Source organism: Tasmannia lanceolata, unplaced genomic scaffold (assembly GCF_043159265.1).
Source record: "Tasmannia lanceolata isolate RefF3 unplaced genomic scaffold, GAP_Taslan_0.1 ptg000018l, whole genome shotgun sequence".
Classification (NCBI taxonomy): Eukaryota; Viridiplantae; Streptophyta; class Magnoliopsida; order Canellales; family Winteraceae; genus Tasmannia; species Tasmannia lanceolata.
Genome location: NW_027518695.1, coordinates 51,427,559 through 51,499,647, shown reverse-complemented (window position 1 = coordinate 51,499,647; position 72,089 = coordinate 51,427,559). Strand labels below are relative to the sequence as shown.

At 38.0% G+C, this 72,089-nt stretch overlaps 1 protein-coding gene, 1 long non-coding RNA gene and 1 pseudogene across 3 annotated transcripts; 2 read left to right on the top strand and 1 right to left on the bottom strand.

Annotated features, from left to right (window-relative positions):
* The first annotated feature begins 16,298 nt into the window (after positions 1-16,298).
* LOC143850416 (putative disease resistance protein RGA3) lies at positions 16,299-30,043 on the top strand. Its single transcript, XM_077359671.1, has 6 exons — positions 16,299-16,751; positions 17,471-17,568; positions 21,025-21,088; positions 24,995-25,114; positions 26,616-29,895; positions 30,012-30,043. The coding sequence occupies exons 1-6, from the start codon at positions 16,299-16,301 to the stop codon at positions 30,041-30,043; spliced, it is 4,047 nt and encodes a 1,348-aa protein (XP_077215786.1).
* A 46-nt stretch (positions 30,044-30,089) lies between these two features.
* On the top strand, positions 30,090-48,090 carry LOC143851707 (uncharacterized). 2 transcript variants are annotated; one of them, XR_013236465.1, is made up of 7 exons: positions 30,090-30,445; positions 32,716-32,765; positions 41,628-41,745; positions 46,625-47,184; positions 47,272-47,423; positions 47,548-47,949; positions 48,049-48,090. It is a non-coding gene; the product is annotated as an uncharacterized LOC143851707 (long non-coding RNA). The 2 variants fall into 2 exon arrangements; XR_013236464.1 differs by having other exon boundaries at positions 46,625-47,423.
* A 17,620-nt stretch (positions 48,091-65,710) lies between these two features.
* LOC143850415 (putative mannitol dehydrogenase) overlaps positions 65,711-72,089 on the bottom strand; it is a 10,608-nt pseudogene continuing 4,229 nt past the window's right edge.

Here is a 72,089-nt window from a genome sequence, read left to right as displayed (position 1 = left end):
GAAATATCTCTCTGTTTCTACTCTCTTCTCATAGCTTCTAAACTCTTTTTTAGTCCATGCGGTGATGGCATGTGCCAAAGAACCCTTTTAAGTGGAATTTTACCCTAAATTTCTCCACTTCCAAATGAAAAAATGGTCACAATCTGCCTATTGCTCCAGACTTTCACTACTCCAGAGCAAGGATCCCAAAAAATGATCTCTTTCTATTCTATCCAACACCAGCAGGCCTGCAAAAAAAGAGCAGCCAATCAGACATTCCATGACTTACAAATGAAAGCTTAAAATTCTCAGATTAAGTTTGAATACATAGTGCAGTTTTATATGGGCTTGGAATAAAAATGTGTAACAAACTAGGATCAAATTGATCTAAATACTTGAATAATCAGGATTCCCTATCCATCCTAGGCAACCATATAGTGATTGTATGTATCCAACTCCTCCATTAACAGGCTGATAATTAATAAGGTGATAAATTAATAATGTGAAAAGAAACAAGAAATATGCTAGTACATCTGTACATGGGTTGATCAACTAATGGGATAAAGGCACTCTGGTACGTTACAAATTCCCAATCATTATGAACCATGCAAGTAAGAAAATGTTGGATAAAAAGAAATGATTAAGAGGAAACTCCACATACCTATTCAAGATCACATCTCCTAACCCTATTGAAGAGCACATCTCCCAAACTCCCCCCTTAAAAATCTTTCGCAAAGTTCAAGCCTAAATTTGGGAATGTCTGCTGGGCTCAATGGAGATCTACTGCAGAAATGCTCAATACCCATTATGACAAATGCGCCGCAATCAAAGCTGTCAAATAAAATGCAGTGATTCGAATGACTTGACACTATTAATGAACTAACATATAAAACTAGTTTCAAACATCATAGGTTGTACCGACCAATTGTTCTGTTATGGTTAGTCATCCATCTGTTCATATGGGTAATCATCAATGTTCGCACCCCGTCCTTTGAAATACTCTTTGATGCATGTTACCTGGCAATTAAAAATGGGGCTATCCAAAGTCATTGAAGTTGATGATTCTAATGTCGTTGAAGTTGATAATCTACTTACAGTGGGTGATGCCCTTTCCTTGAACTCGTCTTCCTTGGATGAGTTGCATTCTATGAATGATTTTTTCACCATGTCCACCGCTAGGAGAACCCAATGGAAGTCTTGACATAATGGGAGTAAGAGCATATGAATCTCCTCCAACGGGGTATCGTCAAGAATAGACCGCAATTTGTCTAGGGCAATACCATGCTTCTCCTACTTCCTTTTCTCATCCATCCCCTCACGACTAGAAGTAAGAGTTCCCTGTATAAGAAAAAAGAAATAAATTGGCATTTAGAAGCAGTAGTCGATGAATTAGTTGTAAAGTTAGATGTATAATCACAAAAAATCATCTTACATTTATCGAGGATAGAACAAATATAGTCCGTCAAGTAGAATCTGCCGCCCTATCCTTGTTGGAGGAGCGTAGGTAATTCCCAAATAAGTCGAGCACCTTTACATATTAAACTGAAAGTTAGTAGCCTTAATGTTTGAAACTGAATATACACAGAAAAAGACAACACTTACAGCGCAACTTAGGACTCTTCTCAGATTCCAAAGGTGTTCAAGGTCCTCACCAACTATCACTACACCGTCAACATTCATGAGGATACGACTGCAAAATTATAGCAGGGTTAGAACTTAGAAGATGCATATCTAACTTCCATACTTACATAACTTTAGATATCTACTCGCCTTTGTTTCTGTTTTTTCAGCCTTCGGATCAATTCTTTCCTCCTCTCAAGTCCACCCTCCTCTGCCTCCTCCTCCTCTATAATAACATCTTTTCTCTTCTTCTTGTACACCTTTGCCTTTCCCTTCTTTGGGCATACTAGTGTTGCATAAGGGCTTCTCTTGGCATAGCTTCCTTTCCTATCCCTAGCCCCAGTTTTCACCCCTCTTTCTATACTCCCTATTTTTCCCGATGCCTCGTGCTTTCTCTTTTTTGGGTTAGGGCTGCTGTCGGAAATGGAAAAAATCAGTGGCGGTTCACTTACCCCAACATCTTCCTGTCCACTCTGAATTTCTTCCACAACATTCATTATATCCTGACCCAGTATGTCTATGACTTCCACCTCCCCCTTCTCTTTCTCATCCTCTATCCCCCTCCCCATTCCAAATAAACTTCCCATTCCATCCTCCCCCATTCTTCCTTTTTGCTCCTCATCTCTTCTATCTTCCCCCTTTGCCCTCACTCCCTCCAACTCAGTCCCCATTCTATAATCACTCTCCTCCCCCATTCTTCCTTTCTCCTCCACACCTCCTCTATCTTCTCCCTCCAACTCACTCCCCACTCTATACTCAGCCTCCTCATCCATTCTTTCTTCCCCCCTTCCCTAAATCCCTCCAACTCCCTCATTGATGTAGGGTCATCCCCTTCTTCCATTTCTATTCCCTCTTCCCCATTCCCTTTTCTCCTCTCATCCTTCTATTTTTTTAACACAGAACACTCTTATTTTAACTTCCGCCTCTCATCTTCTATCCCCTCCTTAGCTTTCCTTAACTTCTCCTTCTCCTCTTCAATCCATAGCTTTTCTCTGCGGATACCCTCCCATGCTGCATTTATTTTCTCCCATTCTCTGACTATCCTTCCTTCTTCACCACCATCACCATCTACACTGTCCCTTTCTACAAATGCATGAGAGGTGGACAGTGGGGTGTTTGTAGGTGTCTGGCACAAAGTCTGGAGCCCCAAAATGGCTCTTGTCTCCTCCTCTTCCTGATATAAGATAAAGGAAAACATAATGAGTTTGGTTATATCAGGAATTCTAATTAAATAATATAGACGTGCCCTATTATAATACCTGTTCGTCTACTCGACTTCCTCCCCTACCGGCGTCAATGTCACCACCACCTGATGATTTGAGAAGTTAGGGAACTCACGAGATATTGCAGATATGATAGGGTATGCAGTTTTATGTCTACCTCAGAATCCTCTATCTTTCTGTCCTCAATCAGCTTATACTTCTTCGACTCCTTTGCTGTCCAGTCCCACTTGAGCAAACGTGCACGGGCATCTGGTCTAGTAGGAGTCCATAATTTGATATGCTCATATAACCAAACCTGCATGGAAGAGGCATACTTTGTTATTAGTTTGTTAAGAATAAGATAACAATACCAAATTATTGAACCACCTTAGCCCATCATACTTGCAATACCATCGCACAACCGCCGAGGTATTTCCCACCATCTTTGCTCCATCTATTCAAATATTCTACAAGCCATTCGTATTGCCAGTATTTCCAAATTGTCGACAAACGGCCAAAATAGTTTGTCGACCCGATGGGCAGCCTGGGTGAATAGGACGGTGCCAAATAGGTGCAGAAGAATATACTTGATAGTCTTCTTTATGGTTGGTTCGCCCTCATCCGTAACTAAACCACTAATCTTCTCCTTAAGAACAAGTGCGATCACATAGGCTTTATCAAATGGCCATCCGGCCACTTTGAGGGGATGCTTTTTCTTGTCCATATCTCCCACCACCTTCATTTTCTCTCCTGTGAGAGGGAGTCCTATCGTTAAAGCAACATCACTGGGAGAAAAAGGAACTCGTACTCTCCCTAGTCTGAAAGATCTAGTGACGGGATCCCACTTCCCTTGTAGTGCTCTAATGAGAGGCTTGTGCATCACAATCTCCTTTAGGTATGTGCGGATCAAATTATTAAATGGAGTCTTCTTTAGACCTTCATAATGCAATTCCCGCAATACCAAATTACCCATAGCCTTGGTAAAGCACGATGGCGAACATTGTGCAGGGACGTAGGGAGCCTGCAAAACAAATTACTTAATCAAACTATAAAAGTAGAAAATAAACTTACCATATTTGAAAGGACATATACACTCACATGTTGCTTCCTGCTTGCTTTCTCTTTCCCCTTCTCCTTCTTTCCCTTCTTTAAACCAACTGTCGACTTCCATAAAACCTTTTGTGTCATTTTTCCCTTCGCCTTCTTTAAAGACTTTGCCATGTTAGCAATCACTTGTAGTCCTAATTTAAGTGCCTTCTCTCTGTTAACAAAATCATTTCGTTAATTATGATGATATGACATTGAAAAAAGGATTGAAGGCAATTCAAACTGTATGATTCAAGCCATTGAAAAAAATGTGCTATCCTTTCATATATATGAAGCATTCTAAAATATCTCACTGTTAAGTGATAAAATAATGATGAAATGTCATTTTTAAAACATGATAAGTTGAAGTCTCCACCATAAACAACAAAAAAACAGAGTATGACACCAAATCCAACAGCCATGTCTACCAATTATTAGGCCACAAGACCTTCATGACCCTTATACAAGTTACAAAATGCCAGAAAGTCACTTGAACCTCCATGAAGATCTCAAGGACAGTAAGAAGTTGTAAGAGTTAGAAACAGAATCCAGACATTAGCCTAAAACCCTAAAGAGAAAGAAGGATAAAGAGAGAATGGACAGGAATAGAAACTAAGTTCTAATTATGAAAGTATCCAGAGCCTCAACCAAAATATTCAATCCTATCTCTATGCTATCCAAATGCACAACATGAAGATTTGAAAAATGATCATGTATGGTTTTCTCTTAGTGACATTTGGGACTTAGAAAAATTAGGCTTACTAAAGTTTTACCATGGGTTTGGTATCCGAAGGAACAAAGAATCTGGATCAATAATTCGAAGGAACAAGGAATCAAAATCAATAACTATCAATTCTTACCTTTTTTAATGAAAGAACTAAAGAAATATTAAACCTGCTAGTGATATGAATAAGAATCACTTCGTCCAGCTGATGAATATGAAACATTACACACATGCCAATTTGCCTTTTGTCACTCAAATACTCATACCTTGTTCACACACTTATGCTAAGAGCTGCATTCTCAAAATCATCTCAAAATAAAGAACATGTGACTTGCATAAGATGGAAAAATTATTTGATTCACATATCTTTTACATAGTAGACGTATAGCATTCAGGAAGAGCAGAATGTATACAAAGGAGGAATTATGAACCCATAAATGATGTAGAATCTGACAATCAAAATGTTCCCTCAAAATGAGGGCATCTGTTCAAATGAATAAGAATGCATTAATTTGACCCAACCATTCAGAAACAATGAAGCATTTATCTCTACTTACGTATAGAAAATCAGTTAGGTTAGCTCCAAGATCAATCTATGCAATTCTCAGAATTTACCTATACCAACATCATTGCTAATTGAGTACTAACACAAATTACCCTATTTTGATAAACTAGTTCTCTCAAAGATGAATTGAGTAAATGACATCTCAAATATCCTTATCAGAATATGCCCACCAAATTTAAAGGAAATCGATCAAAGCTTTAATCTATAGAGCATAATTCTGTTCCAACATGAATATTATTTGTAACATGAGAATCAATCAAAGCTTATTAAAGCTTATCAAAGCTTTGCAACATGAATATTATTCGCAACATGTTTGTACTCCTTTGAATCCCTTTGATTACTACAAATAAGATGAATTCTCTCAACAACAGTGATCTACACCTTTGAAAATTCAGCCCAGAAATCATAGATTACTACAAGTCCCACAAAAGAACTAAAAGAAAATATACTAGGCAAAAGTGTAAGCTATGCTCATGCAATGGAGAAAAGAGTAATAAAATGAAGGCATCTAACAAGGAAATTGAGAAAGACAGAAGAGATTACCTAGTCGAGATGGTTGCGAACTTCCTTAGCTGAAATTCCGAGGTGAAGACAGATATATGAAGCGAGAATAGGATTCAGATCTTGAAGGTGAGTATTACAATTTGCATCGGGATGGTTTGTGATGACAAGGCCAGCAAAATGATTAAGTTCTCCTCTTCTCTTCTTCTTCATCAACTAATTATCAAAACCCTAATTAAAATAGCATTTGCAGACCCTATTTTCACATCAGCGACATCCCTTTGTAAACCCCAAATAAATCCAATTCAAAGGATGTAGATCAATTGGAGAAAAAAAAATCGGAAAACGGCGAGGTTGCCCGGATTTGATGAATATCTATTACATCTGGGAACAAGGAGGGTGAAAATAGTGGTGATGGGTTTTCAGATTTTGTTGCTCTAAAGATCTTACAGTATAAACCTGTAAAAGGGGTTTTTTTTCATAGAGACTTTCCTACAAAAATATTACCAACAAAAATCCCAGCAAAGGAGAGGAGTGAAACCCATACCAGTTTCTTCGTAGACGATGGGAGGGAAAAATGCCCTGATTTCTCGTGATGGAGGCGAGGAAGACGACCTCCCTCTCTCTTCTCGCTGTAAACGGTGAAAAATGGCTCTAATTTTTTAATTTTGAAGAAAAGAGCCTGAGGGGTATTTCTGTCAAAAACTGTGTCAGGAAAAGCAAAATGGCCCCCTTTTACAAGTTTCAAATTCGGTGGTACCGTCTCACTATTTCAGATATATTTTGGGACCGTTTCACCAAATTTCCCTATAGAGAATGATAAAAAAATTTAATCATTTTCCTTCTGGACAACCCCCTCTTGGTTACTTCACCGCACTTTTAATCAAGAGCATATATGGTTCAATGAGTGGATAATGCACTCCCCTTTTATAATTTATTACAAACTCAGTTTGTCTTATTATGCTTTTTTTATCGGATTTCTTTGAAATTTTGCAGGGACCTTCTCGGGATTCTAAATACCTCTTGGGCAATTTTGAGATTCTAATTCATTTATTTTAGGATTTTATTCGAATTCAATGATGGTTTAGGGTCCTGTCAAAATGAGATGTCTACAATATTGTATAGAGCATGTTGCAAATACATAGACATTACATGATTCATTGACAATTAGAAATTCTATTATTGATTATATTGAGATTCCATTGAATGTAATGCAATGTGAAATATTGTCAATGATTTGATTATTGGTCACCTTAGCTGGGACCTATAGTAAGGTGTCATCTAATTATTGGTCACCTGGGCTGGATCCTCCAGTAAAGTGTCATCTGATTATTTGTTGCCTTGGATGGGTCATCCAGTAAGGTGTCATCTGATTATTGATCGCTTTGGCGGGGTCTTCCAGTAAGGTGTCATCAGATTATTGGTCATCATGGCTAGGTCTCTAGTAAGGTGTCCTCTAATTATTAGTCGCCTTGGCTGGGTCCTCCAATAAGTTGTCATCTGATTAATTAGTCACCTTGGTTGGGTGCTCCAGTAAGGTATCATCAGATTATTGGTCCCCTTGGTTGGGTCCTCCAGTAAGGTGTCATCTGATTGTCTCCGTCATGAAGGCATTGGGGATCGTGGCTTGCGCAAGTCCTCTGTTACTGCCTTTGGACCCATCCGGATGTGGTTATTTGTATAAGTTATTGGCTAAATCTTGAAGATTTGTTCTGTATTTGTTTGCCCTTGAAGGAATTGCACCTGTTGTTTATTGTTATTATTTTGATCAATTCTACTGAGACTTTCTTAGTCGTGCACCTATGTGCCATATAGAACATAAAATGTTTAGAAGTGATATGCATCATAAATTGCTAAACATTGTTATTCTGATATCGGTACAATTGAGTGTTAACATGTTTTGAGTTCCTTCGCATCATGAGTAGGGCATTTATGTACTCATAGGGCATAACTTAGTTACTTGCTGAGTCGTTTTGCTCATTTCAGTTATTCAATTGTTTTTATAGAGGTTGAGACTCCAAGAAGGGAAAGGGAGCAGTGAGGATCTTGGAATGGCTTGGTAGGAGAGCTGTTTTGCTATACCTCTGTTAACAGTTAATATGCGTATAATGTAAAGGGATTTGCTAGCGTCCATCGCAGAAGGCATTTCATGGAGCATCTGTTGCATGAGAGAGTAGCGACCTCAGATGAATTAAATGAATAAGACAAAATCTGAGCCTATGTGGCTGCTCCGTCATGCAACAAACGTTCTACGAAATGCCTTCTGCGATGGACGCTAGCAAATCCCTAATGTAAATATGTAATCAAAGTTTTGATTTCGACGAAAGACAAAATGCCTTTTGCGATGGACACTAACAAATCCTTTTTTGGATGTATGTAACTACTGAATAGATGAATGGAAGTGATCTTTGATCGTATGTTCATTGGAATTCGTGAAAGAAAAATAAAAAAGATATAGTACTCTGTACCAATCCATGGAAAGACTTTTGTGTGGCACCACACCACGGGATTTTCGGATCCTGAGGCGTGTGTCGTTAAACAAAATCTCCCAAGGACAGTGCTTGCACATTAATTTTTCCTTCAAAAGGCCATATGGAAGGCATGAAACCCTACCCTTAGTCCCCTAGATCCATTGGGAAGGATCAGAGGTTCAGGTTAGCAGGAGAAAAGGAAGCCAAAGGAGGGAAAGAAAAGGCTACTCTCTCTAATCCTAATATTGCGTTATATCTCAAGATGTTGGGGGGGGGGGGAACTTAACATTGATTTTCCCTTAATGGGTCCGCAGGAGCAATGGAGCTCTGACCTCAACCTCCATGATCTATGAAAAGAGATCGGAGGGTTGAGGGGACAAGGAAACAAAAGAAAGGGGAGGTGATAAGTTAAATTACCCTACTTCTATTTAGTAATGGGGGAGGCCATGGGACGTGGAGTATATGGAGCGCCAAGCTCCATGGCTTCCCTCCCTAAGCTAATTTCCAACAAAAGAAATGAATAAAGAACAACAAAGGAAAGGAAAAAGGGAGAGATTCCCTGAGGGATTGATGAATCCCTAACACTCCAAAACGGTTGATGTCACCGCTCCAACTCCTGAAGGAACTCTTCTAGCAAACTCACCGGAACTTCGACAGAGGAGAGTGTGCTCTCCTCTGGAAATTATTTGGCGGAGTTCCGGCTTCCTCCCGCGGCCTCCGAAGATCCAAAGACACTAAGGGAAAGAGTTCCCCCTAGCCAAAAACACTTGGGAGCCCAAGATTCTTCTCCTCTAATGAATAGTCCACATGTCCTTTTATAGGCACAAAAAACAAGGTATATTGAATTGGTTTTCAACATGGGACTAAAATTCAATGTTCTTACTATCCCAACAAAGCTTACAATCGCAAGGCATACTCAGGTTCAGAAAACTTGAAAATACTCTGGGTATTTGCTGGTTCCAGGGCTCGTCGTTTTGGGGTCTTAGATTGGCAAGGTCAGGGTTGTATTGGCAATCTGGTTTTGATAAATTTGAGCTGAATTTGGTGTACTTTTAGGTCATAAGGTTTTGGAATATTTTTGTTTTCCATGCCGATAAAGGACAAAGTAGTCAAGTCATTCAGAGAGATGAAGCCTTTTGGATTCATCATTGGAGTCATCTTCGCGGCAACCTATCGTTAGTCCGTTCTTGGAAAAATGGGGTGTCTACTTGAGGATGTAGGTGGGATCTCTTTTTTGAAATTGAATTCAAAATTGAGCCTTTTTCCCTCTTTTATTGTTCATGATTTTCCAGCTTTACGCTTCCTTCCATTGAGAACTTTCTCATTGGGCCAGTGCGTCTGAGCAACTCTCTTGTAGTCTGTTTTCATTGATTTCTCCAATGGTGTAAGACAACTGGTGTCAGCCTGATTTCCTTTTTAGTGTCTATTCTTTTTGTTCCATGATTCATCTTTTTGATAATTCCTTTTGCGGGCCTGGCATGGATTTTCTATTTTTGAGGGGGGAGAAGCCAAAGTGAGGTGTTTAGGGATAATCTCCCCTATTGTTGGGAGTGTGGGCGGGTTTTTCATTTGTTGTAGGCTGTTAAGGGCTTCTGTAATCTGTTTTTTCTTCTTCTTCCCATTTGAGACGTTTGTCCCTCTTATTTCTGTGTTTCTCCTTTTCTCTTCAACCTCCCTTTGCGTTGCTATTCCTTGATCTTATTTGCCCAGTTAATGATCAAGAAGACTTCGTTTAACTTGATTTGGGTTGGATGGTTTCTCAGTGTCGATTAGGCAAGTCTCCCCCGACTTTAATCCTGGCGAAGCAGTTCAAAGCAGGTGGTCTCCATCGTCGTCTCCAGTTCAGAGCTCCCGAATTCCCTACTAAACAAAGTCGCAGGTTTGGAATGTGGTTTCAATTTTTTCTCAAGATAAATCCTTAGAGAAGAAGGGGATTCGTTCTTCTTAGTGACTTATGCTGGAAACCCTAATCAAACTAGAGCTTTCGACATGCACATGCTCTTCAAAGTACATTTTTGAATGCTCTTCACCATGAATTTTTTTACCACGGGGTATTAGTTTATTCAATAGGATTTGATTAGGGAATTAGTTAACTTTACCAAGTTGACCCCCAAATCTCACAGTTTCGACCTTAAATCTCACCAACTTTTCACATTCAACCCCAACTTTCTCTTCTTTTTCTTTGTTTTTTCTCATTTTATCCGGCGTAGATTCTTCTGTTTTATTTCCTCCTTTTCTTATTTTACGGCGACTTCAATTTTTCCCAGCGCCGATTCGTCCTCTCTTCTTCTTTTTCCTCTTCCAAGCTTCATCGGTAGTCACAGTAACAGCGGAGATCGAAAAATCGAAAATAAAAATAAAAAAGGACAAAACAGTTTTGAAGGGTATTTTCATCTTTTTCCCGTACAATTGGAGATAAAACTAGGTGTGCAACTTGGGTCGGGCTCAACCCGAACCCGACGGTTTCAACCCGATTTTGGCTCGGGTTGGGTTGGTATTTTTTTGGGTTGGGTTGGATTTTTCCAACCCGATTTAATTTTGGGTTGGGTTTGGGTTGAGGCCTCGGCAACCCGACCTCCGTCCTCTAATTTTATCGTGATTTTCTTAGGATTATAGTTTTTTACTTGTATTTTTCTATTTGGCCCTAGATGAACCAGAAACCAACCCCACCCGATTTGGAGGCGGGTTGGGTTACGGTTGACCATTCTCAACCTGAGGCTCTGGTTGGGTCTGGTTAGGGTTGAGGGAATGCCATCTCGGGTTGGATTAGGGTTGGCCTCAACTCGACCCAACCCGACCCGAGTCGCACCCCTAGATAAAACTCCCTGCGAGTGGGTCATTTTCCCAAAAAACAGCAAGGAAAACAAATCCAAGCACTTTTTAAAGCAATGGAAGGGCGTTTTCCTCATCAAGTACAAAGTTAGTGGCAATTTCTTCAACGAATGGTAAATTCGCACCCATTCTAGGATAATTCGCACTCAGTTTAACTTGATTTGACGTCAAAAAACGTTAAAAGTCTGCCACAATTCAGGTTATACGAGGGTGCAAATTATCCAACAGCTGGTGCGAATTTTTCATCTCCCTTTCTTCAAAAAAGCTTTTACTAATGCGTCTCCAACTCACTCTCCTTATATCGATCGACGTTCTCTCTTTTCACCCATCGTCTCCTTCGTCGTCTTGTCGCTCAAGCGTTGTCTAAGCTCAACAAAAAAATATAAAACAAAACAAAAAAAGCAAAGCACCGCAAATTCTCAGATCTCGTTTCAGAACCCGAGAAATTCCCGAAATATTGTGGTTCTTCTATCTAATCAAGGTATAACTCCTTTAATTCCGTTATTTTGATCCTCAATTCTTCCCACGAACAGTTATTAGGTCACGAACAAATTTGACTATAATTACCATTAATGTTACGCTTTCTCTCGATTACTCCATACTTTTCTCGATTTTTTTTTCTTTTGCCCTTTTTGTTTTCTGTCTTTTTTGAATTCATCTATCGATCGGCTTTTGACTTTACGTGTTTGATTGTTTTCCTTGGAGCTCTTTTCTGCTATGTGTATTTAGGGTTATGTTTTTTTGATTCGTTGAGTTGTGTTATTATGAATGTTGAATGATTGAGATGGATGGTTTTTTCAATTAATTGTAGTTGTTTTTGTTAGTTCTGGAATTAATTTTAATTAGTTATTAGTTATCCAGAACCATTTTTATATATATGCATTTTTAAGAGGAAATTTAGATAAACCCTGATTATATTTGAAAAACTTAAGGACCAAGAATTCTTGATGTGTCCTAAATCTCGAGGAAAGCATGAACATTGTTAAGGGTGTTGCCGACCTTCTTCGAAGGACATCTGGTGGCCAAACAGGAGAAGGTTCTTCATGGCCACAAGCTGGGAGATTCTTTGTTCCCCCTCCAAGAATCCGCTTTGGGTACTTTTTCCATCATCATTTTAACTGCTTTGGTTCATTATTTTAAGGGTGTGTTTGGTTGCCCAAAAGACAGAATAGGATAGTTAGGGGTTTTGCTTTGCATTTGGGTGCCACGTCAGCAAAATCTCTTGTTTAGTTGCCAATGTATTATCCAAATCTCCAGAGACTACCAGACAAGTTTCATAGGTAATTATTGCATGTCTGGTGACATGGCACTTACTTATACCTTCCAAGCCAAATTTCTCTAAAAAGGTGGAATTTTGCTTGGAATAATGCTTTTTCTCATTCTCTCTCTTCCTTTTCTTTCTTCTCTTTCTATATTGGTAATGACACCCCCTCCCACTACTCTACGAGCTTGGTAACCAAACACTACTTATCATTCTTCTACGAGGTAAATTCTAGGTAAATCAAATGTTTGTCTCCTCCCTATTGACTACTTTTACCACTAATCCATAAGGTAACTACTTGCAGCCAAACAGAACGTAAGATCATGAAACACTGCTGTTCATTGTCTAGCTTGTTATATTAGGGTTACTAAAGCGGAGAGGGTATATATGCATCTATCTATTTGTCTGTTGCGTTCATGTTGGGCTTTGAATAATATCTGGATGATTGTACTTTTTGATGCATTTATTACACCAGAAATTGCAAAGAAAAAGTTAAAGAATGCACTAGCCTATATAATCCTAAAACATAAAACCGAGGAATTTTTGCTCTGGATACTACCTTTCTTATTGAAATTAGAGTGCTTTTTCAATCTGTTACCGAGTTTGCTGCTTGATTAATCTAAAATTCCGCATCAGCACCAATCAGAGAAGCAAAATGTCATCAAGAGACTGTGCAAGACTTTAAGGAGAATTAGGAAAAAATGTTAAGTTGAGGAATGTTTTCTCTTGATACTACCTTTCTTATTGAAATTAGAGTGTTTTTCAATCTACTACCAAGTTTGCTGCTTGATTAATATGAAAATGTAAAATGTCATCAAGAGACTAAGCAAGACTTCAAGGAGAATTTGGAAAACAATTTGTTCAGTTGATTACTTGTGGGTGGGTGTGTGTGCGTGGGTGGGGGTGGGGGGTCCTCAATCATTAAGAACAGAAGCAGAAATCCAACTTAGCCCAAGTTTTGAGACTAGTTATCCATTTTGGATCATGGTTGTTCCGATCTGTCTGATACTTGTCCCAAGGGCTATGATTTGGCCTTTATTCTTCTAGATCTACTCCCCAAAATCTCTTTCCATTTTCCAAATCTCCGCTCCAAATCTCTTTATCTTTTCTTGCTATAGATTTTTGGCGTGGCCTTTTTCTTCATCTTCAAGGTGCACACTAAGTTTTCGATGAAATGTCCGAGAGATGTGTGGTGCCTTGATTGTCTTCTTTTCTTTGCAAGTTGAAGGTATTTGGCCTTGAACTTGAGGGGGGTGTTGTCATGTTCTACTGTTGTTATGTTGTTCTTTTTCTTGTGGTTGTCTTCTTTTGTTGTCTTTTCTAGAGAGGGAGTGTTAGTGTTGTCTCCTTGTTATCTTTTCTTGTGTTGTTGTGTCCGGGCTCATATAGTCTCACCCGAGGGGGAGTATTGTTGGTGATTCCGTTCTTCGTCCTTCGTAATCAATATGCATTTTTAAGAGGAAATTTAGATAAACCTGATTATATTTGAATAACTTAAAGAGCTATTATATATATATATATATATATATATATATATCTTCTTTTTTTCTATTTGACCTTTTTTTAATGCAAAACCATGGTTCTTTATTTACAATCGCAATTGTGGTTATGAACAAAACCATGGTTCAAATTTACAAAGATAAATTGTGGCACGAGTTGTAATTGTTCTTAAGTATGGCTCAATACCTATAGTCGGTTTTTTTCTTTAAACTGTTTTAATGCAATTTCAACCCTCTTTGATAGTAGCTAATTTCTCCATATAATTCGTTATTTGCAGTTTCAATTGCGGTTATCTACAAAACCATGGTTCAAATATACAAAGATAAATTGTGGAATCTGGTTACTGGCATGAGTTGTAATTGTTCACTTCAGAATTCTTGATGTGTCCTAAATCTCAAGGAAAGCATGAGCATTGTTAAGGGTGTTGCTGACCTTCTCCGAAGGACATCTGGTGGCCAAACGGGAGAAGGTTCTTCATGGCCACAAGCTGGGAGATGCTCTGTTCCCCCTCCAAGAATCCGCTTTGGGTACTTCTTTTTCCATCATCATTATAACTGCTTTGGTTCATTATTTTAAGGGTGTGTTTGGTTGCCCAAAAGACAGAATAGGATAGTTTAGGGGTTTTGCTTTGCATTTGGGTGCCACGTCAGCAAAATCTCTTGTTTAGTTGCCAATGTATTATCCAAATCCCCAAAGACTTCCAGACAAGTTTCATAGGTAATTATTGCATGTTTGGTGACATGGCCCTTCCTTATACCTTCCAAGCCGAATTTCTCTAAAAAGGTGGAATTTTGCTTGGAATAATGCTTTTTCTCATTCTCTCTCTTCCTTCTCTTTCTTCTCTTTCTATATTGGTAATGACACCCCCTCCCACTACTCTACGAGCTTGGTAACCAAACACTACTTATCACTATTCTACGAGGTATATTCTACGTAAATCAAATGTTTGTCTCCTCCCTATTGACTACTTTTACCACTAATCCACAAGGTAACTACCTGCAGCTAAACAGAACGTAAGATCATGAAACACTGTTGTTCATTGTCTAGCTTGTTATATTAGGGTTACTAAAGCGGAGAGGGTATATATGCATTTATCTATTTGTCTGTTGCGTTCATGTTGGGCTTTTAATAATATCTGGATGATTGTACCTTTTGATGTATTCATTAAACCAGAAATTGCAAAGAAAAAGTTAAAGAATGCACTGGCCAATATAAAACCTAAAACATAAAACCGAGGAATTTTTGCTCTGGATACTACCTTTCTTATTGAAATTAGAGTGCTTTTTCAATCTGTTACCGAGTTTGCTGCTTGATTAATCTAAAATTCTGCATCAGCACCAATCAGAGAAGCAAAATGTCAAGAGACTGTGCAAGACTTTAAGGAGAATTAGGAAAAAATGTTAAGTTGAGGAATGTTTTCTCTTGATACTACCTTTCTTATTGAAATTATAGTGTTTTTCAATCTGCTACCGAGTTTGCTGCTTGATTAATATGAAAATGTAAAATGTCATCAAGAGACTGAGCAAGACTTCAAGGAGAATTTGGAAAACAATTTGTTCAGTTGATTACTTGTGGGTGGGTGTGTGTGCGTGGGTGGGGGTGGGGTGGGGGTGGGGGGTCCTCAATCATTAAGAACATAAGCAGAAATCCAACTTAGCCCAAGTTTTGAGACTAGTTATCCATTTTGGATCATGGTTGTTCCGATCTGTCTGATACTTGTCCCAAGGGCTATGATTTGGCCTTTATTCTTCTAGATCTACTCCCCAAAATCTCTTTCCATTTTCCAAATCTCCTCTCCAAATCTCTTTATCTTTTCTTGCTATAGATTTTTGGCGTGGCCTTTTTCTTCATCTTCAAGGTGCACACTAAGTTTTCGATGAAATGTCCGAGAGAGTTGTGGTGCCTTGATTGTCTTCTTTTCTTTGCAAGTTGAAGGTATTTGGCCTTGAACTTGAGGGGGAGTGTTGTCATGTTCTACTGTTGTTATGTTGTTCTTTTTCTTGTGGTTGTCTTCTTTTGTTGTCTTTTCTAGAGAGGGAGTGTTAGTGTTGTCTCCTTGTTATCTTTTCCTGTGTTGTTGTGTCCGGGCTCATATAGTCTCGCCCGAGGGGGAGTATTGTTAGTGATTCCGTTCTTCGTTCTTCGTCCTTCGTCCTTTGTCTTGATGTCTCCTCGTTGATGTATTTCACCATTCCTTCATGTTATGAGTTTCTTCTTCTCTTTATGTTCTTCCGTCTCCTTGGTGGTTGTTCTTCCATTGTGTCAGTTTTTCTTGTTCGTTGTTTCCTCCTTGATGTTTTCTTTTGTGGGAGTTTTACGAATTATTGTCCTGCTTTATGCCTTATCAGTCACTGGGCGATGGTTTCTCCATCGTTGGTCGGTTCACCAGGCGATAGTTTGGCCATCGTTGGTCGGTTCACCTGGCGATAATTTTCCCGTCGACCTTCTTTCCAGACGATGGTGTCCCCATCGTTGGTTGGCTCTCTTCAAGCGACGGTTTTCCCGTCGAGCTCTCATCAGGCGACGATGTTCATGTCGTCTACTTTCTTTCCAGACGATGGTGTCCCCATTGTTGGTTGGCTCTCTCTTTAGGCGACAGTTTCCTGTTGACCTCTCTTTCGGCGACGGTTACTCTGTTGACCTATATTCAGGCGACGATGTTCATGCGGTCGACCTTCTATCCAGAAGATGGTTTCTCCATGATTGGTTGGTTTTCTTCTCCTTCTTATCTCTAACCGACGGTTTTCCCTCGACCTTGTCTTCCATGGTTTTCCCATCGCTTGTTCTTCTTCTATTGGCGCAGTGCTACATAGCTGGTGTTCTCGCTCGTGGTGCTTCGCCGTTGCTCATGTGCACACCTTTGGTGTGCCCTTTTTGCTCGGTGGATCGTTGCTATTTCCCTGCCAAGGTGTCTCTATTTGATCCTTCATGGTTTGCAAATCTATTAGCCGGGCTCTCATTCAGGCGGAGGCCCTGTTCTGATCGCTCTCACCTTAGTGCTAGTTCTGGGGTAGTTGTTTCTTTTTTTTTTGGTGGCCATTGTTCTTGACGATTCTACTCTCATGGTGGCCGTTGTCTTTTATTATGCTTTGCATTATGTATTCACCACACCAGCTTGAGGAGTGTTATACCAAGTTGGGTGTGTATGAGTTTATTGTCCCTTTTGTTGTACTTTTAGTTGTTTGTTGTGGTTTCTATATAGCAAGCTGGAGTTCCATAGTATATACACTCCAGCTTGAGGGAGAGTGTTGAGTAATTTATTTGGTTGGTTTAGTCATTACATGTAACTTAGAGGATATTGTAGTCATTGTACATTGTTGCCCTAGTTTGGGCCTATATATAAATCATTTACATGAGTAGCTCCGTAGTGGAGACTCACCATCCTCTCCATTCCTCTTGTTCTTCCTCTCTTCTAACCCTTACGCAATTTCTAACAACAATGATTTTCCTTTATGTACATGTTGCATGCAATTTATGATGGTTAGATTCAAATTGCTTATGTTGGTTGAAAACCGGAAGTTACTTGTTTTTAAATTTTGCCTTTTTTCAATTATTTCACCCTTCCCCATTGACTCCCTTCATGCATCCCTGTCTACTCCCTTCGTGCTTCCTTCATGCTTCCCGCCTTCTTCAGAGCCTTTGTTCTTTCCTGCTATGGATGACGAAATTTCTGCTCTTAAAACAACCACATATGGGATATATCTGAGTTGGCTATAGAGAAACATGCAGATGGTTGAGATTTGTCTATATGAGTATCTTGTTGATGGAATTGTTGTGAAATTGAAGGATCGATTGGTTGCTAATGGTTGTCAATACATAAATATTTGGTATTGATTCTTCGATATCTTTGCTTCTGATGTAAAGCTCCAGACTGATATCTGTATCACCCCCTAAAAAAGATTGATCACTGTGGCAACTAGATGTAAAAATTGTCTTTCTTTATGGTAGCTTACAATAGGTAGTTTTTTGCGAGCAACCATCAAGGTATGTTTCTAAGGGGTTTTTGGTAAGTTGGCAAAGGCTATGTATGGCTTGAAGCATAAGAACTTTTCTCGTGCTTGGTTTGATACGTTTAGCTCTATTATTACCAAGTATGACTTTCAACAGTCATGTGGACCTCTTTGAATTTGTATGGAGAGAGAATAATTATGTTGTTATACTAGCTGCCTATGCGTATGCTACATGCAATGATTGGAGATGTGTTGATGCAGTGGGGAATTACTTACAAGAACATGTATATACCAAAGATTTAAGAGTATTTGGGGTACTTTCTTGGAATTGAATTATTAAGGAGAAGGCTTGGCATCAACTTATCACAGAGTAAGTGTTACTGACTTATTGTTTGAGACATGTATCTTAGGATCAATGCCTAAGGAAACTCCTATTTTTTTGAAATGACTGAAGATGTACTCCTATAGATCCTAATATTATTTTCTTAAAATATAAAGAAGATATGTTTGAGGATCCTGCTAGGTATTGTCACTCCTTTGGAAGGCTTATTTACTCTGCAATTACTAGCAAGGTTTTAAATCTCGGTTTCGGTTTCGGTACGAAATTTCGGACGAAATCTTGTAAATTTCCGAAACGTTTCACCGAAATTTCCGAAATTTCGGGTGAAATTTTGTACTTCACCGAAATTTCCGAAACCGAAACGAAACGTTTCGGCCGAAATTTCCGAAACGTTTCGGTGAAGTTTGGTGCTTTTCCGACTCACTGTGAATTTCATTTCGTTTTCCACCGAAACCGAAATATTTCGGCCGAACCGAAACGTTTCGGCCGAAATTTAAAACCATGATTACTAGTCCAGCTATTGCATTTTCTGGGAGTGTGGCGAGCCAATTTATACATGCTCTCACCGTAAGTCATTGGGATGTTGTTTGATATATTCCGAGATTTCTATATGATGCACTAGACACAGGAATATTTTTAATAAGTATGACCACGTGAGAGTGGAAAAGTTTTTTGATGCAGATTGGGGAGGATCACAAACTCTGCAACATGTGGAATCTTGTCTAGAAGAGGTGCATAAAATCTTGGTGAGTACGATCCAAGTGACATAGAAACCCATCCAGTTTGGCATGTAAGTTTCCCAATATCTCAACTATTCGTTCATTAGTGCATCTAGACAACATGATTTTCACATAGGCTCTGATACCAAATGGATGGAGGAAGATCGAAGGTTGAAATAATATTTCGCTCGGTTACGAAATCTGATGGAGGATGGGTCTATAGAAGAGATGCTAGGGGTGAAAACGATGGGTAAAAATTAGTTATTGGTTCCTAAAATCTGTATGAGATTGGAAAAATATTTCTACTAGGTTTAGAAGCATGCATTCCAAGCTGGGAGGTTTTTGAAGGATGCAGAGAAGGTCTAAACTCAGTTTTTGGGAAAATCAAAAAGGGCAAAAGGCATGAATGGGTTTGAATGGTGTTTCTAAGTTGGAGAATTTTTTTATGGGTATTCTAGGGGTTTTCGGGTAGAAGATAAGTGAAAAAGAAAAATACAAGATAGGTTTAGGGTTTCCGTGAGGTTGATTTATGGGAGAAAACTAAAAAAAAGAAAAAGAAACTTGAAAGAGAGATAGAAAGGAAGGTCGGAATTTCACCTACCAAAACCGAAGGCATCACACCAAGGGGTTCCTAGGCATCACACCATAGGGAAGATCAAGGCATTGCAAAGAACATAAGCTATTTTGATGTAAAAATACTCTAATACCCCTACTATAACTTAAAGGACTTAAAAGACACACAAAACACACTTAAAATTAGAATATGGTCCTACGATGGTCCCCATCAATCACCTTCTGATAGATGTTCAGCTAAGAGGTATTGTACTTGTGTGGGGAGAACCCAGTTACTTGGCCCAACAAGAAGCCAAATATGGATTTGGTTGGAGACTCCCATGGAAGAAATGGGTTTTGAGTTTCACACTGCATGTGAGTGGTTATGGTTAATGCCACTTATGGGGGAGATAGGTTTTGAGGTTGACAACCTGTAGAGATACTGTTTGTAATCATACTGCTACTTACATTGCTAGTATTCCATGAGAGGGCTAAGCACATTGAAGCAAATTGTCATTTGCCCGTGAAAAGTGATATCTACTTCCTGTGTGAGGTCAATAGGTCAATTGTCAAATATCATCCACGTAGGAGATTGGTCAGTCATTTTGACATTATTTGTTTGAAGTTGGGCATGGATGATATTTATATCTGTCTTGAGGGCGAGTCTTAGTAGTTAGGATTGTTTATTGTTTAAGTTGGCTTTACTTTGTTTATGTTTCTTTTCATTACTCCTTACTCCTTAGGACAGTGTTGTAGTCTTGATTTATATTTCCTTTCATTACTCATGACTCTTTTTGTTTCTTTTCATTACTCATGACTAATTAGGATAGGGCCCATCATAGTCAGTGCCCTAATGTCATTTTTGTAACTATTCAATCATGGAGTTAGAATTTAACCCTCACGAACGTCACCTTCTCCCTACTCTTCCTTTTCCACTTTTCTTTCTCCTCTGCTACATCTTCCACAACTTAAGTGGTTTCTTCCAAGAATTTCTTCTTCTTTTTCACTTTACAATGTTGAAGTAGAATGCTACCATTGCTTTGTCGCATGGACATCATAGATTCTCATTCTCACACTAGCAAACTTTAGAACCCTAAGTTAGTTATACGGGATGATGTAATTGAGTCTCAAACAGTTATGTATATTAGTATACTTTATTTTCATTGGGTCATTGTGCACAATCCCGTGGCTTTTTTTTGTCGAAATAGAGTTCACCTTAAATATCAATGTGTTTTTTTTTTGTCTCACCAGAATATTAGCTTTTCATATTTTTAGAAAGTTTTGCCATAAAATATTAGCGACATACAGTTTGGATGTCATTTTGGCAATTTTTTGAAGTGCTTTGATTTACTAAATATTGATTTCTAATCAAGCTCATTAACCGAGTTTTGTTCAATGAAAGGGGAATTTCACATATGCATTCCAATTTAGTCTGACAAATAAATATTATTTACCATTTATTTTGATTTTTATTTCCTATCTCATTAGTGTTCTAATTTATAAAAGTGGACATGAGTCTTGATTCTTTGAACCTTGCTGCTTGTAATTTTTGTCCAGCTAGATTTTGTGTGGTAGAGATGGTAGCTTAAGTATTTCTTTTGATTGGTCTACACAACATTTGTTCCTTTAATTTGTATTTTATGGTTGCATGAACTTGATCTTATAATATTTCAAATTTGTTTTTTAATGGTCATTGTATTTCAAACATTGTCTCTTTTTCAGTGAAGTTGGTGATGAGGCAATTCTTAATACACTTTGGGGGAAATATGAGAGCGTTATTGACAAGGTATTTACACTATATTTTCAAAATTTTCCTACTGTTAATATCTAAAGTATAATCTGTTAATCTTTTGTAAATAGTAAATACACTTGACCAAGGTGGTTGCTAGACCAATTTTAGAAACTTGAAGTTGGAGCCGTCTCTCCCACAGGCATTCTGAGGGAGTCGGCCTAGTCAATGGTTAAACTCGTCTGAGACAAGTGAGTTCGATGATTACCATCATGGACATCTTGAAAGATGATGCCAAAATTGGGACATGTGGCATACTCGTCTTTCAGCCTATCAAAACTTGTGACCATGATGCTTATAGACTGTAAGACCATAACTACACGACTTAAGGCATCAACAACTTTATTTTCGACTCCTGCTCGATGATTGAGGACGAATGTACATTCTTGTAGAAATTCTATCCACTTAGCGCGCGGTTGAGCGTGTCCTATATGGCCAAATTCAGCCCTCCCCAGGATAAACTCGCCCCCCCCCCTATCTGGATAAATTCACCTCCCTTCCCGATTTACACTATGGCCATTCTCCCATCTCGTTCGCTAGGCAAACGCGCTCGGAATTCGACAAAATTTTATGGGGACCTAGTTGGGACCCTAAACTAGCCTAGGGTGAAATTTGAGGCCCTAGCTGATTGATTTGGTTGGGTTTTTGTTCAAACACAGGAGGCTCAGGGTACGGTCAAAATGGGGTGTCTACACCCTCTTCTGTCTTAGACAAGGGAAATGATATCAATTCAACCCCAATTTGATAATAACACAAAATCAGCTCTGCCCTTTCTCATCTGATTCTTCTGAAATTTGAGGGCACACCTCTTGGAATAACAACCATGCTTTGAGGGCTCTGCACTCACTAATGAGTAGGATGGGTCAACGAAACTCAGGTTTCTCTTCACACTTGAACATGCTTCCATGAATTTTCGGGACCTGTATTTAGGAAACTTATTCGATTTCGAGGTTCTTATTCGATTTTGGGATTTGGGGGGGGGGGGGGGGGGTCAAAATGGGGTGTCTACAAATGGGTGCGGCCAGCAATAGTGGAGGTTCGGCCGGAGTAGTTGCAGAGGTTGTGGGCGAAAGGGGAAGATGGTGGCTCCGGTGGGAAGGTGGTGGCTGAGGTGGAAGAAGAAGAAGATAGTGATGAAGGGGTTTGGGTTTCCGGCGAGTTTTCTCACCTGAGAAGAAGCAGCCCGGCCCTCTCTCCCTCTCTCTGCTATATGTAACCAAAAACCCAGAATGAGAAAAAAAATCCTCCTCTCTGTTCACGAGCTCCATTTTGGGTTAAATAGCTAGGGTTATTTCTACAGTTGATCTCAACCCTTAATTTGGTATCTTTCCTCTCTTGAATGCTCCTAGCCCTTGATCATTGTGCTTGCCCTAATGCCATCTTAGAAATCCAAAGGATCTAGAGTGTTCTAATCCAATCCAGCCTTACACCTCACCCTTTTGATCTAATGGCCCAAGTTTATTGCTTGGGAAAGAAGCAATATCAACTGTACAAAAATACCCCCAAGGCTAAGGTGTATTACCCTCTTGCCATTAAGCTCTACTTGCTTTTTCTTTTAATCAATGGGTATCCTTGCTTTGCTAATCCACCCCACTTTTAGGAAAGAAAATATATCTACCTCCTCTTTCTTCCTCGGACAGCCCACCTTATATAAAAAAAAAAGGTAATTTGTGACTCCATTCTTATCTGGACAACCCCCCTGGTATGTAATTTTCCATTCTTGTTTGTTGTATAGGGGGTGTCCCAAATAAGAGTAGGGGTGGGACAAATGAATTTTTTTTTTTTTTTTGAAATGCTATTGGCACAGCCATGCTTTGATAACGGTACAAGCTCGGCTTGCATTTTTTTGTCAATTTTTCGCCCATTTTATCTAAAAATTTGCAGGGGTCTCCTGGGAACATTAGCAACCTCTTGGGAATTTTGCACCCAAGAATGGGCACAATGGTTAAGTAATCATTCGGGTTTTCTCCGCACTTGGGGCTCGATTTTTAGGGAAATTTGAGACTTGATTCTGGGAGACCGTGAATTCGGTTTCGGGACTCGGATTTATTCAAAAAAATGTTTTTTTAAGTTCTTACTCGATTTTGGGGACTTTAGGGTCTGGTCAAAATGGGGTGTCTACACATTTTCCTTTTTTTTTTCTTCATTTCCCCCCTACATCTTCCTCCAAAACCCTCTTCTCCCTTCCAAATCCCTCTCTTCTTCCTAACACCCTAGTTTTTTTGTTTTTTTTTCCATTCAAACCATAGGATTTCACCCCATTTTTATTTTTTCTTTCTTCCTTTCTCTATTTCTCCTATTTTTCTCCATTTTAGGGCTATTTCTCTATTTTTTAACACATTATTTTTCTCTCCACCCACATTTCCTCTCACCATGCCTCGTAAAACTAAAAATCTCAATATTGGAGGCTCCTCCCAAGTTGCAAACCCCGAATACGTTCCTGAAGACGTTCCTGAGGAAGAAGGGCCTTCACGGAAGAAGGCGAAGGCGAAGGCTGTGGCGGCCGAGGTTGTGTCCACTTCTATTTCACTGGGGATAAGGCCAAGAAACTCTGGGCCGACGTCGGCACTAGGGGCATCCTCACCGGTAGGTACATTGATCCCCCTGTCCTTCAAAATTTTGATTTAAAGGCCAAATTTGATGCCCTTCATTGGACACCCATCCTTCACCTCAACGAACCCGTTTACCCTCGATTGGTGCGTCTCTTCTATGCCAATCTCACCATTTCCCTTTCCTTCTTCAAAATCGAATCTAAGATCAAGAAAACTGTCATCAAACTTACCTATCACACTTTTGCCACACTTCTTGGCATTAGCCATGAGGGCTTCTTACACTATTTTTGGCCGGAAGATGGGACACATTCACTTGATGATATTGATCATGACACTGTCTATGGTCGGATAACACGGCGCTACCACCCTAATATGCCCGTACAATCTGTTGACCTCATTCAGGTTGCGCGCATGCTCCATAACTTTATGTACTACATCTTCATACCTCGTGACATATGGGGATTTGCTTCTATTATCTGAAGGGCCACAAGGCTATCGTCCTATGGTCATGGTCTCATGGCCAAACAGTAAGATTAAGGCGTAAAAAATCAACGACTTAGCTTTTCTTGCAAAGCCCTAAACATGATTGATTTGAAAAAAACAACGAGTGCAACCATTATCATGTTGTAGAGGAGCTATTTTCTTAGAGTTCTAAACTCGTTCTTGGATTTTCTCCATTTGATTCCAGTATTGATCCAAGTTTTGCCTAGTTAGTTAATATTGGCAAAGGATGAAACTCGTACTAAGATTTTTTTTTAATCTCTCTTCAAGTGAGCCCTCCACCTTAGGTTTTTTCTAATGTGTGGTGCTAGCTGGCTTGAGCACGTGAATGGGGTGTTGACTTTTAATGGAGTGTTGACACAATCAAGCTTTGTGTTTTTAATGTGGGTTAGTATTATTTGATGCTCCTTGTCGGTCACATGGAACAATGACATTAACTAGTGCTTAAATGGGCCCCATTTGATTAGTAAAAATCTCCCCACTGGTGCTATACTATCGATTTGAGATGAACGACTAGTATGATCCCATCAAAGCATGGAGATCCAAAGCAAGGCCTCATAAATCTCAAAGATGAATTATTGCATCTTTTTCTTTTTGGTCTGGCACTCGCAATCAAACTTACTTTTCTTCCGGTGTAAAATTTGTTTTACACCCATTTTACGTCAAAAGAATGATCCATTACTGGTTTTTCCCCACTGCGAGAGGCTGAGGTGTTTTGAGTTCATAGTGATGAGGCTCTCTGTGCTAAAAAACAGAGGTGTTTTGAGTTCATAGTGATCTAATCTTACTTTTTTTGAAGCACAATTTGTTAGTTCATTGCTGCTTTCTTTGGTTTTTCTCTCCAATACAGGAAGAAGGTATGGCAGATCTATTACTGTCTTCTCTTGTTGATACAATCGTTGCCAAATTGATGGATTCAATCATACAAGAGATTACATTAAAAGCTTTTACGTATGTCCCAACTGCCCTTGTAGACTTTGGATACTCATTTTCCATGATTTTGTTTTGTAAAATTTGAAATCTTCTTTGCTTTTGTTGAAAATTTAGGACATGTTTGGCAGGAATGGAAATTTAGGACGTGTTTGGTAAGCATTGAATTTTTTTTGTTTTTTCTGATATTTAAAAGCTTTTCCATATGTCCCAACTGCCCCTTGTAGACTTTGGATACTCATTTTCCATGATTTTGTTTTGTAAAATTTAAAATTTTCTTTGCTTTTGTTGAAAATTTAGGACATGTTTGGCAGGCATGGAAATTTAGGACATGTTTGGTAAGCATTGAATTTTTTTTTGTTTTTTTTATATTTAAAAGCTTTTCCGTATGTCCCAACTGCCCTTGTAGACTTTGGATACATATTATAATCAAAATCAGGTCACATATGAGGACTTGATTCTATTATCTGAAGGGCCACGAGGCTATAGGCCCTATGGTCATGGTCTCATACCATACAGTAAGATTAAGGCCTAAAAATCAACGACTTAGCTTTTCTTGGAAAGCTCTAAACAAGATTGATTTGAAGAAAAAAACATGAGTGTAAACTTTATCATGTTGCAGAGAAGCTATTATCTTAGAGTTCTAATCTTGTTTTTGGAGCTTCTCCATTTGATTCCAGTAATGATCTAAGTTTTGCCTAGTTATTTCTTGTTGCCCTATATGAAACTCGTACTAAGATTTTTTAATCTTTCGTCGAGTGAGCCCTCCACCTTAGCTTTTTTCTAATGCGTGGTGCTCGTTGCCTTGAGCACGTCAATGGGGAGATGAATTATTGCATCTTTGACTTTAGTGGAGTGTTCACAATCAAACTTTGCTTTTCTTAAAGTTTGTTTGTTGCTCCTTGTCAGCCACATGGAACAATGACATTAGCTAATGCTTAAATGGGCCCAATTTGATTAGTAAAAATCTCCCCACTGGTGCAATACTATCGATTTGAGATGGACGACTAGCATGAATTTGATGGGTCTGGCTATTTTTGACAGTCTATGTGAGGTCAAGATGGAAAGATTTGTATGAATTTTGGGGCATGTAGAGCAGATCCAAAGCAAGGTCGATCAAGTGAACGGTTCAGATCAATTGACTATGACTCTAGAGCATTATGGGTCCCATCTTTAACTTATGGGAGCCATCCATTTCATACCAGTCCACGTGATGTTAAGAATCGACGATTTGCAATAATTTTGGGGCATGGAGATCCAAAGCAAGGCCCAACGGTTTAGATCAAAGATGAATTATTGCATCTTTTTCTTTTTGGTGTGGCAGTCACAATCAAACTTACTTTTCTTCCTGTGTAAAATTTGTTTTACACCCATTTTACGTCAAAAGAATGATCCATTACTTGTTTTTCCCCACCGCAAGAGGCTCTCTGTGCTAAAAAAAAACAGAGGCGTTTTGAGTTCATAGTGATCTAATCTTGCTTTTTCTGAAGCACAATTTGTTAGCTCGTTGCTGCTTTCCTTGGTTTTTATCTCCAATACAGGAAGAAGGTATGGAAGATCTATTACTGTCTCCTCTTGTTAAAACAATCGTTGGCAAATTGATGGATTCAGTCATACAAGAGATTACATTACTATGGGGTGTTGATGAAGAGGTCGAAAACCTATCCAGCACATTATCTGCACTTCAAGCTGTGCTTCAAGATGCTGAAGAACAGCAAGTAAGCAGTAATGCAGTGAAAGATTGGCTTCGGAAGCTTAAGGGTGTTGCTTACGATGCAGATGATGTAGTGGACGAGTTTACAACTGAAGTGCTCCGATCAAAATTGGAAAGAAATATGCAAACCAGTAACATGAAGCAGGTGCGCGGCTTATGCTTCTCTTGTTTTACTTCCAACCCAGTTAAGTTTCGACATGAGATAGGACATAAGATAAAAGAAACTCGGGAGAGATTGGATAAGATTGGACAGGATAGGCATCACTTTCATCTGAAACAAGGAGATGCAGGGAGGCGGCGTGAAATAAAAAGGCAATCGGTGACTAGCTCCTTAATAAACGAATCAAATGTATTCGGTCGGGATAACGATAAAGAGAAGATAGTAAAATTGCTACTGGATGAATCTGCATCATCGTCATCGTCATCGTCCAAGGATATATCTGTTATTACGATTGTCGGCATTGGGGGCCTTGGAAAGACAACTCTTGCCCAGTTTCTTTACAATGATAAACGGGTGGGGGATCATTTTCCAGTTCGAGGATCGGTCTGCGTCTCTGAAGAGTTTGATATGTGTAGAATAACAAAAGCAATTATGGAATCAGTGACAAAGAAAGGTTGTGATCTTAACGAATTCGATCCACTTCAAGTTAGCCTCAAGGAAGAATTGAGTGGCAAGAGATTTTTACTCGTCCTAGATGATGTATGGAATGAGAATCATAGTGACTGGGATAGGCTACAGTCCCCATTCAGTTCTGGGGCAAACGGAAGTAGAATTATAATAACTACTCGAAGTTCAGAGGTTTCAAGAATCATGGGCACTATTCCCGCTTATAATTTGGGTTGTTTAGATGAGGATGACAGCTGGTCCTTGTTTACACGACGGGCATTCATAGTGGGAAGCTCAGATGTACCTCCAGACTTAGTAGCAATTGGAAAGAAGATCGTGAAAAAGTGCAATGGGTTGCCTTTGGCATTAGAAGCTCTTGGAGGTCTCTTCCGTTCAAATACCAATGAGAACAAGTGGAAGAATATCCTTGAAAGTGAAATGTGGGAAATATCAAAGATGAGAAATGATATTATTCCATTACTAAAATTTAGCTACGATCACTTGCCTGCATGTCTGAAACAATGCTTTGTGTATTGCTCCCTGTTTCCAAAGGATTATGAATTTGACAAGGACAGTCTAATCCAACTTTGGATTGCAGAAGGATTTATCGAACCTGAAGGAAGGAAGCGATTGGAAGACATAGGTTTCGAGTATTTTGATGAGTTGATGTCAAGGTCCTTCTTTCAATATTTTAGACGGTTCTACAAGATGCATGACTTAAATCATGACCTTGCACATTCCGTTTCTGGTGATGAATACTTCAGAATAAAAAATAGCGTTGACTCTTGGAATATCGCTGCAAAGGTTCGTCATGCATCAGTATGGCAACGCAATGAACACTCAGGAATTTTCGAGTCCTTTCATGAATCTGAGAGGTTGCGCACATTTCTGCTACCGTCATGGTACGAAACACTCACTAAGCAAGTTGCTCATGATTTCTTCCTAAAATTGAGATGCTTACGGGTGTTAGATTTGAGTCATAGCTGTGTAAGAGATTTGCCGGATTCTATTGGAGAATTAAAATATTTGAGGTACCTTGATCTCTCTTTTATGACTATTGCAACCTTGCCTGAATCAATAGGCAGCCTCTATAATCTGCAAACACTGAAACTTTGCTATTGCAATCAACTTGCTGAGCTACCAAAGTCCACCAGCAACCTAATTAACTTACGGCATCTCGCTTTGGAGGGTTGTAAGATTTCTACGCCGCCGGAACTTGGGAAATTAACAAGTCTTCAAACACTGGCTATATTTGTTGTGGGCAAAGAAAGTGGATGTGGAATAAGGGAGTTAAAGAACTTGACAGAGTTGAGGGGAACTATTCACATTTCAAATTTAGAGAATGTGATAGACGAGAAGGAAGGCAACGAAGCAAATTTGAAGAAGAAAGAGTACCTTGATAAGTTGACATTGGAATGGGGAAATAGTAATCCACGAGGTGCTACAGTTGATGAGGAGGTACTTGAAGGCCTCCAACCTCACACCAACCTCAAAACCCTAAAGATTTTATCATATGGTGGTGTAAGTTTCCCCAGGTGGATGATGAGCGGTAATTTGACGAATCTGAACACTGTTAGTCTCGTTGGATGTTTGAATTGCCAGCAGCTTCCACCCCTTGGGCAGCTACCTTTCCTCAAGAAGCTCGAGATGGATGGAATGGATGGATTGAAACATATTGAAGGTGAGTTTATCGGTGGGTCCAATAAGGTTGTTAAGGGTTTTCCATCATTGGAGAAGTTAGAGCTGATAAACATGCCGAATTTGGAGGAATGGTGTGGAGCAAGGGAAGGAGACATGCCATGCCTTGGTACACTAATAATATCAAATTGTCCTAAGCTGCAGAGATTTCCCCACCTCCCATCCATTAATAAATTGGAATTAGGAGACTGTAATGAGATGGTATTGGCCTTGGTTCCTTGCCTCACTGCTCTAAAGTCATTAGAAATTTGCTCTATTAAAGGCTTGATATCCTTACCCCACGGATTTCTTCAACCCTTAACCGCACTTGAGAGTTTGCATGTCACTGAATGTAATGAGTTGGTGTCTTGGCCAAAGGAGGTCGGGTTGTATGACCTTCCTTCTCTCCAATATTTAAGCATTTACAAGTGTCCTAAACTCGAGTCATTGGGAGACGACGAGGAGGGCCTTCCCATCACGCTTAGATTTCTCCAGATACCCTACGGTTGTGATAGCCTCAAGTGTATGCCTACAAGGCTAGGAAAACTGAGTTCCCTCCAACGTCTGCACTTGGTTACTCAATGCCCATTCTTGCCAGAGGAGGAACTGCCCATCACTCTTCAATCCCTTAAGATATTCTCATGTTCTAATCTCAAATCCATGTCCAAGGGGATTTTCAACAACCTTACATCCCTCAAAGTCTTGGAAATTAGAAATTGTCCGCAATTGGAGTCATTGGCAGGCGAGGAGGAGCTACCCACCACGCTTACAGTTCTCTTGATCTCCGACTGTCCTAATCTAAAATCCCTATCCAAGGGGATGGGTAACAACCTCACCTCCCTCGTACAATTATTTATTTATAACTGTCCACAACTAGAGTCATTGCCAAACATCATCGGCCTCTGTACAATGACAATTAAAAAGTGCCCTCTAATGCAGCAGTTTCCAGAGGGAATGCTCGACATGCTTAGATATCTCAAAGGTGATAATGTTGAGATCTTTTCTAACAAGCTTACATCCCTCCATACCTTGGATATTTCTGAATGTTCACAACTCGAATTCTCTCCAAGCATGCTACTGCCCCCCACGCTTAAAAGCCTCCATATCTCTTCGTGTGATAATCTGAAATCCCTGCCCAAGGGGATGTTGAAGAACCTCACCTCCCTCAAAACATTGACGATTAATCGGTGTCCTCAACTCCTTTCCTTGCCGGAGGAAGGGCTGCCCACCACGCTTCAGAACTTACATATTGATGGCTGTCCGGAAGTAGAGAAACAATGTCAAAAGGACGGAGGCCAATATTGGCCCAATATCTCACACATCCCCATCATAGGGATAAATGGGTCGAGGGTTTGAAGACTACTCTGGAGAAGGTACACAACTGTCTCTCCTTTTGGCTTTTGTTTTATTTTTTTTGGTATGTAAGATGGGATTGAACCTCCGACCTCCAGGTTGATGAAAAAGCCTTAACCATTGAGTTAGAGGTTCAATCCCAAATTAGGGCTCTTGGATTTTATTAATCATATGAATAGATTTCAATCCATTATTTATTTTAAAGAATAGTAAACCTCAATTTCTCTCTATCTCTTTTCATTTCCTCATTTCCTCATTTTCTCTCTTTCAAAACAAAACAAAGGAAACAGTTAATTTTACTGGAATTCCAGGCTCATAAAGAGAATTGTTTTTCAGGTCCTTTAATTTTTCATTATATCTCAAAATTTCTTGTCTTAGGACAAAAGGAACCCTAACAGTAGATTATGACTTGTTTAAGACAAAAGGAACCCTAACTAGGATGAATTTACCTTACATGCTTCATTGAATTTATGCTCTGTTTTGAACTCTATGGTATCATTCCTATTAATTGATCTTGTAGCAACTCTTCAAATCTTCTTTCTTTTTATTTGGCATTGGTTTGCTTTAAATGTTATTTGATTGATGATTTCATTTGCAATTGATTACATTCCCTAAACTTCTGTTAGAACTGAGCATCAAAACTATGTTACACTTTTTTTACTTCAATTTGATCTGACACTAGCTGCTGAATGTGCCTAAGCATTCATGCAGTAAAAACTTTTGAAATTCTTGATCAATAAAATACTGCAAGCACATTAGTGCACGTAAAATCTCAAGAGACGAGACAAGGAACGCATACATACCTAACATTCAAATTAGTAATGCTTAAGAACGTCAAAAGAGATTAAAAAATGAATGCATTCATATAGATGCATACTTTTATTACTTACAGTCAGTATACAAAAACCCAAATTCGAAACTCTCTATTCTAGTTTTTTAGCTTAGTATGAAACAAAACAGGTTTAAAGCAGGTTTAAATGCTTGCTTTGCTTTTATGTCTAGGTTGAGATATTTTAATCTAAAATCAAATTCGAAATTAGTTGATGTGATGCTACTAGAATGCTCCTTGTTCTAGTTCTATGGATTAGGACGGAACAACATGATGCTGGAAAAAACATCTACTCCAAGAAATTTTAGATGCGCCCATACAAAATTCTGACTGACATTGTTCGAAGTAGGTTAAAAGTTTTTCTTTGTTGTATGTCTGGGTTGAATTTTTCTTCTCCAAAATCAAATCTCAAATTAGTTGATATGATGCTAGTAGAGTGGTTTCTACATTTTCTTCATTTATTTTCAAATTTAGTTACCTAGTAGTCTACAATAAATTGTTACCTTTTTTAATAACAGAAAGTATCCAACTGGGATGAATTTACCGAGTACACATTGTTGAATTTAAGCACTGTTCAGGCTGCTTTGGTTCTTATGAGATTTCCTTTTCTTTTCCTTTAGTGGCTTTCTGCCTTGGTGTAGTTTTTGTTGTAGTTTTCTCTGTTCTCCTTTTTCAATTAGTTTCAGCTTATCCAAAAGAAAAGAAGTGTCTATATTAACAATTTGATCAATTTGTGTAACTATGATCTATGCACAATTAACTTTAACTAAATCAAACAAGCCAAGATGGATTTTTATTGAGTTTTCTATTCATTAGTCGGTCCTTGACATCATTTCATTCTATAAGAAGATGGAGTGGTATCTAAAGGATTCTTTTTTGCATTTATTACAAGGATTCTCTTTTTCATTTATTGCACCAATTTCTATTAGAAATTAGCATCCACATTGAAATAATTTTCCCATTTGCCTTTGCCTCTGTCTCTATCTCTCCCTCTTTCTCACACAAACACTTTGAATTTTTTATTTATTTTTTGCTTATTAAGAAAAATAAAAACACAGACATGCAAACACAGTTTTTGCTTATTAAGAAAAATAAAAACACAGACATGCAAACACAGTGCCATATTGACTTCTTTTTTTATAAACACACACACACACACACACACACACACATATGTTAACTTAAAATGCTTCATTGGATCTTTCTTAGTTGCAACATTTTATTGCCCTAAACTTTCTCCAATTTATTTCAAAATCTCATCTACTCTTTTAGTTTGGGCCTGCCAAATAAAGAATGATAAAGAGGTTGGTAGTTATATCCTAGCTTACCTACCCAAAAAAGAATGATCCCTGCATATGAATAGATTTCACTCCATTATTTATTTTAAAGAATAGTAAACCTCAGTTTCTCTGTATCTCTTTTCATTTCCTCATGAAATAGTTAATTTTACTGTAATTTCAGGTTCATAAAGAAAGGACACTCATCCATGAAAATTAAAAGAAAAAAACAAGGTGAAAATTACAGCGCTTTCTTCTCCCCAATCCAATCATTTCTTTAATTTTTTCATTGTATCTTAAATTTTTTTTGTCTTAGCCTTTGTCTACTATAAAGTAGTTTATGACTTGTTTGCGACATCTTTTCCCCTCTTCATTGTATGCTTTGCTCTTTTGGAATGAAATCGTTAATTTTCTCAAAAAAAAGAAAAAAAAAGACTTGTTTGAGACAAAAGGAACCCTAACTAGGATGAATTTACCTTAGATGCTTCATCGAAATTATGCTCTGTTTTGGGCACTTTGATTTTTGTTCCTAGGTGGAGTGTTTGTTGTACTTTTCTTTGTTATCCTTTTTCAATAAGTTTCAACTAATCCTTGAAAAAAGAAAAAAAATATCTTTGTATATGCATACATTAGTTGAGAATTTGATCAATGTTATGAATGTGAGATTTGAGCATAATTAACTTTAACAAAGTCAAACCGGCCACCATGGATTTTTAATTTCCTTACTACTCGTTGGTTGTTCCATGTCATTATTTCTTGGTATCATTCATATTAATCGATCTTGTAGCTAAAATTTTAGGCATTCAACTCTTCAAATCTTCTTCCATTTTATTAAGTGTTGGTTTGCTTTAAATGTTACTTGATTCATGATTTCATTTGCAATTGATTACATTCCCTATACTTATAAGAAGATGAAATCGTGTCTGAACTCTAAAGGTTTCCCTCTTGAATTTATTATACCAACTTCTGTTAGAACTGAGCATCAAAACTCTGTCAATTTTTCATCTTGCATGTACCTCTCACACACACACGGACACATTTTATTGGAATTTCAAATTCATATAAACAAAAAGACAAAGCAAAAATTCCAGGACCTTCTTCTGCAACCCAAACATACTGATTTTCTCTTTAAATCTCAAAAATCACTTACTAATATCTCGGCCCCTCTTTTCTTCTCATTTTTTTATAACAATGAAGAAAAATGATTTTAAGCCCATTATGTTGTAAGGGCTCAATTTTTTCAATTTTTTTTTCTGATTTTCTGAGAAAAGAGATACATTTCATTGCATTGAATTTTGAAAGAAGAAAATATTTCAGTCTCCACTAGTCTGGGTTATATGTGCTACACATAATTAAGTTAGTTTCACTAATGCATAAATATTTTAAAGTTAGGAGGTGCTAAGTCAGTCACCATAGGGATATTAGGCTTGGCTATTTGTTGATCCTGTTATTGTTCATGCATTTTGGTATTGTGTATATTAGAAGCCTTTTTCATTTACACTTCTTTTACTCCTAACATTCAAATTAGTAATGCTTAAGAACCTCAAAAGAGATTAAAAAAATAATGCTTTAATACAATGCATACATCTATTACTTACAGTCAGTAAACAGAAACAAAAATTTGAAAACTCTCTAATCTAGTTTTTTTAGCTTAGTATGGAACACCATGATAGTGGTAAACACATCTCTTCTCAAAGAAGTTATAGTTCCAAAACAAAATCATGCTTTATATAGTTCAAAGCAGGTTTAGATGCTTTTTTTATGGGTAAGCTAGGGTTAGGCGGGACCCCAAGGTTTAGATGCTTTATTTGTTGGTATGTCTAGGTTGAGATATTTTAATCTAAAATCAAATTCCAAATTAGTTGATGTGATGCTAGTAGAATGGTCTTTGTTCTAGCTCTATAGATTAGGATGGAACAACATGATGCTGGAAAAAACATCTACTCAAAGAAAGTCTAGATGCCCTTACAAAATTCTGTCTTACATGGTTCAAAGTAGGTTAAATGTTATTCTTTGTTGTATGTCTGGGTTCAATTTTTCTTCTCTAAAATCAAATATGACATTAGTTGATATGATGGTAGTAGAGTGGTTCTTACATTTTTCTTCATTCATTTTCAAATTTCTTACCTAGTAGTCTACAATAAATTGTTACCTTTTTTGTAGCAAAAAAATCCAACTGGGATGAATTTATCGAGTACCCATCGCTGAATTTAAGCACTGTTCAGGCTGCTTTAGTTCTTATGTGATTTCCTTTTCTTTTCCTTTATTATTGGCTTCTTCCCTTGGTGCAGCATTTGTTTCATTTTTCTTTGTTCTCCTTTTTCAATTAGTTTCATTTTCTCTAGAAGAAAAGAATTGTCTGTATTAAGAATTCGATCAATGTGTAACTAATATCTATGCACAGTTAACTTTATCAATGTCGAACAAGCCACCATGGATTTTTATTGAGCTTTCTATTCATTGGCCGTTCCTTGTTATCATTTCTTTGTATCTTTTTTATTAGTGATTTGATTTGCAAATAGTTACTTTCCATATGCTTATAAGAAGATGGAGTGGTGTCTAAAGGTTTCTCTTTTGCATTTATTACACCAACTTCTATTAGAACTCAGCATCAACATTGAATTAATTTTCCAACTTGCTATACCTCTATGGGACGCATTTCATAGAAGAGTGGCAAATTTTACGGCCGGCTGCCAACCTGACTCCAACCCTCCTCCTTTATCCTGGCTTGGGAAAGGCTGTGAAAAACACAGGCATTCTATGCGACCTTAAAATCCCTACCAAGTTGAGGGAAAGCTTTATAAGACAGCTGTGAGACTAGCCATGCTGTACGGCTCAGAATGTTGGGAAATCAAGAAGCAGCATGTGCATAAGATGAGTGTAGCGGAGATGCGAATGCTTAGATGGATGTGTGGCCAGACAATGTTAGATAGAATTAAAAATGAAGAGATTCGTAAAAAAAGGTGGGGGGTGGCACCAATTGAGGAGAAGATGAGAGAGCACCGCTTAAGTTGGTTTGGACATATCCAACGTATTCCTTTGGATGTTCCGGTGAGAAGAGGTGACTCATGCCAAATTGATAGAGTAAAAAGTGGTAGGGGCAGACCGAAAACAACTTGGATATTTCTTACTGTTCACAAATCGAATTATCTCCAAGCATCCTACTGCCCCCCCCACTCTTAAAAGCCTCGAGATCTATTTTTGTGATAATCTGAAATCCCTCCCCAAGGAGATGTTGAAGAACCTCACCTCCCTCAAAAAATTGTTCATTGGTTTTTGTCCTCAACTCCTTTCCTTGCCGGAGGATGGGCTACCCACCATGCTTCAGAGATTAGAAATTTATGGCTGTCCGGAAGTAGAGAAACAGTGTCAAAAGGACGGATGCCAATATTGGTCCAATATCTCACACATCCCCCAAATACTGATAAATGGCTCGATGGTTTGAAGACTACTCTGGAGAAGGTACACGACTGTCTCTCCTCTTGAATTTTGTTTTTTTTTGTTTTTGGTTTGTAAGATGGGATAGAAACTCCGACCTCCAGGTTGATGAAAAAGCCTTGACCATTGAGCTAGAGGCTCAATCCCAAATTAGGGCTCTTGGCTTTAATTAATCATATGAACAGATTTCACTCCATTATTTATTTTAAAGAATTGTAAACCTCAATTTTTCTCTGTTTCACTTTCTTACAAAACAAAAGAAATAATTAATTTTACTGGAATTCCATGTTCATAAAGAAAGGACACTCATATGAGATTTTTTTTTCAGGTTCTTTAATTTTTCATCATAGCTCAAAATTTCTTGTCTTAGTCTTGCCATACAATAGATTAAGACTTGTTTAAGACAAAAGGAACCCTAACTAGGATGAATTTACCTTATATGAGTCATTGAATTTATGCTCTGTTTTGAACTCTTTGGTATCATTCATATTAATTGATCTTGTAGCAACTCTTCAAATCTTCTTCCTTTTTTATTTGGTGTTGGTTTGCTTTAAATGTTATTTGATTGATGATTTCATTTGCAATTGATTACATTCCCTAAACTTCTACTAGAACTGAGCATCAAAACTTTGTTAATTTTTCATCTTGCATCTACCCCACACACAGACACATTGTATTGGAATTTCAAGTTCATAATGAAAGTGCACTTATCGATGAAAAATGAAAACGAGAAGACAAAGCAGGTTTAAATGCTTGCTTTGTTGGTATGTCTAGGGTGAGATATTTTAATCTAAAATCAAATTCAAAATTAGTTGATGTGATGCTAGTAGAGCTCTTTGTTCTAGTTCTATGGATTAGGATGGAACACCATGATGCTGGAAAAGACTTCTACTCAAACAAATTTTAGGTGCCCATACAAAATTCTGTCTTACATGGTTCGAAGTAGGTTAAATGTTTTTCTTTGTTGTATGTCTGGATTGAATTTTTCTTCTCTAAAATCAAATTCAAAATTAGTTGATGTGATGCTAGTAGAGCTCTTTGTTCTAGTTCTATGGATAAGGATGGAACACCATGATGTTGGAAAAGACACCTACTCAAACAAATTTTAGATGCCCATACAAAATTCTGTCTGACATGGTTCGAAGTAGGTTAAATGTTTTTCTTTGTTGTATGTCTGGATTGAATTTTTCTTCTCTAAAATCAAATCTGACATTAGTTGATATGATGCTAGTAGAGTGGGTTTTACACTTTTCTTCATTTATTTTCAAATTTAGTTACCTAGTAGTATACAATAAATTGTTACCTTTTTTTGTAACAAAAAGAATCCAACTGGGATGAATTTATCGCGCACACATTGTTGAATTTAAGCACTGCTCAGGCTGCTTTGGTTCTTATGTGATTTCCTTTTTATTTTCCTTTAGTGGCTTTCTACCTTGGTGTAGGTTTTTGTTTTATTTTTCTCTGTTCTCCTTTTTCAATTAGTTTCAGCTTATCCAAAGGAAAAGAAGTGTCTATATTAAGAATTTGATCAATGTGTGTAACTATGATCTATGCACAGTTAACTTTAACTAAGTCAAACAAGCCAACATGGATTTTTATTGAGCTTTCTATTCATTGGTCGTTCCTTGTCATCATTCATTGTATAAGAAGTTGGAGTAGTGTCTAAAGGATTTTCTTTTGCATTTACAAGGATTCTCTTTTCAATTTATTACAGCAAATTCTATTAGAAATTAGCATCAACATTGAAATAATTTTCCAATTTGCTCGTACCTCTGTTTCTATCTCCCTCTTTCTCTCTCACACACATATTGAATTTTTTTGCTAAATAAGAAAAATTAAAAACACAGACATGCAAACACATTGGCATATTGACTTCTTTTTTGTTAAACACACACACACACACATGTTAACTTAAAATGCTTCATTGGATCTTTCTTAGTTGCAAGTTATTATCGCCCTAAACTTTCTCCAATTTATTTCAAAATCTCATCTAATCTTTTAGTTTGGGCCTTCGAAATAAAGAATGATAAAGAGGTTGGATGCCTTTATATCCTAGCTTACCTACCCAAAAAAGAAAGAAAGAATGATCCCTGCCTATTTCCATTTGTTTCCACTTCTCCATCATTTTTGGATGCCTTTATCCATTCACTAAGGTTAGTCAAAAGTCTCAGTTGGGACCAAATGTAATTCGAAAGACCGTATCCACGATTTCTTTTGCAAAAAGGATAAATGTGGGACTGTGGTTTTCGGATTCAGAATCAATACAATACAGTAGACAACAAAAAGTTAAGCTTCTACCTCTTCATTGTAAAGAATTTCCTTTTGGGGGGCCATTTATGAAATAATATTATGCTAGAATAAGCTTATTATTTCCTTTCATCTAAACTCAAACCTATATTAGATAGCTTCTACAGACTGAACATGTTCTCAAGCCAATTTTGTTGGGAAAAGTTTATTTCATCTTGGCATTCATATCGGTTCTATATTTGGATTTCAATCCAATGACCAATTTACTTTTGCCAAATCGCAAGCTTGTTTTGGATTTTGCTTGAGTCTAAACTATCATCCTCCCTATCCGGTAACATCAACTCATCTTGCAACATATGAGGAATATTGCTGTTCTTCTCATAATTCTTTCATATTCAGTCTAGATAAAATTTACTTGAAGCTGTGATAACAAACTTTTCATAAAGAAGGAAGTATTCCTTTACTGAAACCTTCAAATTCCCTGACCATCTTATCATTTTTGGTTCACGGCGATGACTTTCTATCTTACTCAACAATGATATCCTTGTTGCATTTTGATATTTTTTATACTATTAGAATTAGAACCTTGGGTTTTAACTCTCTAGTTTTCCTTTTGGAAGGAGGATTATAGCATGATCCCTAGATATTCAAAAATGAATTTATCTAACATAACAACATATAAAAATTAAGCTTCATTGGAAGGGAACAATCGTTCTTTTTCCACATTTGTCTACTGATCGCTTTAGTGTAGAAACTTGATAGGTCGATGTATTTGTTTCATCTACTATATTTCTTAGTCCTTTTTGTTCTTTTCCTCTTCTTATTTCATGGAAAGACTCTGGCCTAAACACCTCTTAGCAGCATTGCTTCTCATACTTTTTTTAGTATCAGATTCCAACTCATCTTCCCTCTTTCTTTAGTAGCTCTTTCCTCAAATTATTTCCTCCATAACAAGATTGAGTTCAGCTTCCTACTGATCAAGAGTCTTCCAGTTGACGAATCGGTTTAGAATATGGGCCTCCCAACACTTCTCATTTTCCTACTTGACTTCCTTTTGAGGTAGATAAGGTTCCCTTTTATCTTTCTTGGCACATATCATACTTTTATAAATCCCATTTGAAACAGTCAATCCTTAAGAGCTCAACATGAGAACAGGATTTCTGCAACTTCAAATAGCTAATAGGAACCTGCCTATCTAGAACTCAAGATTGATGCAAAACTGATGCAAATCAGAAGTAAACACAACATCAATTGGAAGAATGAAGTAGAGAGATTGAAAATCTTAGAAAGTTTTTTAGAAATTGCCCACTAAATAAAAAATTCCAAAATCATGAACTTTTTTTTTTCATGGAAGCACTAAAGAAGATCCACTAAAATAAGTAATCATGAATTGTTCGTATATAAAAGGTTCCAAAATAATGAACTTCTTTCCCATAGCAGTAATAGAACTGTTCCATCAAAAAGAGTAATTATGAACTTTCCACTGAAACCTTACAATGAAGTACGTAGATAGTACTTGTACAAAAAGCATCTTCTAATTTCTAAAGCATAACTTTCTAGTCCCAGACTGATAGTCCTTTCTAAATGAACCCAAAAAAATCTCCTTTGTACTCTATATCTGTTGAAACATAAGTAATTAATCATATTCTTTAACTAGAAAAACTCAAAAAAGAAAAAGAAAAAAAAGAAATTGCTAAAATAAAAAAAACTACTAAATTTTGATTTACCGACTTTCGGGAAATAATTGATGACTATTTCTCCTATTACAAGTTCGACACATATTCAAAGCTATCCGAATACAAATCGCTACAACATTGGTAGAAAACACAAAGTAGGATGTGAAGGTGATAAATTTAATAACAATGTTAACGGTAAAATAGCATTTAACACTACCCAAAAGTTGAAGGGAAGATAGGCTGGTCTTCCATTCTATATTTCTCAAAATCACCAGTTTTGAAGCTTATAAATATAAAATGTCATATCAATCAAAAGTTCCTTGCATGAACCAACTACCTTATCTTATACATGCTAGAATTAAAGACAACTTTCAAAGCATAGGAAAATATGAAACGTAAGGTTATTCAACCTAGGAACAACCTGCAATGTGTGGAAAATTCAAATATTGACAGCGTTCAACCAAGAAACAATCTACAATGCATAGAGAATTCAATATAGTCAACTTTTGGAAAATGCAACTATCATAACTACCCATCTAGGCCCCCAATATGTTATCAAAGAAGATTGACCATTATTCTTTTCTCTATTAAAAATGCCTCCATTTTATGTAAACTTCCTCTCTTTCTTTCATTCTTTTCAATTTTGTCCTCTAGGCCCCCAAATATGTCTCCCTGTGAACCATATGACTTCTATTCTTTGGATGACATCACCCCCCAGTTGGAAAGAAATTCGCCCTTGATAATTCATTCCTCTCACCACCATGAAACTCCACGCAAGTGAACAACTTCCCAAAAAACAAAAGTAGCTTGCATCACAAGCCATCCAATGAGACTATCTTTTGCCTTGAATGTCTCCTTCCATTCATCACCCGACTTGATTTGGATTTGATCTAGCCACTTCGTAGTTTGATTTTGTAGAACATTGTGGACTAGTGAGCATTTCAAACATGTCATCTAACTATGTCTCTACATCCTTTTTATTACCCTTTATTGGAATATTTTAGTTTTTTGGTAATTTCTACTGTAGAAAATACATTGGCATGCTCATTAATAGAACAAAGAAAAATAGATTATTCTCCCCTCTACATGATTTTTCTCCTCTCCTCTCCACCCCCACCCCACCCCCACCCCCTCCCCACCTACCCCCTCTCTCTCTCTTACATGATTAAAGAAGAAATTACACCATACCAAAGCTTAGGGATCAAGATCCCTTAATAAGGGATTGAGTTTAAATTCCTACTAGATATACATATTTCCTTTCTTCTTACACCCATCGAAGCCATTGGGTCTTCTACCTGTCCTATATAGTTCTCAATTCTATCTTCTTTTCAAAACCCCAATCCCTCTCACTCTCCAAAAATGGCAATCCCACACAAACGCTACTCTCCTCTTTAAAAATTTTACTCAAAAGTTTTGTTCTTGTCTGACAGTAGACTTGCCAATAAATCATTACTATGAGTACAAGATCAGTCAATTCTTTATTATTTAGCTCCTTTTTTTGAATGCCCATTATTGTTTGAATTATTTACTTGTTTAGATATTGCTTCAATTGAACATGACAGTGAAAAGAATTTTCAACTTATAGTTTTTTACAACTTTATCTTCCATGACTTTATTTCTCTGGAAATTTCTATGTTTATGAACTCAAGCTAAGAAATAAATCTAAGATGCACCTAATTGACCTAAACTTCAAGTAATATAAATGCCAACTTACATGCTAATCTTTTCATTTCAGGTTAAGCGAAATTGGTGGGCACCATTCTCTCATTGTAAAATCAAAAAGCAGAATATCTATATTTGCAGCCTTGAACGGATATTGAACATCATGAAGTCTAAAATGTAATATCCAATAGGTACCTTCGTACAAACATACCTATGGTTGGTTAGTATGCAAATCATGATTGCACTTGTATCAACAACAAAGATAATGTTATATTGGTTTTAAACTTCGGAACTTCCTCAAGGAGTCTCAGGGAGTGGCTATATGAAATGAAAGCATATGTGGTTCCTTTTTTAGCACAGAAACAAGTCTAGAGAGTTGGATTACAATATTCTTAATAGCTGCCATAAATTCAAAGAGACAACAATGAAATAGTTAGCAATTCTATTTAGAATGCCTCTAGATGTACAACCCAAGCTGAATTTTGAAGCTCCATCTTGGTTAATATTTTTTCTTTTTCTTCGCTAGAGTGCATTGTGGGTAACTTTCTACTATAGCTTCCATGCTAGTAACTATATTAATCTTTGTCTTTCTTTTGGGTAAGTGTGGGTAACTTTCTACTATAGCTTGCATGCTAGTAAGTATTTCTTCTGGGTCAGTGGGCAGGGATTGCAGTGCAAGGCCACCGAATCAATCCTTAAGTCTTAAATCATTGAAAGACTGATGCTTCAGACGCAACAAAGCAACTGTAGTAAACTTTTCAACACTAAAACCATGTTTTTTCCTATCTTAGTAATCTTACTGGCTGGGCCCTTTGGACTATTCGTCTGTTGAAAACCTCGATCGTACGTATTACATGCTATGAATTTAACAGCTTGCATCATTTGATTGGGAGGCTTTGCCCCCCTCCACGATGTTCTATTATGTGAGAAACAGATAAACAAAGATTACAATAGATTAATGAAGTAGATTGGGAGGCAAAGAAAAAGGATGGGCTTCGTAGGCTTGAGGATTGGATTCTAAGAGAAGAGGCCTCGGAAAAATCAAACATGAATGAAGAAGACCAAGCTGTCAATGAGGAATTGCTCTATGATGAATTCATCACCATTCTGGAAGATTTGGAGAAGTGTTCTGGGTAAGGCAGAATGTTCTTATGTTTTCAGCAGCTTTGTGGGTGTTTTTTGCTTCTGCTGTTACCTAACTCTGGCTTTTGTCTTAACGGCGAAAATCTTTTGCTTAGGCCTATGCTTTCTGGTTCCAGGTATGCCTGGTCCAGTATCATTGATATATATGTATTGCAGGGCGGGACTCCTGGTCCCCAATGCTGTTCTAAGTATCAATGAAATTGTCATATTTCAAAAAAATAGATTAATGAAGTAGAACTATTGGTGGGTCTTCGTATCTTCAAGGAAGAACTATTCGGAAATCTTATAGTTGAAGGTGATCCAAGCAATATGATAAGATGGGCTAAAAGAATGTCCTATGGACCATGGAGATAAGTAAGATGGGTGTTAGAATTATTCTATCTATAACAAATTCATTTCAACATCCTTCAACCACATTTGTACATCTACTAAAGATATTGCAAATAGGCATAAAAAGAGAGACCGTGGAGTGCTCTTCACTGAGCATTGAGAACACCCTCCACTTCCAGTAGTTTGTGGGACACTTCAGGGGCGATGTTTTTTCTATTCCCATCCGCTACATCTATCAAAGTAGTGAAAGCTTTACCCATTCTATGCTGTTGTGTCGCTTCAAGCACTATTTTCTTGATGGCAGGTTCTTCGAGATTTAGTTTTTTCTTAGGTCATATTCGTTTTAGATTGCGACAACCGATTGTGAACCTCAAACCTATTATTGGACTCAAAATCAAATTTATTTTTAAGCCCAAGAATCGGTTTGGGGTTCACAATCGGTTTTCGCAATCTAAAACGAACATGGACTTAGGCATAGTGAATTATAGAGTGGTTAATACTTTGTAGGCAAGTGGTTGCATTCAGAAACATTTCCAGGTATGAGTCATGATCTTGAGTTGAGTTGACATGGCTAGTCACCCTACTGAATACAATGGTTACAACGCATTCTTAAGTATTGGATAAAACTAATTTTGCGTAAAATAGGACAATAAATTAGATACTACATAAATTATTTTTTGACGTTAGTTTGGAAACTTGAGGGCTAGTAACTCTATGTTCTCCACACCTCAAACAAGGACACGGTCTAGGACAACTGGCAAAGGTGTTAGGACCACTCTTCACAACCTTGTTAGGCAATATGGATCCCAATTGTTCCAATACTCGGGCATATGGGTGTTTGGCACTATGGGGAATTGAACTGGCATTCACTTTGTAATTTCTAATATTCAATATTGACTTTACTTTCAAGGAAACATTACTGTAAATAAAACTTTTCTGCATTAATACTAACAGAAACAGAGAATATGTATGAATATACTAAAACAAAATGCATAATAGTGAGAGGCTGCAAATTTTAGAAAATACCAGAATAATTTAGTGACATTCATATTATTGTTAACCTACCACTGGATAGCATCATAAGTAGCGAAACACTTTGATTATATTGCCTGCAATGTAACACTGAAATGTATTGACAATCTCACATTCTTGTATATGAGAGCAGAGCAATATATTAAAATGTTGTCCATGATTACTTATATTATTAGGTTGCCTCAGTAAACAGAATTTGAAATTCAAAAAGTTAAGAATTTGCTAATTAATGCCTCTACTCTACATATTGGCCCATACCAATGTCCTACTGACAAGAAGAAAAACCAAAGAAATCCAGATGCCAAACATGCAATCCACAAACCAGAGAGTTGCGAAGTAAATGTTTGCATAACTTATTAAATGTCTTGCTCCTAATGATAGTACTTTCAATACCCAATAGCTTAAGTGTTGCTGCTTTAGGCACCTCTCAGCTGGTGTGTTCTGTTAAAGCATAAGTTTGAACTTGAAGAGGACCCTGAAAATTGGGTTGTTGTACCCTGAAAATTGCTTGGTTTACGATTTGAGGTGGACTCTTAAGTAATAATATAAGAGAAATGACAATACTTTGTTGTACCCTGAAAATTGCTTAATTTACGATTTGAAATGGGAGTACTTGGTCTCTACCTCCTCTTATAAGTTAGGCATTTCTCTTAACTGTATCCAAATTCTTGATTCGCGAGATTAGCTAAATTAAGATATGATCATCGCTTATGATCCACGGCTCACTCAATTAGAGCCCTAACTACTTCAATGGAATAAGCTCCAAAGACGCTTTTAATTGTTGTGCTGGGACAATCTGGTCGATGGTTCTCCAGTCATCTTGATGAGGAATTTAGCTATGCCACCCACTGACCTTACATTATGAGTACTGTTGTATCGAAGTCAATGGGAAGATCAGTCTCAGGGCTCAATCTAAGTTGCTAGCCAGGATCAAGATGGATGAAGGGGTTGTCAGGGAGATTTGTAAGGAATTGTAGGATCCATAGCTGGAAATAGTGCTGCATACCCAGAAAAAATGGGAAGATAGTTGCAAGGAAATCAGATTCCATAGCTAAGAGAACAAAATCACTTGCACATGATGAGACTCTTTTTTCCTGACAACCCAACCGCCACCCGGCACCCCCCAACCCACCCACCCACACACACACCCACACACACATAGATAGTGATCCATTCTCGTATTCCGTTTCAAGAAATTCAATATAGATGAAGGACTGTTAAAAAATCTAGACAAGTTGTATCCAGATGGCCTTTCTGAAAAAGTTGTGAATCTTGAAGGCATATACCATTAGCTGCCCAATTTCAATTTGAAGGACTTCTGTTCATTTTTTCTCTCTCTCCACCTTGTTTGGACCCCTCAAGTTACAATCTTGTGAAACTACCAGTTACTCCAAAAGCTTAAGCCGTTGGAGGAGGCAGTATTTAATCTTTTTATACTTTAACACTCCCCCTCACGTGTGGCCCCTGTTTTAGGGTTGGCCTACACATGGCACATGTGGCCCCTCTTTTGGGTTTTGTCATTGCATGTGGATTTTGCTATCCAGGAGGTTTGAACCCAGACATTTGCTTTGATACCATGTGAAACTACCAGTTACTCCAAAAGCTTATGTTGTTGGAGAAGGCAGTATTTAATCTTTTTATACTTTAACAACTTTGATGGGTTGAGCCAAGTATTTCATCTTTGGATGCAAAGCTATATTATGGAAGGATTTGCTCCACATCCTTTGAATTATGGAAGGAGAGGTATACGAGAAGGTTCAAAAAATGTTGCAAGTTATGTCTGATCAAACTTATTAACGATGATGTCTCAGAAATGTCTACAAATACTAAGAAACTGATGACTTTCTAGGTGTTTGTCTTCCGTAGAAAAAACCACCCATTCAGAATTTAGTTCTTTCCTCGTCTGAGACTGAAAAAAATGAACAATCTTGCAAAACTTGCATATATCTTTGGGAGATTAAATCTCTCAAAAATGCGCATGTCCATGGCAATTAAACAGTACGTCCACCAGATTCAAAATATTCTGTCCTTTTATTATAATTCTCAATATTCCAAGAAAATACGTCATCTTGCTTATACACTAGCCAAAGTCTAATATCTGGTTGGATAGATTTGCTCAGCCTTTTTGCTAGATATTATCAAGGACATCAAGAAAAAGTAAAGAAGGCCATATATCGTTTTAATCTTTGCTAATTAATAGTGGGGCTAAATAATTTTCTTATCAGCTGCCTAACTGCCTCTTAGTGTACCAATGCAAAACTTATTTTAAATAGAGATTTGTGGTGATTAAATTCATTTTAAGGTACTTTCTTAAATACAGTTAGGTTTACCTTAAATACTCATTACTGTTTGAATGTGTTGTTTAGATGTTGCTTCAGTGGAACATGACTGCATAAAGAATTTGTCGTACTGTAGTTTTTTCTCCAAATTTATATTCCATGAGGTTTTTCCTCTGGAAATTCTATGTTCATGTAGTATACCTATGGAGCAATTCAGGGATGTATCAATTTGAGCAAAAATTCAACGAATATAAATTCAACTTACATATTAATCTTTCCATTTCAGGTTAAAAAATTCAGTGGGCACCTATGTTGCATGGATTCGGATTCACGTGTCGAGATCTGACATGGATTCGAGGTTCGGATTTGGCAAATCCCAAAAAGTCGGACTCAAGATCTGACACGGATTCGAGGTTCAGATTCTGCTCCCTAAAACTCTTAGATGTTGTGTATGACTTGAAAAGCCAGTTGTGCTAAACAGCATCCATCCAAGTGCAACTGTTGCTTGACTTCTCCACCAATCTCTATTCAAGGGAGATAGGTAATGGGGCCCACCTCTTGGTTATTGCTGTTGGAGATATTGTGATGAACTGCTTTGGGTGTTTAATAAAATAGAAGCTGTGTTTCCAAAGCTTGGAAAGTTGTCCTTGTGTTCTAATCGTTGGGGTAATTGACAGGTATTTTCAAAGGAAATTGAATGGGACTCTTTTTTTCCAATAATAACATTCCTCCCATCATTTTGTAATTCTCCCATTGAGCTTAAGGGTGCAATTTGGGTTGAGTCGAGTTGAGGTTTTGCTAAAAAAATGAATTGGAATCAAGTGAATGGGTGAAAGAGGTGAAGAGGTATGTCAACTTGGAAGGACTTGTGTTGCTCTCTCAAGTGAATGAACTTTTTTGCAGTTGATTATTGTGTCTCACACTTCTTTTGAGTCATTGGAGACGCCAGGTCTAAGAAGGTGCTGGTCTTGAAGCAGAATGGAATGCTAAATTCTCAGAACATGAGAAGAAGTATAAAGAGGAAGCGGCAGAGTTGAAGTCACTCATTTGGTGAATTGCCTGCTGGATGGGAGAAGGTTCTGCTAGTGAGGAGTTGGGATTGATTGTTCTTTAACACGCATTTTCAGGCCCCTAATAATTGAAATTTCTGTTATGAACTTGTGTAAATACATTGTTTTCTCATCAGCCATTGGCTTTACTTGTTTGCAGACGTACACTCCTAGAGTCCTGCTGATGCTACTAGAAACCTGTCTCATCCTGTGAGAGTGCCCAACAGAGAAGTGCATCCCCATGGGAAGGTCTCTTTATTCAAGCTTTATGGGAGGGATCAATGATATTGGTGAAGGTGCAGTTGGCCTTAGAGGGTTCTTTTAGAGCCTTAAACCAACCCAATAGGGCCGAACGCTCAACGTTGAATTCACTGTGACAGCTTTCCATGAAAGTATTGGCATAATCCTCAATCTGCAGAAATGCTGTGACTTCCTGTGAGACTTTCTCAGAGGAAAACCAAAGATTTGGTTGGAGAAGAAAAGAAAGAAGTGGAAAGGGCCTTGAAGAATATTAGAGTTTTCGTCTGCCACGGAGATACTGAGCAGAGATACAGCGTTGAAGGTCAGGACGGTTTACGATCTGTTCTATTTGTTTGATTAGATATTTAATTTGCTTTAGCTTATTGATCAATTGTTTATCCAAGCAAGTTTGCTGCTGTAGGTGACTTGCCCCCAAGGAGGAAGAGAAGAAATAAAACCTGCGGAGAGTCAGATGATGATGATATTGGTTTCAGTTTGTTTGATTAGATTTCATTTGATTTTTAGGGCTGCTTGTTTGATAACTTTGAGTTCAAAATTTTAATCACTTGATAATCGAATTTCTTTGTTGATTGGGTGGATTTATGATCCCCAATGAATGTTGTCTGCTTTCTGTTTATTGCATGTAAGAAGTGCGCTTGTGAAAATAGTCATCCTTTAACAAATGCATTGTAAAATAACCAAATTATTACGTACTGAAGGGTATTTAGCCATTTAACATTATAGTAAGTGTATCATGATCACTTATGAAATGATGAAGAAGTCACTTTTGTTGCAACTGATTATGTTGATAATTGATGCTTGCCATAATCACCATAGCTTGTTGTATATTCTGAAACAAACAGGGCCTAGAGCGTTTTTATTTTCTTCCCCAACACTCTGTTATATTTAATATTTTTTTTTGGGAATTGCTAGCGTCCATCACAGAAGGCATTTCGCGGATGGTCTGTCGTCAGACACCCACCTCGTCAATGGAGACAAAAGCTGTTGTCTTTATTCATGAGGTGGCTGGTCTGACATGCGACAGACCAGTGACATGCGACAGACCAGCCGCGAAATGCCTTTTGCGATGGACCCTAGCAAATCCCATATTTTTTTGAATGGTAAAGTTATGTTTAGCATTATTTTATCTTTATTTTGGGGTTTACTGACATTCTTGGTCCCTGGGTTTTTCCCTTCCCTTTTCTGTTTAAAAAAATTTATGTTGCCATTCAAAAAAATTAAAATAAAGACCATATGATGTGAACTATCATATTAAAAAATGGAGAGAGAACTCCACGTAGGAGGAAAATAGGGGAGAAAAGACCTAAATGGAAGAGGCTCCATAGTCCACAATTATGGATAAGCACATGAAAACATAGTGATTTACATAACTTTGTCCACTCTTGACTGAAGATTCTACCCATCGGAGTCATCTTGGTCTGCATTGAAACAAGTTTCAAGTGGAATTGGATAATTTAAAATTAAAACCCTAGGTGAGCATTCTAAAGTGTATACAAGTTATTGGCGTAAGGGGCACATTCATGTGTCCTACAGGATAGTGGGTCCTTCAGGATAGTGTGACCAACAAGTTATAGCAGATAATTTAATGGGCATATTCATGCGTCTTCCCAAATAATGCAAGCAACTTCATGATTAGACATTGAATGCTTAAACATGAATAAATCCTTTCAATTAAGAGTTCAACGTTCAAACATAAATATGTAGCAGCAGCATATTGCATGTTTCACACAAAAAAGTTTGTCTACTCTGCAAACTAATTACCCGTGTTTGTTAAAGGAAACTGTGATGTACAAAAATGCAAAAAAAGAAATGAAGAATTGAAGCAGAACTACAGTACCTTTGAGGTGCCAGTGACAAACTGCAAGAGACGAGCTTTATCCTCCTTGCTGAAACCTTGAACCACCTCCTAAAACCATTGGACAACAGGAGATGCAGCACTGTAGCCGGAATACTCAGTATTTGTCCTCATATCGTCCACTGCATGGCATGAGACACAAGAACATAAATAACAAAATAGAAGTATGGTATCATTATTTTCTAGCACCTCCTTAGAGGAAACAATGCAGGCGTCAAAATTTCATCACATATTGATTAATGATTGAAGGAAAGTTCAAATGAGTATGAGAAATCACAATCAATGTCTGGAAGTCCACTAATCAATTATTTCTAGTTCCCTATCGTTCAAGATAGATATCTGTTGGGGTTCCACGCAAAAGCAATAGTCCCACATCAGACGTGAAATGGATGTGGATGGGTTATAAGGGAATGGGCACCCTCCCTCTAACAGCTCACATCGGACATGTGAAATGGATGTGGATGGGTTATAAGGGAATGAGCACCCTCCCTCTAACGGCTAGCTTTTAGGGGCGAGTTCTACCCGGTTTAATTCCCTACCATATCGATAGGTAACTTTAAGCCTGAGAATGTGCTTCTAGAAAGATCGAGTAAAATGAACATCCAAAAGCTGCCAATCAAATAGAGCCTTCCCAACCTGGACGGAAATGAAAGAATTAGATATAAATATAATCAAGGCTTGGAATATAACAAGGAAGGCACATACCACTCTCCCAATGAACTTGAAGTAAGAAAGGTGATCAGTTTGATAAATAGGGTTGGGATTTGGCTGAAATCTTGATTCATTGCCCACAGTCATAAAAAGTAGAGCACCCTTGTCGAAAATGACCCTGGAGTACAACAACTGATACCATTCCCTTGTAAGTCCACCTACATTAGTACCTTCCTTTCCTTGGAAATGAACAGTCAAGTGCCCCTTGAGATCTTGAGTGGCATGCATCTGCAGTTGATTATATGAATCTTCGAGAATGTAAGCTCTTTCACTGAAATTCTTTGACGACTGTGATGATGATCGTGCTGGTGTTTTATTTTTTATCGGCAAGTAGCCCGTTTGTTATCAAATTCAATGAAACGTGGGACTTTCAGCATAAGAGAGAATGACTTCTCAAGCAACCCAGGGTTTTGCCGAATAAAAGCATTTAACAGTTTACTGTGCTTTTCAGTGAACTATACAAAAGCAATTAGTTTTTCATCAGCTTTTGCGTGGCTCACTGATAATTTCTACATACCAGAAGTTGTGGCATCTTCAACATCAGAAGTCATGACAGTGCTGAAGTCATTGCCAACGACAACAACTGACTGCCCAGGATGTAACCTTTCACAGGTTACAAAGAAACACTAATATATGTATGGAAAAATACAGGGTACCTGCTCATCGTAGGGCTCTGCAGGATCCGCCGTCAGACCCCTACATTTGAACCCACTCTTAGCTGGCTCGACCCGTTATGATCCTTAGAGGATCAGGGTCCTGAATTTTTATATTGCACGGACGAATCAGATTGTGTGTATAAGATACATGGAGGATGTACACCGTATGCATGGTATATGCACATTAGTGCGTATACTGTTTATATTAATTTATTAATTAATCTATGTGATTAATTAATTAATATGAGGAAAGTTGGAAATTCAAATTAATGGAAAATTTTATGGAAAACACACACACACACACACACACACAGAGAGAGAGAGAGAGAGAGAGAGAGAGTTTCTAATTAAAAAAATTTTCATTTTTGGAAACAAATTAGAAAAGATACAAAACATTTTTACTAAAACTAATTGTGTTCTAATTAAAAAGGGAAAGTGGTGTTTTTGGAAAGGCTTGGGCATCTAAATTGCATGGATGTCCAGCCTCAGTCCCCAGTTTCATATATATTGCAAAGATGGGGAGGAAAGAATTCTAGATGTTTTTACTCACTTTCCATCTCCTCTCATCTTCCCAAATTTTTTCTCTCTCTTTTTTAGTTCTTAGAGTAAAACTCCACATGTTTTTTCCTCCTTGGCTTTGAGCCAAGTTTGAAGAAGAGTTCTTCGGATCCTCCAGTGTTTGTGCATTTTTGCGGATCCATCACTCCAACTTTTGGGGCGTTAGAGTTTGAGAAACTTCAAACCCGAGCGGGGGGTAGATCAAGCAGAGACTAGTAGTCAAGTAGTCAATTTGGTACTATTTTCTATTCATTGACCATTTTTCAATTCAATCACCAAAGATAATCTAGTCATCTAGGATTTTATGGTTAAAGAATGAGGGAAAATTTTGTTTTCCAGATCTCTATGGCCTCTTCCATTACGCCTAGATCTCGTTCATCCAACACCTATAACGGCTAGTTTTGGGTTCCAAAGTCGATAAAAAGGGTTGTAAGGTCCTTAAACATATATCTAACACACTTGGGCTTAGCCTGAATCATATTAAAAGCAATAAACACCGTAGAGACATTATTTGCATATCAATTGAGGGATTATGCTAGGTTTTAACTTGTATTCTTTTGAGAGAACTTATAGTGAGCTCAATTGTATACCTAACTTGTGAGAAGCTATTTTGGTTTCTTCCTCATTGTAAATTGGTGTTGGGAGGGGGGGGGGGGGGGAGAGTAAATTTTAAAGTGTATTTTTTGGTTAGCTTTATTTTGTTTTTATTTTGAGAGATGTAGTGAGGACAAATTTGTAACTTTGTGTCCATGGGCATGTTGGTCATTTTGCCTAGCTTGCACATGTGTGAGCCACACATGTTTGCTCCATCTTTTCCCACTACCTACCTATTTCAAATTCAAACCCTTACTTGGAACTCCAAATCCACTACTTCCTAAGCATTTAAGACACCACTTTCTCATACCCACTGCCACTTACCTAAGCTATTTCTCTTTACTTTTCATTGACTAAGCCTATTCTCATAACTCCATTTTTGTAGAGATTCTCCACTAAGCAAGAGACCTCCATTGAAGCTCCATTAAAGCTCTCTTGTGTGCAAGCTTGGTTTTGAAGGTTTCTTCTCTCTTTTTGTTCGTGTCTTGTATTGTGTTCTTCCATCATATATATTGGATTACATCTTGTGGTGATTGTTCTTCTTCTCTTTTGGTTATTGTTCTTGGGCTAGTATAAACTTTGGTTTCACTATTTGAGAAGAGGATTTCCCAGTGTTGTGAAATCCGTCTTTCTCTATATGGTATCAAAGCCACAAGGGTGGTAGTAGGTGCTTGTCTAGATTTCCTTGGTGAAGAAGTTCAATCGGTGCTTTGAATATGGATATGAGTGGATGGGTTAGTGGCTCGGCATTGAGTTGCTAAATCAATCAAATTACAAGATATGGAGAACATGTATGGAGTCTTATCTTGTGGGAGAAGATTTATGGGAGGTTATTTGTGGCAATGCCGTTGTAGTTCCGGAAGATACACAAGAAAATGCCGATATATTGAAAGCGTGGAGGATGAAGAATGCCAAGGCCAAATTTCTTTTGAAGAGGTCTATTTCACATGACTTGTTTGAGCACATCATTGAGTGTTAATCGGCGAGTGAGATTTGGACTATCCTTGATGGATTGCTTAACAAGAAGAATATGGCTCGTCTACAAATGTGGGAGAATGAGTTGGCAAATACTACACAAGGTGATCTCTCTATTTCTCAATTCTTTTTTAAGATCAAGAATCTTTGTTTGGAGATTTCTTTATTAGATCCGGAAGAGCCTATTTCGGAGGCACGAATGAAGCGGCATATTATTAATAGGTTGAAAAGAGAGTATATTCCTTATGTTACGTCGATTCAAGGGTGGGATTGGCAACCTTCTTTGGTGGAGTTTGAGAATCTTCTTGGTTTACAAAAGTCTTTAGCTAGACAAATGGCGGGTTGTTCAATATCCGGGAGTAAAGGAGAAGCATTATTTTCAAGTAAAAAGAATTCCTTCAACAAATACAAAGAGAAGAAAAATGTTCCAAGTAAAGGTGGAGATGAAGGAGAATCATACGTTATGGGTAATAGAAACCAAAAGGGTATCAAGTGTTACAGATGTGATAAACTCGGGCATATACAAAAGAATTGTCGTGTGAAATTGAAGGATGGCAATGTAGTCAAAAAAGTTGATGATCCAAAACATGAAGAAGATTGGGGTAGATGTTTCGTGGTAGAAACTACTACAGTGGGTGCTTTGGCATCCATCAATTTTGAGGATGATTGGATTGTCGATTCCGGTTGTGGGGATCAACTTACTGGCGACGAATCTAAGTTCTCAAAGTTCCGAAAATATGAAGGCAACGATGTTATCATCACCGCGGACAACACAATACGTCCGGTAGAGAAAGAAGGGGTCATTACCATTGGTGGAGCGAATGAGGATCCCATTACACTTAAGAGTGTGTTTCATGTTCCCAGCATGAAGATGTTCCCAGCATGAAGAAGAATCTCTTCTCAGTGGCAAATGCGGTTGATGCGGGAAATTATGTTTTGTTCGGGCCTAAGGAGGTGAAATTTCTTCAGAATATTTCAAGCTTGAAGGCGGATGTTGTCTACACTGGTAAGAGAGTTAAAGATTTATTTATTTTATCGGCTTCAACCTATATGTTGATAAAATGAGTACAAATGATGGCGCTTCAATTTGGCATGCTAGATTGGGTCAAATTAGCATGGATAAATTGAAGGTCATGGTCATTAAGAATCTAGTGAATGGGCTACCAAATTTGAATTCTTTTGGTGGGGGAAAGGTGTGTGAGGGTTGTCAATATGGTAAGACACATCGTCTTCCATTTGACAAGTCTCTTTCAAGGTGCAAGGCCCCATTAGAGCTTATCCATAGCGATGTAATGGGACCTTGTAGGACACTTTCACTTTCCGGCTTCCGCTATATGTTGTTATTTGTTGATGATTTTACTAGATTCACTTGGGTGTACTTTATAAGGGAGAAATCCGATGCATTGCCTAAGTTTGTTGAGTTCAAGAAGACCGTTGGAGGTGTACTTCACAAGAAGATCAAGCAGTTGACAACCGATAATGGTAGGGAGTTTACTTACGATGATTTATTCGTACTTTGTCGTGAGCATGGTATCCAAAGGGATCTCACTTGTGCCTATACGCCTCAACAAAATGGAGTTACGAAGAGAAAGATTATCCATCTTGTGGAAACTTGTAAAAGTTGGTTGCATGCAAAGAATTTGCCCAAGGCCTTATGGGCGGAAGGTATGGCATGTGCAACTTATGTGATTAATCGGATGCCTCTTAGTCCGATTAATATGAAGTCTCCTTATGAGCTAATGAAGAGATGAATGCACTTGTGAAAAATGAGACTTGGGATCTTGTTCCTAAGCCTAATGATGTGAACCCGGTTACATGTAAAATGGGTGTACAAATTGAAGCAGAAAACGGATGGGAGTTTGGATAGGTTCAAAGCAAGGTGATAGGGGGAGTGATGTTCCATGTCATGTTCAAGAAGATGAGTAAAATGAAGAAACAAGACTCGGTGTCTCTTTCAACAACGAAAGCGGAATATAAGGCCGCCGCTCTTGCGTTTCAAGAATACGTTTGGTTGCGGCGGTTGATTGAAGATGTTCATTTACCTATTCATAAGGCAACGACTATTCTTGGTGACAACCAAAGTGCACTCAAACTTGCCATAAATCCGGTTTGTCATGCAAGAACAAAATATATTGAGATCAAGCATCATTTCATTCATGAAAAGGTGTTAGATGGTACAATTGGTGTAGCGGAAGTGAGGAGCAAAGAGAACATTGCCGACATCTTTACCAAGTCACTTTCCAAAGGACCATTTGAGCTACTTAGGGGTAAGCTTGAAGTAGTTTCCAAAAAATCACTTTAAGGGGGAGTGTTAATTTTAAAGTGTTTTTTTGGTTAGCTTTATTTTGTTTTAATTTTGAGAGATTTAATGAGGACAAATTTGTAACTTTGTCTCCAGGGGCATATTGGTCATTTTGCCTAGCTTGCATATGTGTGAGCCACACATGTTTGCTCCATCTTTTCCCACTACCTACCTATTTCAAATTCAAACCCTTACTTGGAACTCCAAACCCACTACTTCCCTAAGCATTTAAGACACCACTTTCCCATACCCACTACCACTTACCTAAGCTATTTCTCTTTACTTTCCATTGACTAAGCCTATTGTCATAACTCCATTTTTGTAGAGATTCTCCACTAAGCAAGAGACCTCAATTGAAGCTCCATTGAAGCTATCTTGTGTGCAAGCTTAGTTTTGAAGCTTTCTTCTCTCTTTTTGTTCTTGTCTTGTATTGTGTTCTTCCATCTTATATATTGGATTACATCTTATGGTGATTGTTCTTCTTCTCTTTTGGTTATTGTTCTTGGGCTAGTGTAAACTTTGATTTCACTATTTGAGAAGAGGATTTTCCGGTGTTGTGAAATCCGTCTTTCTCTATAGGGGGGGGCACCTTTATCAACCCTCGATTAGGATAAAGCTCAAGTTGGTGGAGAGGCACGAGATCAACCTCGAAAAGAAAGCTTGGAGATAAAGCTTGGTGTAACAATTTGGTCTTCACCTGTAAGATCGGGTTGGTTGAAACATGAGAGGCGATATCTCATAAGAGTGGATGTAGGCCGGGTTTGGTTGAACCATTATAAAATTTCTCGTGCAATCCCTCTAACTCTTTACCTTTATCTTGCCTTGTGGTTTGATTTAGTTTTGTTCTTACTTTAATTTCTTAAATTATTTATAAGTAGTAAAATAAAATTTTAAAACCCAATTCACCCCTCTCTTGGGTTGCCTTACTTGGAGCCAACTTTCTTACAAGACTAAAAGTTCTTCTCAATCCTCTCGGTTTGTGCAATCGAGGAAACCACTATTCCAACTTTTGGGCCCATTAATCTTGAGAAGATTAGGAGCCAAGCTGCCGGGGTGTGGATCCAGCAGAGATTGTTAGTCGAACAATCACTTTAGTATAGATTTTTAATCTCCTATATTTCCCTTTGACAACCATTGTGAATCTGATAACTATGATCTTGGGAAAAGGATTAAGGGATTAAAAAGTTTTGAAATAGTTCATTTTCCAGGCCTTCCGATGTGCCTCCAAATCCCTTTATCCGCCCAACTAACAGGAATAATGTCAACTTGGCACAGAAAGTTACTTACACTAAAGAAACATAATTTATTGTTTGTTTCAAAGCCTTTGTGTTATCCCTTGTGATGGAGGAATTTAGTCTCAACACATCAAGCTGTTAAAATTATCAATAAGTTGATGAGAATTTATTGTGATAATTCCATTGTGGTTTTTCATTACAAAAATAAGAAATTAAGGGTCAATGTAGTTTGACTTGTTGTGAGGAACATTGTTCAAAATCTTTGAAATCCCAAAGGGCAACACACAAGAGGGGGTGAATTGGGTGTTTTAAAGTTTTCTACTTACAAAGCTAGGGCTTTTGAAATTAACGTAGTTAGTTCTAACCCTTGTTCAAGATTATATTCAGATAGAAAAATGAAAGAGATTACCAATCACACCACAAGAGAGAGGAGAGGGAGAAAGGAGACTACACGATGATTTTATAGTGGTTCGGTCACACCTTGATCTACTCCACTACCCAAGTACTTGGTCTTTCCTTGGAATTTTCTCCACTATGGTGAGACTCCTCAATGCTGCCTCACAAATCGTATACAACAATCACTACCTCAACAAAGGGACACAGCCTTGGATACAAGCCTCCAAGGACGTTCTTCTTCGTTGCACCACTACCTTAAAGAAAGAAACTCCTCTTTGCAACTTCAAATACAATAAAGGAAGGAAGAAGGAAAAATGAAAAGCTCTCAAGCCTCTTTAAGGCATATTCAACTCTTAGTGCTCACAATACTCCCAATGATTGAAACTAAATGCTTTAGGGAGTTCCTGTTGACAAGAAATGAATGCAAGTGTTAAATGCACAAGAGGTTTGAAGAATAATCCTTTTGATTTCAAAGAAGAAAGCTCTACGGTTTGATGAATGTTCAAAAGGGTCTTTGTTGGGGTTTAAATAGCCCTATTTGATTTAGGAAGATTCAAGGGCAAAATTGTAATAAAACTGGGTGGTTGCACCTACCCACTACAGGCCACAACGGCTCTTTCACGAAACCGTCGAAGTCGACCGAGCTACCGCGGTCGCCCGCCCTTATCGGCGCCCTTTTTTTATTTTCAATATTCAAATCACCGCGGTCGACCGCCGAAGGCAACCTGTTTCAAAAAATATTTTGCTTGAAAACCATTCCGCGGTCGACTGGCTCATTGCGGTCGCCCGCCAATACCTTCCTGGATGTTTTCTGAATTTCAAGAAAACCAATTCGCGATCGCCCGGAATGACCTGGTCGACCAACCCGATGAATTTCGAGATGTCCTGGAATTCCATGTACCATCCCCGGTCGTCCGTCCTAGCCCGGTTGATTGGCCCTGCTTTAAAAACTTGGTTTTAAATATTTTGTGGAAGGGACTTGGGCCATGGTCTTTGGGCTTTGTACATGTGTTTTCAAATACCTTTTATGAGTTGTAAAAATAGGTTTTAAGTAGTTTTGAAAATATTAACTCATGTAAACATTAAATTCTAAGAGGACTCTAACGCATTCTAAAAGTATGAACCTTGAGACTTTTTTATCTTCAATTTTCTTGAGAGCTTACATGATCTTCTCCTTGTCTTGAGATAGTCTTCAATTACATTCTTGCTCTTGTGGATCCCTTGATTCGTCAGTACACCATATGGCTTGAAGGATGACCACCAAGACTTGACTTTCTCCAAGACTAGCCCTTGTTCTTCTTGCTTCCAGTGTTGATATGAATATAACCTATCTAAATCACAACACTAGAGAAGCAAGTAGCAAATTACCATCAATTTGGGTTTGTTGATCATCAAAACAAGAGAGGGATGTACCCTTGGGCTTACATTCTCCCCATTTTTTATGATGACAAAAGTAAATTGATTATGGGGTTGGAGGCTCCCCCTTAGTAAAATAATTATGCAGATTGTGCCTCCCCTCAATATATGCTTATCCTAATTATAATAACCAAGAGATTTATGCATTTATTTAAGAGCCTTAACAATGAGCAGAAGATAAGCATATGTAAAGCTAACATGGTGACTAGAGGAATCTTATGCATGAAGAATACAATGTTAAGCACACATGCATAAACATAATCAATTTACCCTGCTTCTTCCCCGTTCGTCACATAAAAGAGAATGGGGAAAGATAAAACAAGTGAAATTGCCCTTCCTTTTTTTTTTGTAAAACCTGTTGTAAAAACTTTTCTCCCCCCATTTTGTAGAATATATGCCTAGATAAATATAGCACTAGGAATCAAATAGACATGTTCATGGTCTTGATGAGGCATGAAGCCAAATGATTAGATGTCTTAATTAAAAGGTGAGTGTACACTCTCCATCTTACTATTTAAGAGGACTAAGAGTACAAACTGAGTAATTTTTAAAGTTAAATTGATATTATGACCATGCATTCAACAACACACAACCATTCAAGTACATAGAATATATGTATAGGCATGCAATAGCTCAATCAAAACTCTTTTACTTGTTGAAGTGACCATATATTCAAACCACTCCTAAGATCACAGAATCTCTCTTCACTTAGGGGTTTGTGAATATATCAGCAAGTTGCGAATCAGTGTGAATATATTCAATAGATATGTCACCTTTTTATGAATGATCTCTAAGAAAATGATGCCTAATTTCAATGTGTTTTGTCCTAGAGTGTTGAATAGGATTATTGGTGAGATTGATCGCACTTGTGTTATCACAATGGATTGGAACACAATCAAATTTTAGACTATAGTCTTCTAAGGTGTTCTTCATCCAAAGGATTTGTGTGCAACAAGCTCCTGCTGCAATATATTCAGCTTCAGTAGTAGACAGGGTAACTGAATTTTGGTTCTTACTAAACCAAGATACAAGGGATCTACCCAGAAATTGACAAGTGCCACTAGTACTTTTTCGATCCACTCCACATCCAGCAAAAGTCAGCATCTGAATACCCTACTAGGTTACAATCATTAGAATTTTCTTACCACAAACCTAGACTAGGAGTCCCCTTGAGATATTTGAATATTCTCTTAACACCTCGCAAATGGGATTCCTCAGGGTCTGACTGAAATCTAGCACATAAACATACACTAAACATAATGTCCGGTCGGGTAGCAGTCAAATATAGTAGACTCCCTATCATACCCCTATATTTATTTAGATCAATAGATGGGCCAAGATCATCTTTGCTTTGTTTGGTGGATGTACTCAGATGAGTAGGCTTTGTTGGAGAGCTATCCATCTCAAACTTTTGAAGCAATTCTCTTGTATATTTTTCTTGATTAATGAATATGCCATTTTTCAAGCACTCCTATAAAAAAAGATTTAAGTCATGCCCTTAGGTACCCAAGCTATGTTGGGTCCTCATTGTTAGTATAAAAAAACTTATCCTTTCTTACCCAAACAAGATTAGATGATTTTCTCAATCTACATTTATAATTATAATGTCTAAGTTTTCCACAATAATAACATGTAGGAGAATAAGTGTTAAAATTCTTGTAAGGGGTTTTGGACTTAACAAACTTAGTTTTATGAGCAACTTTATTTTGGGGATCTCGGTAACCAAGACCTTGTTTCCCAATAGAAACCTTGCTTGCTAAAATCTCATCAAGTTTGTCTTTTCCACATGCATGTCTAAGAACAAGTTTATCATTTTCACTTTTAAGTTTCTTGTTCTCATCATATAGTTTTTCAATATCAATATACAATTTTTTATTTTCTTCCTTTAAGTGATCAAATTTACACCTTAGATTTGCATGCTTTCCTTTTAGTAAGGTGTTTTCCATAAAACGTTTATCATTTATGGAAGATTTTCCATCAAGCTCATTCTTCAAGTTTCCAAAGTCCTTGGTCATCATTTCAAGAGACTTTTTCAATCTTTAATTTTTGGAAACTTCAAGAAGTAATGCTTTCTTGACTTCTTGATAAGTGTCTATTAATTCATTCATGGTAGGTTGTTCATTTTCATTATTACTTTCACTACCACTACTACTATCACTATCACTACTTTGAACAAAAGAGTCTAGAATTTGACTTACATTGAGTTTAGATGGATCATTTGCCATGTAGCATACAAAGTTTGACTTTTCATCTCCGCTAGATTTGCTTTCCGATGTGTCGTTCAATCCATCCCAATTGGTACTGAAGCTCTTCTTCTTCTTATCATCCTTTCATTTTCTTCTCTCCGAGTCCTTCTTGAGTAATGGGCACTTGGGACGTATGTGTCCCTCCTTGCCGCATTCGAAGCATCGAATAGGATCATCATCTTCTCTTCTTCTTCTATCTTTGTCTCTCTTCGAGGATTTGCTCCTTCTTGAGGATCGATTCTTCCGATTGAATCTCCCAAATTGACTTATCCTTTTTGTGAGGAGAGCCATTTCCAATGTTAAATTTTCTATGCTCAATTTTCTCTCACTGTCATCTTCTTCGCTTTCCATCATGCCTTTGAAAGCAACTTCCTTCTTCCTAGATTCTTCTTTCTTTTCTTTTCTTTTGCTTTCCCTCTTCTTCATCTTCATCTCATGGGTGATTAAGTTCCCCATGAGGTCATCAAGTCTTAGGGTGTCTAAGTCTTTAGATTGTTCTATTGCCGTGACCATTGGATCCCACGAGTCCGAGAAGCATCTCAGGAGTCTTTGGACCAATTCATAATTTGTATATGTCTTTCCTATGGCATTCAACTAATTTACAATATTAGTAAACCTTATGAACATGTTGGAGATAGACTCTCCTTCATGCATCTCAAAGGCCTCAAAATCACTAATAAGCATATTAACTTTAGATTTCTTCACTTGAGTTGTCCGTTCATGGGTTGTCTCAAGTGTGGTCCAAATTTTCCTAGCCGTCTTACAAGTTGAGACTCTATTGAATTCCTCGGAAGAGAGTACAAAATAACAGTGTCACTCCTTTGGCATCCAATGTAGCCGTTCTCTTGCCAGCGGTACTCCATTCCTTCCTATTCGTTGTGGGTTCAATGTACTCATCTTGGACTAGCTCCCAAATTTCAAAGTCTACGATTTTAAATAAAAGGCCATTCTAATTTTCCAATATCTGTAGTTTAATCCATTGAAATATGAAGGTCTATTTGAGGCATGACCCTCAATGCACTCGGATTGAGCTACCGGAAGAGGATTGGATGAGGATGAGAATGGAGGAGGATCGGTTGCCATGGATCTTTCTCTTGTAGATTTTTGGATAAAAAATCTCTATAAGAGTCATTAGCTCTGATACCAAGTGAAATCCCAAAGGGCAACACACAAGAGGGGGTGAATTGGGTGTTTTAAAATTTTTCTACTTACAAAGCTAGGGCTTGTGAAATTAACCTAGTTAGTTCTAACCCTTGTTCAAGATTATATTCAGATAGACAAAGGAAAGAGATTACCAAGCACACCACAAGAGAGAGGAGAGGGAGCAAGGAGACTACAAGATGATTTTATAGTGGTTCCGTCACACCTTGACCTACTCCACTACCCAAGTACTTGGTCTTTCCTTGGGATTTTCTCCACTATGGTGAGACTCCTCAACGCCGCCTCACAAAGCGTATACAACAATCACCACCACAACAAGGGGACACACCCTTGGATACAATCCGCCTCCGAGGACGTTCTTCTTCACTGCACCACCGCCTTGAAGAAAGAAACTCCTCTTTGCAACTTCAAATATAATAAAGGAAGGAAAAAGGAAAAATGAAAAGCTCTCAAGTCTCTTTAAGGCATATACAACTCTTAATGCTTACAATACTTCCAATGATTTAAACTAAATATTTTGGGGAGTTCCTCTTGACAAGAAATGAATGCAAGTGCGAAATGCACAAGAGGTTTGAAGAATAATCCTTTCGATTTCAAAGAAGAAAGCTCTAGGGTTTGATGAATGTTCAAAAGGTGGTAAAGAAGGTCTTTAATGGGGTTTAAATAGTCCTAGTTGATTTAGGAAGACTCAATGGCAAAACTGTAATAAAACTGGATGGTTGCACCTACCCACTGAAGGCCACAACGACTCTTTCGCGAGACCATCACGGTCGACTGAGCCACCGCGGTCGCCTGCCATTATCGGCGCTCTTTTTTTATTTTCAAAATTCAAATCGCCGCGGTCGACCGGGGTCGCAGCGGTCACCCGCCGAAGGCAACCTGTTTAAAAAATATTTTGCTTGAAAGCCATTCCGCGGTAGACTGGCTCATTGCGGTTGCCTGGCAAGACCTTCATGGATGTTTTCTGGATTTCTAGAAAACCAATCCGCGGTCGCCCGGAATGATCTGGTCGACCGGGGGGATGAATTTCGAGATGTCCTGGAATTCCAAGTACCATCCCGCGGTCGCCTGGCCTAGCCCGGTCGACTGACCCTGCTTTAAAATTTTGGTTTTAAATATTTTGTGCAAGGGAGTTTGGGCCATGGTCTTTGGTCTTTGTACATATGTTTTCAAATACCTTTTATGAGTTGTAAAAATAGGTTTTAAGTAGTTTTGAAAACACTAACTCACGCAAACATTAAATGCCAAGAGGACTCCAATGCATTATAAAAGTATGAACCTTGAGAGTTCTTGATCTTCATTCTTCTTGGGAGCTTGCATGATCTTCTCCTTGTCTTGAGATAGTCTTCAAATACATTCTTGCGCTTATGGATCCCTTGATTCTTCGATACACCATATGGCTTGAAAGATGACCACCAAGACTTGACTTTCTCCAATACTAGCCCTTGTCCTTCTTGCTTCCAGTGTTGATATGAATATAACCTGTCTAAATCACAACACTAGAGAAGCCATTAGCAAACTACCATCAATTTGGGTTTGTTGATCATCAAAACAAGAGAGGGATGTACCCTTGGGCTTACAATCTTAAATCTTTGTGGAACACATAAGCATTGCACTTATGTTGGCAGACTCCATGACCAAAGGCTTGCCATCGGAGCTCGGTAAAGAGCGTGTTGCATGCGTTAGGTTGGTGGACAAGCATACTGGCTTTGGATAGTGGGAGTTTATATAAAGGTTCATACAATTGTGTTGTGATCACAATATGTTTTGATTGATTCTAATATTTTATGCTGTGTTGCTCCGTTATTAGGTTTGTGCACATAAATGGAAGTTATAAAACAAGCAAAGTGCATACAAAAGATATAAAGTGGATCATAAGGTTGACTGGCATGCTGGTGGGGATACCAGCTCTGCGACCATGAGGAGGTTATTGGATAGAATTAATCCAATGATTACATTATCCGTTGCCTTTATCTTCACTGAATGGAATAGTAAGAAAAAACGATGCACATAAAGTATGCCGATCTAAAAGAATAAGAATCTGAAAGCCCACACCGGCCAAGTGGTAGAATGTTAGAATGTTTCCATTCTTAGGTGGCCTGGTGATGCAGGTGCATCTCGCACTATCACAAGATCAACGGTCAAGTTCAACTTTGATTTATTAGGCCTTTTTTATTTGAATTTTAATTTTCTAAGAGTTAGTCGTATGAGACTTCTTTTTAGAGTAGGATTTGATCTTTGAGAAATTGTAGGAGAAGATTGAGTTGGACGAATTTTAGATTAGAGTTAGAGAAATTTCAGGACGTTGGATATTGTTTAAGAGTTTTAGAATTTTAGAAATTTTTTTTTACTTGTTTGAGTAAGATTAGGAAGCTTTTACAAAGTCTATAAATACACTACTCTGTGTAAACGTTTGAAAAGCTTTTATGAATAATATTTTGGTTGCCTTTCAAATTGTTGCCTCGTTTTGCCCCATCAAAGACAAGCCACCTGCTGCTTGTATTGTTGCCATTCAGCAAGCCACCTACTGCTTGTCGCTCAAGTCTGGAAATCAATCTTAGGTACGTTCTAACAGCCCCTAAATTGAACCCTCGATCAGCCCATCTCAACCCAGAAATCCTTATCTTTTTTTTTATTTCCCTTCAATTACCACTACTAATTCTCATCTGTTACACCATGATAATTGATCAATTGCTGCTCCTTCCCAACAAGAAACCCATAATTGTAATAAATTCAGCCCCCTAGAACCAGCCCTTGCTTTCACCAATTTAACCGGCTACCTAGCTTGATTACAACCCACCAGAAGCCTGGCCTTACTCCCATCTTATTACCCAACCAAAACCCATCTGTTAGCCTACTGTTTCCTTCAACCATTTACCCATATCCATATTCCTAACTCTTAAGATCTTGATTTTCTATAACTACATCCCTTAGTTTCTCCAACAGACCACCCTTCTTGATATTGTTTTAACTACATCCCTTAGTTTCCCCAGCATTATTTGGTATCCATTGCGTCGCCCTGCCTTACCTGGGCATAAGCCATTCTTTGGAAAGTTTGGCCAAGTGTCATTCTCAACATGGCAACATTCTTGAGTTGCCAAAAGGTGTAGAAGGAAACATGCCTTCGACAGTTTTGATGAGCTTAGCTTTGCTAAGATTAGAGGCTAATTTTAGAAAGCAAGAAGCTTCCAGTTTCTTCATATTGCTTATAAATAGCCCAAGGCTCCCTCTTCCCATACTCTCTCATGACTGAAAATCACACTCTCTCTATCTCTCTTGTTTTTGCTTTGAAGAAAAGAGAGCAAATGCCCTTTTCCATGTCTAAGAGCAGAGGCTTTCCATCACGTAGAAGAGTAGGGGAGGGGAGACAATCCTCGGGCGTTCTTTTACTCAGGCTAAAGTCTCAAAAGGGATCCGCCGGAAAAGGTAGAGGAGAAATCGTCCACTCACTAATGGTATATTTACTCTCTCTCTCTCTCTCTCTCTCTCTCTCTCTCTCGATCAAATTCTTTGACTGCAGAGAACCGCAAGGGACCAATCACAAAGTTTTATGTATTACAATAAGTTTTTATGCAAATAAGATTATAGGGATTCATTAGCGTCCATCGCAAAAGGCATTTCGCCGATGGGCTACATAAGAATATGAAAGTTATATATTTGCCCCATTTTCTTCCCTGGGCTACCCCTTGTAGTGTTAAAGGAGTAGTCATAACTCATAAATACACTAGGAAGGGGGAGGTGGCCCGGGCCAATATATCATTTCCCTAAGAATATATGTAAACAATGTATAGAAGTACGAAAAGAAGCCTTATTCTTAAAACGCAATCATAAACACCAAAGGGTGGTGTTGGTGAAAATAAGGGAAGAATTATTCTGTAACAAGTTTTGGACTTCCTGAACTGACTGAAAGGAAAAACAGTGAATTTTAGATCATGTCGACCCCAATTCAATGGCTATTCATGAAGCCGTCAAGATGCTCCAAACATCGATTACGAGCCGATATCTAACGTCAGCTTTGGCAAGCCGCTCCATGACCGTGTTCGCGTAATTCATTGGAACAAGCACGATATCTGCTGTTATATTATGCTTGCCGGCAAAATCAATCATCTCTTGGGTCTCTTTCATTCCGCCTATAAGACTTCCCGCCACAATCTTCCCACCTGTGAATTCAAAATCAAGTAATCTCACTTCTTTAATCTTGACTTAAACCTAATTAAAGAGAGGCCCTGCCAGGATTGCAGGAAAACTATTTCTTGTGGAAAAATTTTCCTAGTAATTTTTACTTTCTTTTCCAGACTTGAGAGAGAGATCATATAGTTAATATAGACGGATGTCATTATAAATTAAGGCCCTGTAGTTTTTTTTTTCTTTTTGAATGGTAAATTCAGGCCCTGTCTAGATTGCTAGAATAACATTTGTAACAAAAAAATTTCTTGGGTTATTTTTTACTTACCACGATTTAGAGGAAAAATATGTAATTATTGCTAATTTAGAGGGATACAACATAAAGAATGTCTCTCTAAATAAAAATTGAAAAGCTGTCGTTCAAGTTATCTTTTTTTATCTGTTAAAAAAAAAAAAAATTTAGAAATAATTTTCCTTTTCAAAAATTTCCTACAATCCAAACAGGGCCTAAAAGTGAAAAAAATGTATGGAGAATTATGTGAGAACAAAATTAGAAGCAATTTCATTGGTTGCAACAAAAGATGCATGTGGATCCCATGATCCATTTTTTTGTAGACGACTAGGGACCCACATATCTACGTAATTTGGACCCCACATATGTGGGTCACGCCAATCACATGATCCGATCCAGCGGTAGAGATAGATAGATAGATATGATGTTCTCTTACCCTCAAGTAGAGGATGAACAGGTAGCTCGAGCGACCTCTCTGGCCCGCCCACCATAACCAGCTTTCCATGCGCCTTCAATAGTTCGATGATCAACGGCAAGAGCGGATGAACTGCAGATACGGTGTCTATAATGCCGTCCATTGTTCCCTTGAATACCTACAGGTAACAAAAAACATGGCATTTCTTTCTTAAACATATAAATTCTATGGAGCATCTAATAGAGGATACTATCACTGTAGATGAGGCTTCATCTCATTGGTGAGATTTTTATGGATTGAACAGTTAGGATCGTTTCATTATTGTGATTTTGATCTTTACTTGTCCTATTAGATGATCTAGGGGTGCAAGTTTGCCCTGTGAGCCCTGACCCGCCTTGAGCCCGAACAGGGTCATTTTTTTGGCCTTGACTCAGGGTCGGGTCGGGTCGGGCTTAGGGTTGATACCTGGGGCCAACCCGACCATTTTCACACTTTACCCTTGAGCCGGCCCTATTTACACTTTATAGTATATGTGACTTATCAAACCACGAAACATAAGATCATCCTATTTACATGATTTTAGGGGCATGCCCTATTTATATTGTGGAAAATGGCTTGTATCTTCGAATAAGGTGGCCTCCACTACTTTTTTAGTTTTTTCTTGAAAAAGTAAGTGCCATTAGGTCCAGACACCTTACACTATAAAAACCCGAGTAGTAATGGGTCTATAAACCTGAGCTTTTATAGAGATTTTATATGGTTTGTGGCCCTATAGTCCAGTGTTTTAAAAAAAAGCACTGTAAGGCCCACTTCATAGGATGATCCTAACCCTCCGGTCTATAGGTCGGATGGCTAGGATAATCTTATGGAAATGAGTTTTGGAACACAACCTATTTATGTTGTGGCCCAACAAATGAACCGTTTGGATCATCCTATAAAGTGGGTTGTACGGTACTTTTTGAAAAAGACTGGACTGTACAGTCATACACCTCATAAAATTTCGCTTTTATGTTATTGACAACAATGTGTTTGCACTATGGTCACGCTGAGCCCTGCAGGGCGGGCCTTGGGTTGAGGTCTTTTGGCTCTGACAGGTTAGGGCAGGTCAAGGCCAAGGTAATCGGATCCAGGGTTGGGCTAAGGTTTTGAAAAACCCGACCCTGTTGCAGCCCTAATCAATTCCATTCAAGGAATTTACCCATTTCCATGAGGATGTTCTGGGGAAAAGAATTTCTTGGAAAAAGTTATCCTTGAAAAGTATTCCATGAAAAATGATTCAAGAGTTGCCACAGGAATGAAATTTTTCTATAAACTTTGAAAATTTTTGCTATCTAGAAATTAAGTTACATGGAAAATGAGTTAACCAAATTCTGGAAAACAAACTTTCTAAGAAAAGCTTTTCTCAAGAAATTTTTCCATAGATCCAAACAGCTCTTTGGATTGCAGGTAGGGGTGTAAACGGATCGAATTCGGAGCGAATATGGCTATATCCGAATTCGATTACAGTATACACTATCCGAATTCGGATTCGGATTCGGATTCGACGGATATTTAATATCTATTACCGAATTCATATCCGTCGGATATTGTTCGAATTCGGATATTATCCATATCCGTTTATCCGGTAAATTCGAACATTTTATTGCAGCACTTTATCTTTTTTCTCCTACTTACTCGAATGAATTTTTCAAACCCTAAAACTAGACCTCTACATTCTCTTCACAAAATTAACTCTCAAACCCTAAAATATATGAGATCCTCTTCTTCCTTTTAAAACAAAGGCAGAGAGGGAGAGAGAGGGAGGCGATGGGGATGGATGATAGTGTTAGTAGTGGTCTTTGGGTTTTTCCTTCTTTTTTTTGTATATGATGGAATGGGTTTGGGCTATTTTTGTTTTTATTTTATTTTTTCTAAAAAGAATATTCACTTTTCTTATAGAAACAAAAGATAGTGTGTCATTACTAAAAATAAATATTAATGATATTATTAATAAAAAATAAAAAGGATTTACTTCTCGGATTCGGATGTTAAACGGATCGGATATACCATTTACCAGATTCGCATCCGCTAAGAGCCGGATATCTCATAAACGGATTCGGATAATATCCGCTTGAAACGGATTCGGATAATATTCGCTTTAAACGGATTCGGATGCGGACGGTAATCGAATTTCCGAATATCCATTTACACCCCTAATTGCAGGAATGTTTCGGAAAAGTTTGGAAAGAAAAAATATTTCCAATAATTCCTACATTTTAGGCACTGGAAAAGATAATTTGAACTAGAGTGGACTTCACCTGGCTCCACTAAGTGCGTCAGCTAGAGATAAGCCCCATTCACTTGACTGTGAATGGTTGAGGTTAGTCTAACTTAAAACCAACCCTATTCAGGGACCTTTAATTTTTGATGATATCCCCCTCAAAATTAATCATATATTTATGACGTCCTGCTAAATCATGTAAAGAAAAAAAATTTCCCAAGAAAAAATTTGGGAGTTGATTTTTTCACCCCCTCTGTAGGATTATGCGCCCCCGCCCCCCTTTTAACTTGATTTGACATCAAAAGCGTTAAAGTCTGCTACAATTCACTTTAAAAGCGGGGCGCATAATCCTACCGGGGGTGAAAAAATCATCTCCGAAAAATTTCCATCAAATTTTTTTTTCTTGCTATCCAATTAAGGATATGGGTTGTTTGTTTTGGATTTTGAGAACTGATTGTGAGAACTGTTTGTTTTGGATTTTGATCAGAAATGCGGTCAATATCACAAAGAATAAAGAGAGACTGTCAATACCCATATACAAATTGATGTTTTCATAAGGAAGCCATCGAAGGCTTTCCACAAATTGAGATTTGGCCGTTGAAGGATCGAATTGTATCTGAGGAACAGGGGGATACAAAAAAGTAATAAGAGAGGCGCTTAGACCAATCACCTTTCCTCTTGATCTGAGGTGCAAAGAGAAACATCTCTTTGTTATGACTTCCACTTCCCTTCACTGAATCAAGGCCTGGCCCGGAAAAGTGCCCTATTGATGAATGAAAGAAAGGGTTTATGAGCCAAATCAATAGGTTGATCAAGTTAGGATAGCTTTTATAAACACTAGTTTCATTGAAGTTCATTGTCAGATCTTCAATCTCTGTCTGTATATCAAACAATTTTAATTCTAAATTTTGATTAAACTTTGAATAATATATCTTATTTTTAGATTCAAAGCTATGATTGGGCTCTAAGTTACGTTTAATTGAGTTCAAGAATTAGTTTTGAATTCACAATGGTTTCTCAAAATCCAAAACAAGCAGATCTTAGGGCGTTTTGGATCTTGGAAAAAATTATGGAAAATGATTTTTCATGGAACAAAATATTTGAAAAAACATTCCAAGGAGAAATGCAATTTCCCAAGAAAATACAGAAATTAGGGCACGTTTGGCTACTAAGAATTTTTTTTAATGATAGACTGGCGCCTCCAAGTGATGAGAGAGGGGTTGGGCGGGTGAAATGGCTAAAAATTAGAAAACTAGCATCTCCAAGTGGTGAGACTGGGCTAAAAATCAGGAAACAACAGACTCTACTCAAAATCCGATCAGCTGTTTCCTGATTTTTTTTTGTCACTTCTCATCATCAGAGACACTAGTTTCCTGTTTTTTGTTTCTTAATTTTTAGCCACTTCACGCTCATCTCCATTTGGAGACACCGATTTATCATGAAAAAAAGTTCATGGTAGGCAAACATGCCCTAAGAGTCATTCATTTCTAATAGATAATCACATGTTCAAATCAAGACTCCAAAAAATGAAATCCATATTGTAAAAAGTAAAACCTTTTTACCTCAATCTGCTCCGGGTCACGACTAACCAAGAATGAGTCAGCGCCGAGTTGCTCAATTGCTTCCTTAGCCTTGCTAGGGGATGTGCTGATCACAGTAACCTTCATTCCAAAAGCCTTGGCAATCTTCACGGCAACATGACCGAGTCCACCACGTCCGACCACACCCAAATGCATACCCGACTCACTGAGACCAAAACGTTTCATCGGGCTATAGTCCGTAATCCCCACACACAACAATGGTGCACCCGCGTCTAGGGGGAGATTTTCGGGGAAATGAACCACATAGTGCTCATCTATAACAATAATATCATAGTACCCGCCATATGTTGGGGTACCATCATAGTAAAGGGCATTGTATGTGAATATCACCTTACTACAATAAATCTCCGAGCCCTATTCGCAGCTAGTGCACGAATGGCGGGCACCGACCATGCACCCTACGCCGGCCTTATCTCCGACTTTGAGTCTCGGTACGTTCTGCCCCACCTCTGTCACTACTCCTACTATCTCATGCCTGTGATAACATCTTAGCCATTGAATTTTCCAATGTTTGTTTTGACTTCTGAGTAGCAATTTTGTAAGGGGGCAATGACGAATTCGCACCCCCTGCAGTATGCATATTCACCCCTTATACCTTATACCATGATTTCACGTGAACAGTGCTCAACTTTAACGCTTTTTGACATCAAATAAGGGGTGCATATGCGTACTCCAGGGGGTCCGAATTTATCATTGCCCTTTTGTAATTTTAATAAGTAATGTGTTACCAAAAAATATTTTTATTCCTTGAAATTTTTTGGCATGAATTTATCCAAGGAAAAAAAATGCACACCTAAAGATGGGATCCGTTTTTTCACTATACTTGAGAAAGATTTGGCATGCTATTTAGGAGATGGTTAAGAAAATCATGAGTTTTTACATGGTGCGCGAGCGGCAAGTCCCTTGTGGGCGGTACCACTCCTGATGTTAGATCCAACATGTTTGATCCAACATCAGACCACTTTTTAAGAGTCTGTTGTTGGATCAAACATCAAGGGTGGTACTTTTGACGTACCATCAACAAGGGACTTGACGGTTGGGCACTAGATAATTTCTCAGAAAATCATAGCATACCTATAAAATTCGGGTCAGGTTTCATGTTTCGGGTTTTTTTGTTTAAACCCAAATTGACTTGAGATTGGGTTGGGTTTTACAACCTGAAACCCGACCCAGGAGCAGACCTGTGATTTCTAAGCCCGACCCATGTTATTTTTGGTTCAGGATGATGTGGGCTCAGGTAAAACCCGGCCCAAGTTGCAACCTTAATGAATTTATCTGAGGAAAAAAAAAAAATACACACCTAAGGATGAGTTAAAACTTTTACTTTATAAATTTTATATCTATTAAATGAGTTATCAAACGTTGGAAAATCCTATTTTACATAAAACTTTCTGAGAGAAAAAAAAATTCAGTAAATGCCGTAAGCTAAATTTTTTTCCTTGGAAATCATGGGTCTGTTTTTTCTTTGGAAATCTAAACTGTAGGTATTACAAGCCAATAAAACATCTAAATGGAAGGTACCTAATTTAGTGAAGTGGACCAAATCCCATCAAGTTAAGAGAATGGGATCAATGAGATCTGATTAGGGATATAAGGACCGTTGATCTATGGTCCCGATCATCCAGCACATATGCACATTGCAT

Bases quoted from the DNA above. Each gene is read 5' to 3' on its own strand.
- LOC143850416 (XM_077359671.1), top strand. From the start codon at position 16,299: ATGGTGTCCCCATTGTTGGTTGGCTCTCTCTTTAGGCGACAGTTTCCT. The intron at 17,569-21,024 runs GTATTGATTCTT...TCTCTTTTTCAG, and splicing joins TGTCAATACATAAATATTTG to TGAAGTTGGTGATGAGGCAA. The intron at 29,896-30,011 runs GTAACAACCTCA...CCTCTAATGCAG, and splicing joins ATCCCTATCCAAGGGGATGG to CAGTTTCCAGAGGGAATGCT.